Source organism: Pteropus medius, unplaced genomic scaffold (assembly GCF_902729225.1).
Source record: "Pteropus medius unplaced genomic scaffold, Ma_sr-lr_union100, whole genome shotgun sequence".
Taxonomy (NCBI): domain Eukaryota; kingdom Metazoa; phylum Chordata; class Mammalia; order Chiroptera; family Pteropodidae; genus Pteropus; species Pteropus medius.
The window spans coordinates 15,196,403-15,268,491 of NW_024354502.1; the positions used below are offsets into that span (position 1 = coordinate 15,196,403).

A 72,089-nucleotide genomic window follows, 5' to 3' on the forward strand; every position below is an offset into this window, starting at 1 on the left:
TAAGATTTAGCCCTGCTCATCTCTTCCCAACACTCTCACCCTCTGATCTCATCTAGTCCCACGGGTGTAAATTCCATTAATACACGGACAAGATCTAATTTTCTCTTTGTAGCTCTTACCCATCTCCTGAATTCCAGATTTATATGTACCACTGCCTAATCAATATTTCCACTTAGATGTCTAACAGGCATTCCAAATATAACATCCAGAACTAAACTTGATGTCTCGTCTCTCTAAAATATGCCTCTATCATACCCTTCCTCTTCTTAGCAAATGGTCTCTCTGTTCCTCTAGATCTCAGAATCATCTTTGACCTTTCTCTTCCTCATCTAAGCTATTAGCAAATTTTGCTAGCTCTGCATTCAAAATACATTTAGAATTTCACTACTGTCCACAAATCTTTTACTGCTACCTCTCTGGTCTAAGCCACCATCATCTCTTGCTTGAATTATTTTAGTAATTTATTAACTGGATTTTGTATATATTTGTTAATATGTTTTTTTATTTGTCTTCTTCCACTTGAATATAAGCTTCTTTAGAGAGGTGTTTTGTTTTCTTTACTACTGAATTCCCAGGACCTAGAACAGTGCCTGGAATGTTGTCAGTATTCAATTTACATTGAATAAGTGAATGAATAATTGTCACTTATTAGAAAGCTTCTGTGGCCAGTAACTAGCTCTGATTATATAGTACCATTAACACTTAGCTTAGTACTTTTCATATGCTAAAAATTTTAAATGTTTGTCAAATTAAATTGCATGTTATTTCTCTCTGCTTCTTAAAGATTCTCACTTCCTTTTCAGCGGAGGTCTCACTTTTGCTGTCGAAGTTCATTTTTGCTAGAAGCCTCAGTTCTTGCTATTTCTTTAACTTTCTCTTTTCCTATCTATATTCTATTTCAACTTTAGTTTCTGGGCTTCCAGGAAACTCAGATTATAACTCTCATTTCTCAGCTCTTAGTGGCTATCCCCCACAATTTAGCAGTCTATATTTTCTGCTTCATGGGAATTTTGACTTGCTTTCCCAAGAATACTGTAAATGGCATAGTGGCAGAGATCACGTCATACTCCCAAATCCTTGAAAATATATAGTACAAGGTTACATGCACGATAAGTGATTAACAACCATATCAACTGATTCAGAATAGTATTACCACTTGCATATTAGACATCATCACTTAGATATTTAACAGGGATCTTATTCTGCCTCAAATAGAATTTCTGATTTTAGCATCCATACAAATTACTTTGCCATTCTCCCCCATGTATTAGTCACTATAGGTATCCAGTTTCTTAAGTCCAAAGGAATCATTTTTTAAAAATTAAGCTTTTATTCTAAGATAGTAGATTCATATGCAAGTTGTAAGAAACAATAAAGGGAGACTCTGTGTACCCTTTACATAGTTTCATCCAGTGGGTAACATCTTGCAAAATTGTAGCACAGTCTGGCAGTTTCTTAAGCAATTAAACACAGAGTTACTATATAACCCAGCAATTCCATCTCTGGGTATAAACCCAAGATAACTGAAAACATATACCCACATACAAACATGTACACGAATGTTTATAGCAACATTATTTATATCAGCCAAAATGTAGAAAGAACTCAAATGTTCATGAGGATGAATGTGTAAATGATATGTGGTATATCCATAAAATGGAATACTATTTCGTCATAAAAATAAATTAAGTACTGATACATGCTACAACTTGGATGAAACTTGAAAATATTAAGTGAAAAAAATCAGACACAGAAGGCCACATATTATATGACTTCATTCACATGAGAGTCTTGAGTAGGGAAATCTACACAGAAGGAAGCAGATTAGTAGTCGCTTAGTGCTGGGAGGAGAGTGAGAAAGAAAAAGAGATGGAGAAGATGAAGTCAGAGAGATAATGGATCTAGAAGATCTAGGGCTTTTTATGCCATTATAAGACATAACTTTTACTCTGAGTGAGATAAGAAGGCCCGGAGGGTTTTGAGCATAATTTGACTTTTAAAAGTCACTCTGGCTGCTGAATATAGAATAGACCACACGGAGAGAAAGCAAGGTGATTAGTGAAGTGGCTATTCCAAAAATCAAAGCAAGAGATGAAGATGGTTTGGACTAGGGATTAACTTTGGAGATAGTTAGAACTGATTGGATCTGAATATGCTTTAAAGATTAAAACCAAAGGATTTGTTGTGGATTCAATGTAGAGTGTAAGAGAAAGAGAAAAGGCAAGCATGACTCCAAGGTTTGGGGTCTGAGCAAGTGGACAGATGAAGATGGTATTCACTGAGCTGAAGAAGAGTGCAAAAGGACAGGTTTTGACAAGTTACACGTGAGAGTCTGTTTTTGGACATGATAATGTTGAGATGTTGGGTAGGCAATTGGATATATTTGAATCTGCAGTTAACTGATAGTCTGTGTTGGGGCTATAATTTGGGAGCTGTCAACATGTAGAATCCATTTAAAGTCATTAAGTTGAACAATATCACTTAAGGCATTGGCCTGATAGAGAGGAGGTCCAAGACCTCAAGGCATTCCAAAATGAATAGTCCTGAAAGATGAGAAGGAACTAGCAAAGGAGATTTCAGGGCATTTATTATAAAATCCACATTACCTTAATCATTATAGGACCCTTCTCAAGTCTTTAACCTCACTTTCCAGTCACACAGAATATTGTTTTTTGAAATACACCAAGTCCTTTCCTGTTTCAGGGCCTTTGTTTTTGCTGTACCTTCCACCAGGCATGTTTTCACCTAGGCTCTAATTTTGGTCACCTTCTTCTCTTACTACAACTCTCAGCTAAATTGTTACCCATCTAATTCCCATCTAATTTTTCTCTAACTACCCTGCTTCAAAAGGCCCAACCCGACCACCCCAAACTAAGTTATGGCTCTTGCTATAATCTGAAATTATTTTACTTATTTACTGTCTAGAAACAATTTAACAAATATTTACAAAATTATTACTGAATGCCAAATGAAAGCGCTTATTTCTCCTTGCATGTAACTTCCCGGAGCGCACGGGCTTCATTATCCTGTCCTCTGCCGTATCCCAATGCAATCGACATTGCATCAGCAATCAATCTGAGTTTTCAATGTTTATTTACGGAACGGATCTCACGACACCGACAAACCTGCAAACAAGAAATGTGCCCACCACACGGCTCAGTTCCAGAGCAGTCCAGCGTCTGAGAGGTCCCGCGCGTGCGCCACTGTTGTCCGAGCACTACGGCCTGAACCCCGCCCCTTTCCTTGGACGAGTTCAACCACTGCGCATGCGCTACGGGGCCTGTCTGTCCCTTTGTCGGCGCTATCAATAAAGTTTTAGTGAGCAAAGACTCTCCTTTTCCTTGACAAGATGGCCGAGTACGACTTGACTACTCGCATCGCGCACTTTCTGGATCGGCATTTAGTCTTTCCGTTGCTTGAGTTTCTCTCCGTAAAGGAGGTGAGCGGGGCTTTGAACGCGAGGAAGTTGTGGGAGCGCGTGCGATGCGGGGCAAGGCCGAAAGGCCGTGGCGGTATCCCGCGGCCTGACACGTGTGAGCAGCCGCGAGTTTGGTCCTGGGTTGGACAGGAGGGACCTACTGGTAGCTTAGAGTCATAGGAGTCGGTTGGTACCGCGGAATTTGGCCCTGAGGAGGGGTGAGGTGACAGGTGAAACACGGGAGAATGCGGTCTAAGCTTCACTTTTGGAGGTGCCAGTGCCCAAGGGACTCCCGCGTCAGTTCCTTTAGGAAGTTGACTCCTCGCTGTTGGCTTCGCTGTGGTCATGCTTGAACCTTGCTTCAGGCCGGCTTCTAAAAGCAAATTGGGAGGTTTAGAGATTTTTATCGTTCTTTCTGAAACTGTGGGAAGGGTGTGCTTGGCCTGCCGGATGGTTTGGAATAATTTTCTTACACTTAATTGAAATATGTAGCACTTTTAATTTCCATAAAGTCGTGAGTTCTTTGCATTGTGTTTTCCTGGTCTTTCGATAAGTGGCCACTTCCTATAAGCGTAACATGTTTTGTCGGATGGTGACGGGGACTCCCATCCCTCCCGGAAAATAAAGCAAAACAACCCAACAAAATTTTAACCTAAAAGTTGTTTTCCAGTTGTATATATATATTGAATTGGTCGTTAAAGTTCATTTAGCTATTTGAGCTATCTTTAACAAGTACTATGTGGTTCTGGTACCTCGTTTTAAAAATGTCTCATCTCAGTCCTAAGAGTTTTGAAATATTGAGCTTAAGTTATACTTTGAGTTTATTGGGAAATTTGGTGCATTTTAATAATTATAATAAAGTACTATTACTGTAATGAAGAGAATAGAATATTGGTCAGGAATGATAAATGAATTCTATTCTGGAAGCAGATTACAACATAGGTCTACTTAGGATACCCAGTAGATTTGGAGAATAGATTTTATGTTCCCAACAGCTATAGAACAAAAAAGCCCTACAAATAAACATTAAGTTGTTCAGATAACTTTTCAAGTCTTCCTGGCGGTTACGGTTTATTAGATAAATTCATACATCCTTTTCTAAACGTATAGACAACTCAAGTCGTTGATGTTAGGGAACAGCAAAGGTCATTTTCAATAAATGTTCAAGGATGTCTTACCAATACAAAACTTTATTTTGAAAGGATATGTTGTTTTTGCCATGGTTTTTCTTTACATAAGATGTGCTTGCACCTATGTTTTAGAGCTTGAATATAATAGCCAGGTCGCCTTCTGTTTTCTTATCTGGATAAGGGTAATTCACCACAGATCAAGGAATAGAGAAATACAATATTATGAAATCCTTTACCAGCTATTGTAGAATGCTTCTAAACTAACCAAACTTCATATTTTTTGTAATGTGTTATTTACACTTTCGTTTTTCAAGACAGATACAAGGAGGAATATGTAAGTGTAAATTAGTGCTTCATAGGGCAAGACCAAAACTATGAATGACAGCTGAGAATCATAGGAGAATAACTGTACCCAAGACCTCCTTGGAAAGAATGGTGGTAAAATGGCCATAATACACCAAGGGGAAGGCAGACATGCTGGAATATTTACTTAACAATTACTAGGTATAGGGCTCCAATAGGCTTGTGATAAATCCATGATAAAACCCAGATATCTCACTCCTAAAAACTTATTCTTTAGAGAAGATACATGCCTACAATTATAAGGCAAAAATTAAGTCAGAGAAATACTGGCAGAGTGCTGTTAAAATTGAGGAGACTATTCAGTGAGCAAAAGGACTTTGAGGAAGAGAGGTTTTGAGTTTTGAAGGCTGCGTGGTTAGGAGAGTCAGTGATCATGATACATGAGGGCAACAATTAGATATATTTATACTTTATTGTAGAATATAAGCTCCATGAGAGCAGGAACTTTGTTTTGTTCTTTGCTGTGTTCTCAGCACATAAAATTTGCGTCTGGCATAAAGGCTTTTAAAGATTAATAAATGAGTAAATAAATACATATTCATGTGTCCTGTTCTTTATTCTCTTGTGATGTGGAAGGCAAGGTAGTGTTTAGGAACCTAGGCGCTGGATTCCTACTAGGATTAGGATCCTGGCTCTGTCATTTGATACCTCTGTGTACTTGAGGGCATTTTCTTTCTCATCTTCACTAGGCTTTTTCTCCTGCATAAAATGTTGGTACTGCCTCCAACCTCGTGGAGTTTACATGAGATGATGAATATAAAGCACTTAGCTTTCTGGGACAGAGTAAATACTCCCAAATATTTTCTACTAGGAGGCTAGGCCATTCTATATGAGAGGGAAGAGAGAGAACCAATAGCAGGTTTACAGGAGTGAGGTAAAGACTGGAAATGGTGACTTGAGGAAACCAACCAAAGACAAGTACAAGGATTGGTAAGTGTGGAGGGCTCAACTGAGATTGGAAATTATACATTTATAGTACTAATGACGGTCATTCTCAGAAAGAGGACAGTGGAAGGTTACTGGGGTGGGGTAGAAATGTTTGGAGGTAGGCTTGCAGATAAATACTTAAAGATTAATAAAAGATTGTCGATTAACAGAAAAACACAAATGGTGTTAACTATATCTTGCCTAGTTTTGAAACAGCCAAACATAAAAAAAAATAGGTGACTATTTTCCCAGAGCTAGAGATTGACATTGAATTGTATTAGAAGAAAATTAATGGAATCAGTGATTCTGCTAAAGAGAAAATCTTTGAAATAGCTAAAAACGATAGCCAAATTTATGTAGAAAGTTACAGCCAAAAAGGGTGATAAAAAAAATTGGAAAAGCAGAGGGTATGATGAGATGAAGCATTTTAATGATAATGGTGGAAGAGGGCATGAATTTAAGTTGGAAGTCTTAAGAGATGAGGTATTGGATGAAAGTTGTAATTTGCAGGATAAAGGAATTTTAAGGGTTGAATTTTTAGAGAATCACCAGTATGGGGTGTAGGATTTGTGGAGGGTCACAGGAAGAGATGCCAGAAGAAAATTTTTAATCTGTTAAAAAGTAGGCATTTTCAAGAGGTTAATAGACTAGAGGTTGGGAAACTATAGCCCCTGAACCAAATACAGCACTCTGTGCCTATTTTGTGTGGTCTGTAAGCTAAAAATAAATTTTAACAAACGAATGTTGGCAGACATTTTCAATTATAGAACACAAATTTTGTGCCCCAATGAAGTAAAATAATTCCTGCTCAAAAAGAATTTCATTGTTCTCATTAGTAGATCTATATTTCAAAAAGAAAAGTGTAGATATTTGTTTCTTATGGTACTTATGTATATACTATCCTTGATTTTTTGCTTCTTGGCTTACAAGGTCAAAAATATTTACTCTTTACCTCTTGGGTACCTAGCAGCAGAATTGCTGAATCAAAATATATGTTTAACTTTAGAAGATTAAAACAGCTTTCCAAAGTGGTTGTACTCCTTCCAGCAGAATGAATGTTCAGTTACTCTGTATCTATCTACACCAATAATGGAAATGTCAATAGTTTTTAGTTTTTAGTGTGATTTTAATTTGCATTTCCTTTATGATTAATGAGGTCTAGAACCTTTTCGGATATGTGTTGGCCATTTGGTTACACTCTTGTCACATGCCTATTAAAGTCTTTTAGCCGTTTTCATTTGGATTGTCTTAACTATTTTGTTGGAGTTCTTTATGTAGTTTAGAAGATTCGGTTTTGATTTCGTGGCCATACCATTTGACCACCTTTGTGTGTTCTTTTCACAAATGTGGAATCTTCCTGAATTTTTTTCGTTGGCAAACTTAAGTACAAAAACCTTTTCTTTTGTTGAAGGCTTATGTTGATGACCAGCTAATTAAAAATTTCCTTCCTTTCAGTTACTAGCTCCCTGAATACTGTTGTATAGAATTCTTAAATATTGCTCAATACACTTCATGTTTATGTGAGTTTGCTTATTTGTTCCCTGTACTATGGGTTAAATTATATTTCTTGAACTCTTTACAAAGCAAAAATCTGATATGACATGGTTGACTAAGAGAATGGGTTCTACTTATATTTTAGTCGTGTGGATGGGGAGGCATTGTAAAGAATTGTAACTGTTTAATGAGGAAATATGTGGGGGTAAAGGAGAGGCTAGGTAGGGGTCATGTGCATGTAGAGATACTAAAATGGTAAAAAAATTTATGAGTTGATTTCTAATTACCTGGATGTGGAGAGGAGACAACTATGTGTGTTTACCAGAGGAGTTGGTGTGGTTATTTATGCACAGTCTTGTTCTAGGAAGGATAAAAGGTGGATTGTAGGGTCACATTAAAGTAAGATAATAAATCAGAAGTAGGTGAGAATGGCATTGCAGTGTGTAGTCGCCTTCATATTAAAATTATTATGTAAACAAAATATTCTATGTCTCTGTAGGTTGACTGTTTGCCTTCTTACAAAAAGGTGAATTAATAGTATGAAGTATTTTATTTTAAAAAATAGTATTTCAGTTTGTTTTGGGGAACTTCAGTATATTTATTAGAAAATAATTTTCTCTTGCAGATATATAATGAAAAAGAATTATTACAAGGGAAATTGGATCTTCTTAGTGATACCAACATGGTAGACTTTGCTATGGATGTATACAAAAACCTTTATTCCGATGATATTCCTCATGGTAAGTTTTGTCATCAGAACTGAAGCTTGTTTTGTGAACTGAGGATGTGTGTATTAAAATGTTGTGATTGGTAGAAGAGCTTTAGCCAAAAGTCTTAATAATTATTTGAATGATTTAAAAGTTTTTTGGATGAAGATGATATTAAAGTTATAGGCTTTCTAAAGCATGTTATTGTTTCACTGTAAAAGGTGTGAAATTACTTTAAAACATGGTCTTCACATACCTTCAGTTTATAGTATATATCATCAAAGTTATGCTTATGAATCAGATTGTTACGTTAGAATTATCTGAGTATATGGCAGTTTTTTGGCTTGCTAACTTTTTCAGTTACCCTCTTGTGTGCTGTAGAGGTTTATTTTTCATTTTGAAGCACCTGGGTATACAGCCATGCTCTTCGAAAGTATGATCCTCAGTTCCAGCATCACCAGTTCACCTGGGAGAGCTTGTTAGAAATGCAAATTCTCAGGCTGTACCCCAGATCTTACTTAATCAGAAACTGTTGGCTGAGGCCCAACACTCAAATTGGAGAACAACTTTGGTGTGGTATAGTGTTTTCCAAATTCTTGTTTTCTGTGGTAATAGATGTTCCTTAAAAAAATAAAAGGTGGTCCTATAAGTTTGGAAAATACTATATCATTTCTTCTACGCACATAGTATTTTAAGAGATTCAAAGAACTCTTTCAGTAGGGAAATACAATTTACTTTGTTTAAATTGACATTTCTCAAAATTAAATCACAGTTCCCCTTCTGTGTTTGAGAAACACTGTTCTAGTGTATACTTTGTGATAAATAATGGAGAATTATTACATTAACCATAATCATCTTTTGACTTATATCACAGTTACCTGTAATAATATTAGCTTTTTAAATTTTAGTTCGTGATGATAAAGTAAACTATCTTATTGAAACTTTAAAACATGCAAGCAAGGTAGGTTATGTGTGAATATTCTCTGATTATGAGGCAGTAGAAAGAAACAACAGAATTGGGTTTGAGAACTTACAGAACTACATTATAGTGAAAAGAGATTATTGACTGGATTTAAATTCCATTTAACTTAGTTGAAAACCTGTAGTAAAAATGTGCAAACTCCTCTGAACCTCTGATCAGAAACTCTGGGATAGTACTCACCTAAGAGAATTCATTGAGAACAAATATAAAAACACTGGGAATGAAGTCTCTGAACTGTAGAATTAGATCATTGTTTCCTTAACAGGCCTCCCTCCTTTCCCTCTCTCCTTTACCCCAGACTGTATTTGTATATTCCCCAGTTTCTCTTAAAGAAGAGGATTCCCTCTTTCTTTACATGCCTTTGCAGTGCTAGAAAGAAGAAATATGACCTGGGGGAGTTACTGAGTTGATTTTTACTGGCATATGAATGTATTAGGGGTAAATACATATGTGCACAATTTAAATTAAATGAAAAATTTCCAGAGACATTTTCATGAGAAGCAGTATAGTTTAACATTGTAGTACTCCTTTGCATTTTTAATTAGCTTTGAGAGAAAAAAGAACCACAGTTGTCGCACAGCTGAAACAGCTTCAGGCTGAAACAGAACCAATTGTGAAGATGTTTGAGGATCCAGAAACTACAAGGCAAATGCAGTCAACCAGGTAAACTCTCCTTAATTTGAATTCTAAATATTCTCTTTTCTGGATTAATAAAAATGTTAATTAAAACTTTAAATGAGTCCTTTTTCTATTTGTTTATTTTCATTTATTCTTACTGTATCGGGGCCAGGAAGTCCTTAATAATAAATGTTAATACTAAATACTTTGTAGAACTTCTTTACCATTTACCCAAATCCAGTTCTGCTGCATCAGTTCTGCCTCCTTCTGACCTTGCCAGTGGACATTTGGCAGTCTCTAGAGCTATTTTTGGTTGTCACAACCTGAGGGGTGAGAGTGGCACCGAATAAGGAGAGGCCAGGGTTGCTGGTAAACATCCTACATACAGTACATCAGACAATACCCTAACCACCCCGTACCCCACCTCCCCCGCAAAATGATTCAACCCGAAATGATGGTGGTACTGAGGTTGAGAAATGACTGTGCCTGGGCAGTAACCTAGCGCGCATGGGTTGCTAGCTGTAAGGAAAACCTGAGCTTACTTTATCAGTTTGCTACATTCTCTCATATCCTTCCAGCCTTGATGCCCAGCCCAAGGAGAGTAGTGTAGAGCTGATAAGGTTATTTTATTCCTAACTTCCCCTTAGCTAGAAATAGACTTATTGTTTGGTTTCCAAAGAAACCGTGTTGTCTTACTCTGACTTAATATATATCACTAATTGAAGCTCTTGAGATTACTAGAAATGTTTAAAAATAAAATCTACTAAAATCGAATATTGCCATTGTGGTGAACTTAGCTACCAATGTGTTCACTTGAGGAATTGCTGACAATTTTGCCCTGTTGTATCTTATGATATATGATCAAGTCAGATTGTTAGAGAGATTGAGTCCGAGTTTTTGTTTGTGGTTTGGGAAAGTGTTACCAGATATTTTTTTAGAAAAGCAGCAAATACTACACTACTACTATATTATAACATATACTGTACTGTACTATATGATATTATATATATATACACACAGATATATACACATACACAGAAGAGATAGATATATTTTGTAAAGCTATCATATATAATATATATCTATATATATAACTATCTGTGAGTATATTATACAAAACTACTTGTATATACTTATAAGGAGTAATTATAGACTTTAAAGTCACATGTAAGTGTCCACAGAGGTATAGCTGAATAACCCAGAAGTTAGGGTACAACAGAAAATTTAGGATTTAAATTCTAAATTTAGACTAGTCGCTTAAACGCTGGGAGGTAATGGGATTAGGCTATGAATTATTATAAATTACTTATTTTCAAAGTAGTAACCTCTCCCCACTTTTAAATTTTATTGAACATACAGTGTTGTACTTCTCATCCTTTTCCAGAACTATCTCATCAGCCATATGCCTAAGGGGTGTGAGGAATGTAACACAAAGTTACTCACTATGCTCCACAGCAAGTGTTTAAGTTTTTTTGAAATCTTTTTATGTTAAAATTTCATGCACGTTTCATATTCAGTATTATACACATGTTAATTTTAGTGATATCTACTCAGTAAATCTTCAAGTAAAATTATGTTCCTGAAAGACATCTACAATATTCCTTCTCATGAGAAGCATCAGAAAATGTATGGACAATAATTATATAGGGCATATAGCATAGGTATCATGTAAGTTAGGCATGATTTATTGTTTTCGTTAATTTGCCAGACCTTTATTTTGTGAAAAAATTTGTGAAAAATATTAACAAATTTGTGAGGAGGACAAAATTTATATATAGCATTAATTCTAGTTTATACAGTACATTTATTCCAATCTATACTAAGAATATATTATTTATTGAAAATGTACCCTCAAGAGCACAAATACAGATACTCCTTGACTTATGATGGGATTATGTCCTCATAAATGCATTGTAAGTTGAAAATATAAGTCAAAATGCATGTAATAATACACCTAACTTTCCTGAACATTATAGTTTTGCCTAACATACCTTAATTGTGTTCAGGGTACTTGCATTAGCCTACAGTTGAGTGAAATCATCTAACACAATGGATACACTGTAGCATGTCAGTTGTTTACTCATGTGATCACATGGCTAACTGGGAGCTGTGGCTCTCTGCTGCTCCCCAGCATAATGAGACAGTATCACACCACATACTCTAGCCCAAGAATAGATCAAAATTCAAAGTGCATACCATTTTTGCACCACCGAAAGTCGAAAAGTCCTAAGTTAAACTATCTTAAGTCTGGGACCATCTGTACCATTCTTAGTAGGTTACCACCTACGTAGACTATTGACCTCACTGTAAAAAGTAATGTTTTAGTTTTATTTAAAAAACTTCAAAAACAAAACTTTTAAAGGCCTTACCTAAAATGATGTGATAAAACAGAACACATGATTTTCAGTTAGGATTAAAGAAACCTGAAAATGAATTTTAAAGTCTGCAATTCCTGAGTTCCTATTTGTTGTTCAAAACATGTAATGTCATTTATTTCATTATGGAGATCCTATATTCTAGTGTTTAGGTACAAAGATATTTAAAATGGCTTTACATGGTTAAGACGTTAGAAGTTGGATATGCTTATTTTGTCTGTTTTGGACATAAAGTGCAATAATTTTTGTATTTTTATTATTAAGGGATGGTCGGATGTTGTTTGACTACCTGGCGGACAAGCATGGTGTAAGTGATGTCTTTAAATTTTTTTTAGTTGTTTTAAAGATAATTAAAGAATAGTGCTGTATAGATAGGTTCCTGGCTTGACAAGAATATAATTTCTAAATTAATATATTAAATATAATAGCTAGTAAGTTTTGAAACTTTTGTTTTTAAAAATTCGTGCTGATAGGAAAATAATATACTTATCTTTAGATAACAGAAAGTCTCAAAACTTTTGATTTATTTTTTCCAGAATAATCAGATAGTCATTAGCATTTTATATTTGTGGTGGTTTAACAAGTAAGTAAAGACAACTTAATTTGAATTAGAAATGCCTTGAGCAATAGAATTAGTATTTTGGCTGCCTTGTGGAATACAGTAGCCCTTGATTTTATCAAGGCCTTCATAAATCCCCAAATTCACAAATAAAGGAATGTTATAGGCTTTTCTGACCATCTTCCAATTTCCTTTCTCTTATTTAAACTCAAAGTGTGAGGCTTTGCATGCAATTACTTTAACTTGCATTCAAGTTTTGTCTCATTTAACAATTACTGTAACAAGAAGCTTGCTGAGGACTGTGCACATTACTTTTTCTGCTTTTCATGCTTAGTGGATTTGTTAATGATCTGGTTGGGAGCCCTTCTCTTAGGTTTCTTCACTTTCACTTTGCTTGCATCAACTCTTAAGAGTTGGCATATTTTGGGACCAGTTTTCACAGAGGACAGTTTACAATGCATATTATTTGTACAAAATCACCAGACCTAACAGGGTGATCCATATAATCGGTAGTCATTGAAGATCAGTCACCAGCTAAAGGATTCACATCAAAACTTCAATAGCGATTCAGGTTTGTATTGTAACATAGTAGGTATCATTACAATTCATAACTCTTTGAGGCCATCACTGTGAATGTTAAATTCACCAATTCCTAATGAATGTTTCAAGGGTTATGTGGTTCTCCGAGATTGTGGTATTTACTATTGGTGGCAACTTTTGGGATACTTTGAAAGAATTGACTTCTGAGAGCATTTAAAGGGTAAATGGGTTGAATTTTAAAACTCAAAAGAACTTCAGCCTTCTCTCTTTATTTTAGTTTAGGCAAGAATATTTAGATACACTCTACAGGTATGCAAAATTCCAATACGAATGTGGAAATTACTCTGGAGCAGCAGAATATCTTTACTTCTTTAGAGTATTGGTAAGTAATTTTTTTCTTTGTCCTCCCTTGTAAGAGTCTTTTGGATCCTCAGAACATGTCTATAGATTCGAGCCTATTATTTTCAACAGCCATTGGTAAAAGGAGAAAAACTTTCTCCAACAAAAGCCAGGTTGATACAGGAAACCTTATATCGGAGCCTCAAAATTTGGAAGGAGATTGAACTTGTTATTGAAATTCCCTAAAGTGGAAACCACTAATTTGTTGTTTTATGTCTGATTGTATGATTTTAGCATTAGCACAATTACATCATGGAATGAATTTGTTGAAATACTACTGTACAGCATAGTGAGTGGTACATTGTGAGGAATTAATAAATATTTATTGAATAAATCTATTCCTGGATAATTTAATTTATTATTTATTATTCTAGATAATGAATTCAAAGTTCAATTTTTAATGCTATATGTATTCCCTCAACTTGTTATAAACAACTGTGGAAATGATATTTGAAAAGATTTTATGCCTTAATAGTAACTTTTCCATTTTTATGTCTTTAGCTGTTAGAATATAAAGCTTAATTAATGGCTTTTTATTATGTAGGGGGTAGATTGCTTTAAATGGTACTATTAGAGCAAATTCCTAATCATAACATGCCCTGTTATCTTCATTTGTCTATTTGACAAGTTTCTAGATTCAGTGCTTTTGTTAGAGAAAAAGAACTTGTGTGAAGCTAAAGAAAAAATTATGCCTTCAAATTGACAGATTTCTTTCTCCCTCTGCCTTCCGTTTATGTAATTGTATTAATAAATACCTTCTAGAGTTATCAAAATGCCCTGGTTTTAACTAACCATTCATTTGAGAAATTATAATTTGTTATGCACTTTGGGTTAGTAAACTAGTACCTAAGTCTCTCATTTCTCTAGTGAATCCTAGAAATTGGGAAATGACCTCTTAAGACAGGAACTTTATGTCTTCCGACCTTGGAAGAATTTATTTCTTTCATCTATTTTCCGGTGCCTTTTTTCTTTTAGCCCCACATGCCACAAAGAAAAGATTTACGTCTGCTATTTTGATAGTTTTCTTGGAAATTAAATTTTGGGTTTTTTGGTGGTGGTGGTTGTGGAATGAAACTGGTGTTATTAATTCTGGTAATTCGTAAACTTATAAAAAATACTTAGATAACTTCATTTTTTAAAACTACCATTCTTCAAAGAAATAAACATTTCCAGTTTATTTCTAAGAATGATTTGGGGGGAAAAATTTTTTCTTGCTCCTATTTGTAAGCAAATTCTTAATTTACAGATTAGCTGTGGTTAGCTTGCAAGTGCATTGAAGGTAATCATTGATGCTAAACTTGTAGTGACTTATCAGAAAATTCCATCAGTTTTACTTTGACTATTATGAAGGATTTAGGAGAGCAAAAGTTGATTACTTTGGAAATGTAAACAGCTTAAACCAGGATTGTAAAATCAGAAGCCTGATATGATTACAGGTACATGAAAAGAGCTGGTTATTCATATCATTTGTTAATGCTGGGAGTGAATTTTGAGAATGAAGATTTAGTGTCATGTTAGAGTTCTAGCACAGTAAATTTATTGTTGCTGGTCAGTGAGTGAATGTGCCATTTTGCTAAGACATGGAAACTTAAGGTAACTGCTGGAAATCCAGATATTGAAACTCTTCTAGCATATCCACCCTTGAAAGCAGGTTAGTATGAAGAGCCAACTGTAATGACATGGACTTGAGCCAGAGTAGTGCGCAAGAACCTTTAGGGGATTAAAAAATTTGCTGTGCTGCTACAAAAAGCTTTTATCCTAACACATAATGTATTCTAGTTTTAATAGTATTATGTTTTTATAGTATAATTTTATAATTAAGTGAAAATTTCTATAAGTGATAGGTATATATTTAAAAGTTTGGGAGTTTTTATGTTTACATTTTAAAATATGAAGATCTTGGGTTAGTTTTAAGCTGTTAACATTTTCTGAAAAATCTTGTGCTGGGACTGAAGTAGTATTTGATTAAGTGAATACCATGATATGAACACAAAATTAATATTTTACATTTAAAAGCAGTCAACATATAGTCATTGGATAGTGCTTAGAAATTGTGTGCTATTCATTTAAAAATTTTTGCCCTATCTTGTGCCACAAGACAGTTGAGTTAGGTGAGAGTTGGTTATTTCCTGTTAGTATATTGATAGAGGCTAACAAAGCTAAGTTTTAAAAAAAGTATAGATTACTTCTCTTTTTCTTTTGGTTGAGGATATGCAGTACTATAACATCTATATATTTGTTTCAGATTTTTTAATAGCAAAGATAAAAATTGTGTTTTGGATTTGGGATGAATACTGTCAAAGTTTTGCTTATTTTTTAATTTTACTTATTTTTTTGCAATAGCCTTTTTTTTCATTTCTAAATTCTTTTCTGGTGATTGGTTATTCTTTTAAATCTATGGTTAGGGAAACATAAGCTATGAAAGAACCATTGTAACTATGATCTGAGATTAGAATTTGACTCTCTGGGTGACTTATTATAGGTCAGTGTTGTATAAATTAAAGCTATGTAACCCTTGAATCTGCCTTTATTTTAAAAAGACTTGATGGCTTTTAGAATACATAAAGGACTGTTTAGATGCACCCTATTTGGATGTGAAACTTCTTTGATTTATGCTCTAAGAAACGCATTAACTTGAAATGACATGGTGAAGCAGACTTGGTAGGAATTTTAACTTTTTTAGAAAAGTTATTAACACTACATTTTAACTATTTTGTTAAAAATCTGCCGAAACTGTGGCCTTTGGTCTGGCTCCAAAATATAACCCCTCCCCTCATCCAATAGCTATTTGAAATAAAAGTGACTTTAAGGTCCTAGGACTATTGATCATCTTTTTTGTAGATTATTTTTCCACTCAGAATTTGAAGTTTATCTACTATTAAGTACATGCCATTTGATTTAAAGGTACTTTTCTTTGACTCAAGAAAGCTTGAGTAATGATGAATTTTGGAACCTATAAGATATTTACTGAAATTTTGGATCTGATTTACTCAGTTTGATAACGTCAGTATAAAAGATGTCAATTCATATTGATTCTCAGATTACCACATTTTAACATCTGAAATTGAGATGTCTTGAATTGATTGTGATTTTTGTTTTAGATAAAATGAGTGTATCTTAAAATTGGTGGCATCTCAGTTTCGATAAAATATTTTAATACTCAGATTCTTTTGTAAGGATCAAACATTTTATCCTTTATAATTTGAACAAAGATTTTATTGATTTTTATAAATCAATTTTTAATTTCAGTGAGTTTTGACAAATGCACACACCACCAAATCAAGATAAAGAACATTTCTGTTACCCCAGAGTGACCCCATGTGCCTGTTTGCAGTCATACCTTATCTTGATTTACCCATTGATCTGTTCTTCTATAAGAATATTTTACCTGTTCTAGAATTTCATTTAAGAATATGTAAGTTGTGCCTGGCTTATTTCGATGAGCACATTTTTGAGATTCATTCATGTTGTTATGTGTATCAGAAGTTTGATTCTTTTTATTGCTAAGTAGTATTCTATTCTATGAGTATATGAATATAATATACTTTGTTTATGGATTCAGGTGTTTTGAACATTTGGATTACTTTGTTTTTGTCTGTTACAAATAGAGTTGTCATGGATATTTGTATACAAGTTTTTTTGTGGACATACATTGTAATAATAATAACCATTGGTTTTATGGATATGTTTCAAAATTTAATTTACAAATTTAATCTCTGTTTTTCACATGTTCTTAGAATTTGCTAAATGTTATTCAGTGCATTTGAGTTAATTATTGCTATCAGACGAAAAATCTCAGTTGTAGGCAGGATCTGAATTAGATACTATTATGGTCTCTGTAGTGTAAACAACTTATAGTAGTCTGAAATCTTCTTTTCTTACAGAATATTTAGAATATAATTAATTATATCTTAAACAGGTTCCAGCAACAGATAGAAATGCTTTGAGTTCACTCTGGGGAAAACTGGCCTCTGAAATTTTAATGCAGAATTGGGATGCAGCCATGGAAGACCTTACGCGGTTAAAAGAGACCATAGATAATAATGTGAGTTAAACTTTTTTAGGGTGATTCTCTGAAATTTCTATGTGTTCTTCATACTTTCTAATAAGGAAAACACTGTGTACTTAAAAAAAAAAGAAGAAGAAGAAGAAGAAAAACTAAAATGTTCAGATAGCTTTTGTTGACCTGACATAAAAGTCATAGTGGGTTAATGGGTTGGCTAGTTTCACTGAATTTGCTTGAAGGAAGCTGTCAAACTTCTTTTGTCTCATAGAGAAAAGAACTCAAGTTTTTGTTTTTATTACAACTATTCTGCACTTTTTTATCAGTGAAAATGTCACAATACTGTCAGTGCCATCTATTATTGAAAGCCCTCTGTAGATGACAGTTTTCTTCTGCAATTAATGTCTGGTAAAACTACTACTTATGGAGTGTTTAGTTCATTTCTTGCTAAATGTTTTCTGAAATAAGTATAATTTAGTCTTTATAAAAATGGGCATTATTAAATCTCTCTCTTGAGAGCACAGAAATTTTGAATGTTGGGATTGTGCAGAGTAGATAAAGTCTAGGACATAGGGCTTTGATCATAATGACCCTAGTGCCTTAGAAGGTTCTCATTTTTAACTAAATTCTAAGGAAAGCAGTGTTTATTCCTATCCTCTTTCTCTTATATTAATATTTCCTATGTGTGCATTTTTTTAACCCTTTAGTCTGTCAGTTCTCCACTTCAGTCTCTTCAGCAACGAACATGGCTCATTCACTGGTCTCTCTTTGTTTTCTTCAACCACCCCAAAGGGCGTGATAACATTATCGATCTCTTCCTTTACCAGCCACAGTAAGTTATTTCACTATATAATTTTGGCTTTAATTATATGAAATTATATGGGTTTTTTAAAACTTAAAAATCTACTTCTCTCTAACATTTGAATTTGTTGTCATCCATTTTTTCCCTCTTCATGTGGTATATGTGCTTGTTAATTGAAAAAGCTTACATGTAACTCAAGTAAATTATTTGATAAAAGTGTACTCTAAGCCCTTTAAAGTGCTATTTAAGTGTGGTCCCTGGGCCAACAGCATAAGTATCATGAAGACTCTCAAGCCTTACCCTAGGGGACCTAAATCAGAATAGTCATTTTAACAAGATCCCAGGTAATGCACTATACATTAAAGCTTTAGAATTAAGGCATTAGGCCATGTTATTTGGAAGGATTATATACATCCCAGAAGAATCTCTTTTATACCATCTTTGCTTGATCATCCAGCTTTTGGTGATAAGAAATTGACTGCTTTATTAGTAGCTAGAAATCATTTTTAAAACCATTCTTTCAGTTGAGATCAGTGCCTCTGAATTATTCTTTCTGTTATTTCTTATTTGCTTGGAACAACAGAAAACAAGACTGCTTTATGATAACACTTTAGATATGAGGATAATATTTCCATATTCTCCTTTCAGGCTAAATATCTGGTTTTATCAAATAACCAGATCGTTTTTCAGATTCTTTAGTATTTTAGTGGTTCTCCTTAGATAAATGCTAGTTTATTCATAGCACTCTAAAAATCTGGATCTTTAAATTTGAAATTTTCTATTCTAGGATTCTTAGATCTAAGCTTTACGGAGTACAGCGGCAGTATTAGCTCTTATAACCGGTACATATGCTTAGATGATAGATGATATAGTACCTTTCTAATTTAAAATATCAATGAAGATTGAACAAATTGTTTTTATAACTTTAGAGTCTTGAAAATAAGGTAATACTCTCTGGTAATGTTTTTGCATAAGTTGATGAGGTATAATCTAAACTGAGTCGTGTTAATAAACTTGTTCTTTAAATGCTCATTTTAGTAAAATTTTTAGGACTCTAAAATATTTGTTCTGAAGAGTTGTTATCATAACCAACAGGACTTTGAATTTAAGAGAAATTAAGTTACTAGTAATAATACAGACAAAAATATTTATCCATCCAAGAAGTGCCAGTAAATTGTTTTGTGTAGAAATAGAGAGCCATTTTTTTTAAATGGTATATATTGTATTCTCTGCATTAAATGCTTAGTGTTCCTCTGAATCTAAATAAAAGCAAATAGAAAGTAAATAGAAGGACTTTTAACAGACATATGCCTGGCTTATTTTTCATGTTAACATTACAACTTAAATTCAGTATTAATGTATTGAGTCAGTATTTACATGACATTCTGGTCCAGTATATTAAAACTGAACATGGGCAGAGGAGTTTTTGTAACATAAAATTATTTTTTTCTCCTTGACAAAAGAAAAAAAAACTACATGGTATTAAATGAGTTAGAGGACAATGTGTGGTCTTTACCTGGGTCCCAGCATTAAATTTTAAATGTAAACTACAAGAAAAAATTTTAAATTTGCACAGCATTATATTTATTTCTTTTTTATTAGTGTTACTTTATAGCATTTAAGTACACCTTTTAGATTCACTAATGTGTATGTAACAGTCTTGTATTGTCTGAGCTGTTCTTAAATCTTTGTGGGAAACTCAAAATTGTATAGATATAATTTTAAAATTATATATATATTGCTTGCTCTGGATTATATGATAGGTTGTTTTAATCTGGAATGATATATAAGTCATAGTCCATATGCCAAATTAAGTAAAAAGCTAGTGAAAAGGTTTTAGAAAAGCCAATGTCTGTCAAAATAAGATTCTATTAGAGTGGTGTTAACTTTGCTCTGTCCTTCTGCATTGTGAACTTTCAGCTTTATTTGGCAGTATCCTAGGGGTGGATTTATGAAGTGCAAAGCTGAACCAGCCTTAAAAAGATTAATGTGTAAAACCAGAAGGCCATCAATAATTTATGAGAAGTATAAGTGCTAAGAAGACTAAGTACATGAAACATTTAGCTGGATATTTCTGACCCTGTAGATTTAGTACATAGGAAGCCATATAATAAACATATGGTTTCTTCATGAGTACTTGGAATCAGGATAGAAAATTTATATAGCTGGAATGTTTAATGGCACCCTCAGGTTAAGCTGTCCTAATATGTTGTTGCAATAGAGATATTCTTGCTACTAGGACCAGATTATGAACATTTATAGCATGTATGTCACCCTAAACATTTGAGTGACATTTCCAAGATTCGCTTTTTACTTTTCATGGTTTCATTTCAGATCAGTATCTCTCTCTCTCGTCCTGTCTTGCTCCACCCTCAACTATCCCATATTGACATAACTGTTTATAGCTATTATCAAATTCTTCTAAAGTTTTCCTAATCTGGTAGCTTTCTCTTACTAATCTCTCTCTGCTGTGGGGCATTGTGTATTTAATCCTCTGAAGGCAGTCTAATTCTCCTTATACCTTGATTCTTGAGAAGTACCTTTTTCCTGTACCCTTTGTGCAAATATTATGTTTTAGAAGAGGCTTTTTTTGTGTGTTTGATACTGACAATTACAATTGCATGTAGTTGTTGAGACTTAACCACTACTGGATGAATCTAGAGTATCCAGAGAAATAATTGGTAAATCATTGCAAGAAATTTGAGAATGCTGGTGAGTGAATGAAATAGCTATCTACCTATCTATTTAACATGTCTTTCATGTTAAATATCTATCTATCTATTTAACATGTCTTTCATGTTAAACTATCTATGCATCTTATAAAAAAAAAAGTTTTGTGAGAATTTCAAACTCAAGAATTAAAGATATATTTCTCAGTATTTATAGAGATTAGTCAAACATATATTCAAATGAGAAGAGATTAAAAATAACACATGTAGTTACCTCCCTCTTGAATAATAAAACCTGTAAGATTAAGGATTGATTGATATCTCCAAAATTAAGGATAGGAAAATGAGCCTACCCTTGAATGAGGAGATTTGACTATGACTATTGGAGCCTGTAACAGTTGGCTCTTTTTGACACTTAGTGGATGAGTTAAGGGTAAGACAGCTATTCCTGAACTAGGAATCACTAAGAATTAGCTTTCCATACTGCTACTTATTAATGGAACTAATCTGTGTTTTTTGCAGTTATGTATGTATCCAGAAAGGAACATTATTAAATGCAAGTGGCTTTATGAATATTTTCAAGTAATGAAATGAAGCATGCAAATAAGAATAAAAATATTCAAACCCATTATGAAAATTCTATAATACAAGTAAGGGAGAAACATTATAAGTTAATTCCTGACAACCTTATGGCTTACGTGAGATTACAACAGTATATTTAATTATTAAAACCATTTGTAAAAGATATTAGAAATAGAAAGCTAGTTCATTGAGATTAAAGAAAGTTTTAAGATAAACTTTTACAAAGGAAAACAATGCAAAAAAGATTTTTTTTTTTAAAGTGAGATAAAGGTTCATGGTCATATAATTAAAATAATTTAGAATTAAAATTAAGACTTGGTAAATTATCAAGCTATATTTTACTAATGTGTTTAATGCTTTTTTTGTATTTCCATGGTTCATACACAAAAAAGACAATACCTTATGTCATTTAAAATCTCCCAATATGTTTTTAAAAATAGAAATTTCTTAGTTTTTGGAAAGAATGAAGTAAAACTAAAACGTCATATAAATAACTGAATCAAAGAAGAGATTAAATGTTAATTATGAAATATCTGCAAAAGCAACACCCAGAAATTAATTCACAGCTTGAATACTTTAGCTTTTAAAAAACCTTGATTAAAAGTGAAGAAAAACACAGGAGTAATGAAATTAGCAATATATTAGAAAATGTTGAAAATACTCTTAAAACTAATTTCATTTCAAAAATGGAAAAGATAGAAATGAAAATGGCTCTATATGACAAGTGATAGAAGAAAAATTAAAAATCATAAGTGAATACTATGTATACTTGCATGATATTTTTCAAAACCTGAAATGCCCTAGGCGACACAAGTGTAACCTTACCAGATCAGTTAACTGAGGAAAGGAATGTTGAGATGTTTTGTTTAGTTTTCTTATGATTCCACTAAAAGGTCTCTGGGTCATGATGGATTTATCAGTTATTTTGGAGCCAAAAAACAAAAAGTATGTGTATATGGGGAGATAGTTCTCCATCTAACTTTGTAAGGCAAATAGGACCCTATTGGAAAATCCAATGACAGCCTCTTACCCCGCTTAAGACTCAGATTAGATATTCACACTGAGGAGCCATTGGATGTTTAGAAGAAGAAAAAATTGACCTCATAATTGTCTTTGGGAATATTATTGTTAGAAGTAAATAGCTCTTAAACTTTTTGGTCTTGGAGAACCCTTTTACAGTTTTAAGAATAGCTGAGTGCAGTTTTATTATTGGCTAAATCTATTGATAGATGCTATATTAGAAATTAAAACTAAGAAATTAAAAGTATATTTATTAAATGACAAATAGTAAATTGATGATAGTTGATATTTTTATGAAAATAACTTTAAAAAAAAATTTAGTGAGAAGTGTGAGATCATTTTACATTTTTTCAGACACTTCAATTTCTGGCTTAATTGACAGCTAGATTTTTATACCTTCTTTCATACCTGGTTTTTATTCAGTGTGTTTTGAAGGATATGAAGAAAACCTAGCCTCACACATACATGTAGTTGTGAAAGAGAGTTGTTATTTTAATAACCTTTTCAGATAATTGTGAATATTGTTTTTGATAATACACCATGACTATACAAGTAGTAGTTTTTTAAAGGTTATTCTAATGTGGAATCTGAAAGCATGATTCATAGCATCATGCAATTGGTTGCTGGGGAAGTACTGGTTCAGTGAGTTAAACAGGTATTCCAAATATGTTGATATCACACAACACCAAAAAATCATATGCATTATCACTACTAACTCCTTTAGAAAGGGCTTGGAAAGTAGTCAAGCTCTCGATATACAAATTTTCCAAAATGCTGTGTTTTGAAAGCTCTAATTTTATTTATTTTTCTTGAAGGATAAGCTCACTTCATTTTCTAGAAAATATTTCCCAAATAGCTGTCCAAATAGCTTTCGTTTGTCATTCTTTCAAGGAAAAATAGTATTCTATGAGAAAAGCAACTAGTTCAGTTTACAACTTAGTCATACAGTGCTTTAAGACAACCATGACACTAAAGTATACAGAAGAGTTTTATGCACATTTCCCATTTAGTCATATAGAATATTTAAAAGATAAGTATGCAAGGGCTGAAATTTTTAAAAATTAAGAATTTCTACTGCCTAATCAAGGACATAGTTGAAACTGGCATATTTTTTTTTTTAACTGCAAAAACATAGTGGTACAAAATAACAGCCACTACTAGTGTAACCTTAGCACTACTTTGATTTGTGCTAAGGTTACCAGAAGACTCTGTTTACAATTCAGTGATTTTTAGTAACTTTACCAAGTGGTACAGCAATCACCATAAATCAGGTTTTTAACATTTTCATCCACCCAGTAAGAACCCTTGTGCCTATAGTACTATTTTTTTTAAATAACAGAAATAGCCTGTTAACAAAATGTGGAAAAGAAAACTACTTGGTAGTATTACAACTTTCAATTTCCGCCCAAATACTGTGCTTACTGTTTTCACTTGCCATAGGGTCAGGTTGCCATCATAGTTTCTTCCTCATTAGTAATGTCTTCATGGCTCATTTTGATTTTTTTCTTGATTCTTTATTCATATGAGAGAGCACCCAGTTGGCTTAACAGATCATTGTTTCATTCATTTACCTGGATTGCATATCCTTTAAGTAGAATAGCCATATGGTATATTATTTGCATTGATATGTCTACAATCAGTATGTTTTTCAGTGGTCTCTGACAGTAGTAGAAATTAATGGAGAAAGATATTCTTCCTGTTTTTAATTTCTAATAGCACAGTAATACAATTTAATGTGATTCATAGACTGTATTGATAGTTTATATAGATTGCGATATCAGGGTTTTTAAAATATAAAAGTACTTTGGAGATAATTTATATAGCTGTCCTCGAAGTGAAAGTTTAGATGCAACTGCAGGTGATAGTCTCTTACATCATATATATTACTATTTCTGCTGTAATTTATTCTGAATCTAAAATGGAGATGATTTACACATTTGAAAAATGTTGAACTTTTAAATGTAACATAATATATAAGATACAGTATCATGTATAAGTGTTCGTAGGCTATTAGGGATGAGGTTTTGCCACCAAATGTAGATGTTATTAGGGACAAGAATGCATTCGTAATACAATACTCTAGTTATTTCTCCAGTTTAAAAAAAAAAAATTCAAAAGTTCGGTTAGCACGGAGCGTTTGTTTTCTAAATAAAAATAACATAAATTTCCTAAGAAATTTCAAGTTTTACTATTAAGAGTCAACTAGATAGTGTTCAGAATTTATCCTGGTTGACCTTTTTGCATTTGTTTTTCCTGTATTTTCTAATTGTTCCTGATCTTTTTCATGCATTTATTTTACCTGCTCTAGCTTAGGATGACCTATAAGGTCCCCACCTAAAAATCCATCCTCTGAAGTTCTACTAAGTGTTCTCCATTTTTTGTTCTTTTAGCTTGCATTTCTAGAAGTGCCATTGTCTTCTTTTTTTTTGTACTTATTCAAAATCTTCCTGGTTTTCAAGGTCCAGCCCAGGTTTACTTTCTTCATGAAGTCCTGTATATTGTGTCTACCATATATTTGGTATTTTATTGTGTAAAGCCTTTAAAATAAACAAAAAACTTAGAATTGCCTTATCTTTCCAACTAGATTATAAGTGTATTTGAGGGCAGGATTTTTATTCTTTATATTCTTGTAATAGCCTGCACATAATAGATACTTAAACATTTTATATTTTGGGGCATATTTTGTCTTATTCTTTGGTTACTAAATGTTCTAACTTGGAATTAGAAAACTTGGTAGAAAAACTTTATAAAATTGCACATTTGGAGCAGGATTATGCTAGAGCAAAAATAAACTAAAACATTTTTACTGACCTATTATGAAATTATACTTTAGAATACTATAAATACTGAGGCTCTTATTTAAAGGAGAAAAATAATAAAGGTAGATTTCAAAAATAGGGGTGGTATTTCCTCTGTTCTTACATAGTTTATAACCCAAACAAATAACAGGAGGTAGTATGAGAACATATTTAGCTAAGTACAGATGTATTGTACACACTGGTTGTAACAGCTGTCAGTGATACCTGGAGAAGTTAGAAGAGTCCAGGGAGGATGAAAAGTAATCTGCCCTTGAATTTCAATTGACAGAGAAGAAAGGAAATGATAAAGAGAAGTAGAACAAAAGTGCACAATGGTCATATGTAGGCTGTAAACCACATCTGTGGTTTTGCTTGTATTTGAACTAAATATGTAATTACTGTTCCCTACAGGAATGTGAACTAAGATAATTTCACAGGAATCACCTATGAGCCCCACTTCCCTCCTCTATGTATCGATCTATATAAAACATACATACATACATACATGCATGCATGCATATATATATACACACATACATACATAGGAAGGATCGCTTTTACCCTAGAAGGTCGAGAGTTTCTGTTATGTTTGGAAGTCAGGAGCCATGGTAATGCTGTAACACAGGCGTCTGCAGTCTGTGGACCGTGAGCTAATCAGTGTGCCCTACTGCCTTTTTTCTTATGGCCTAAGATGTAAGAATGGCTTTTACATTTGAAATGGTTGGAAAAATGAAAATAATGCTTTGTGACTTGTGGAAATTAAGTGAAATTAAAGTTTTAATGTCCATAAATTTTTATTGGAACACAGCTATGCTCATTGTTCTACATACAGTAGTCCCCCCTTTCCCATGGGGGATATATTTAAAGACCCCCCAGTGAATACCTGAAACCATGGATAGTATTGAACCCTATATATACTGTGTTTTTTTCTTATGTATACACTGATGATGAAGTTTAATTTATAAATTAGGTACAGTAAGAGATTAATAAAATAATTATAACAATATATATAATGTACGTGAATGGCTTTGAGACCATTTTTAACCCCAAATAAAGGTTACTTTTTACACAAGCCCTGCAGTACCACAACAATGGAGATCTGATCACTGAGATGGCTACTAAGTGACTAATGGGTACATAGAGAATGCAGTGCGTATATGCTGGAGGAAGGGATGATTCGTTTCCCAGGTGAGATGGCACAGGACAGCTTGAAATTTCATCACTACTTAGAACAGCATACAATTTAAAACTTATGAATTGATTATTTCTGGAATTTTCATTTAATATTTTCGGACTGTGGTTTACTACTGTGCAAACCGAAATCACGGATAAGGGGGGAACTACTGTATGTTCTTTGGCTACTTTTGAACTGTATGGCAGAGTTGAGTTGTTGTGAGAGATCATACATTGTTGCACCCTCCTTGCCTCACACTGTGTACTCTATGCACTATGAATCCCAGTGATGCTACAGTTAAACCTGGAGGGGTGTTCAAGGGCTGTGTATCAACATACTGCAACATTTTACCTCTTTTATTACCAGTGCATATTCATCATGTCAAATCAAGAAAAGTGGACTTCAAATTTACTTTTAAGGCACTGCGGAGTGGGGTTTATTTTGTATCAAATTGGAAAGCAAAGCGTTGAATTTACACTATAGATGCTAGGGCAAGGGTCCCCACCCTCCGTACTAGTACAGGTCTGTGGCCTTTTAGGAACCAGGACACACAGCAGTAAGTCAGTGGCAGGCAAGCCAGCAAAGCTTCATCTGTATTTGCAGCCTCTCCCCAGCGCTAGCATCACCTCTTCAGCTCTACTTCAGATCAGTAGGCCAGTAGATTCTCATAGAGCACCAGTTCCTGGTGCCATAAAGGTTGGGGACCACTGTGTTAGGGTAACCACATTACCAAACTGTAAGTACTCATTACAGTATTCCCACTGACAGCAAAGCAACTGTCAGAAAAATTAGGACATTTAAAACAATATCTCATCATAACAGAGTTTCCTCAGAAATTAACAAAAATGAGGTTTCAACCAAAGTTGAGTATCTGAGCAGCTCTTGTTAGCCAAGTAAGGAAAGCCATTTACCATTGATGATTCTATTAAATCGTGTTTGTTTGACGTAGCCAAAGAAATATGTCTAAGAAAAATAAACTTGTTTAAAACTATTAGCCTTTCACTGGGAACAGTTACTCAGGTTTAACGATATTGGGGGCAACATCAGTAGTGAATTTAAAAAGAACACATGATTTTTAGTGGTTTTCCTTGGCTCTTAATGAGTCCGACAGATGTTATCAGTGTGGCTTAGTTGTTGATTTGAGGAATCAGTACTGGATTTGAAGTGACTGAAGAATATGCCTCTATGAATAGTCTGTGTGGAACAGCTATAGGTGAAAATATTTTCAGAGTTGAAAAAACACTAATTTAGTACAGTCTGAAGTGGAATCTGCTAAGACGTGCTAAAACTTTTAGTGGTAAATATGTTGGGGAGAAAAGTCTCAGTTGACAAATTTACAAAGCTCTTAAAAATGTGAGGTCGTCAAAGTTTATGGTTACTGATTGCATTATTCATCACCAGGTACTTTGTGTAAAGTTTTTGAATCTGTGGTGTATTAATTAACAATTAGTGTCAACAGTGAATTTATTTGCTCTTGTGGACTTATCAGTCCATGAATTTTTGTCAGAAATAGAAATAGAATATCTTGACTTTCCCTACTCCACAGCAGTTGGATGGCTTAGCAGTGACAAAATTTTGTTATGACTTTTTTGAGCTTGAGGTGAGAATATAATTTTTCCGAACAAGAAAAATCCCTCAACCACTATTATTGGGCCCTGAATGGCTCTGGAAATTAACTTTTGCTATAGACTAGATAATGTTTCTTTATCAATTCAGCCTAAAATTACAAAGTGAAACAGTACTTACATGCAAAACTTACACTGCAGTAGTCATTTTGATGACGACTAACATAGTGTGAATCACAAGTAATGTCCAGAGAGAATGAGACCATCATTCCCATCCAAGTTTGCAGCATATATGTTTTTGAGCTCAGATTACAGTTCCAGAAAGTTTGAGACCTCATTGTAATTACAACAGAAATTTCCATATTTCAAAATTCATTTAACTGTGCAGTTGAATTGGAAGTGATTCATCTGCAATGTAATAATATGCTAAAAGGCAATATCAAAAGAGGAATTTAACAGGATTATATAAATGCTTTCCCAGTGACAAATACGCTAAATTAAAATCATATGCTTGTCAATCGATATCGGTATTTGGTGGTACCAATCAATGTGTACGAAAAACGTTTTTAAAGATTAAGTATGTAAAATCTCATTACATATCATCATTAATAGGTAAACATTTGCCATAAATTTTAATGATAGAGGTCTCTAACTTTTGAACCCAGTTATCTCCAATAAGGAAAATAAGGACTACAGCCATGCCACCCTGAACAAGCCCTATCCCGTCTGATCTCGGAAGCTACGCAGTGTTGGACCTGGTTAGTACTTGGGTGGGAGACCACCTAGGAAGACCAGGTGCTGTAGGCATTTAAAAAAATAAATAATAAGGAAATTTTATTTTCTCATTAGTGGACACGTATAACAAATTTTTATACTCAGCTATTATAATTTTGAGTTTGTCAATAAAATATTTTGGAAATTTGTTTCCTTTTTATAAAAGTGCATAATATTCTCTTGGCCTGCAAACCCTAGAATGTTCATTATCAGGCTCTTTACATAAATTTTGCCAACCCCTGCCATATACTCACAGAAAGGGAGAGGTGGTTTCCCAAAGAAATCATTCTCCAGAGAAATAGTGAAGATACACGTGGTTCAATGATATAAAGTGAAGATAAGTAAACAAATGTTTAACATTATATACAATAAATTAAATTTTTAGCTTATATGGATAAATTTATAAATGAGTTCCATAAATGCCTGCTAAAATTACCTACATCAAAACGGATATTAGGAAAAAGTCATGCTTTCTTGACATTGTACATGAGATCTGTGGCAAGAGGGTATAGAAACAAATAATGGGTCTGAACAAATATTACAGTTTAAAAGTTTCTGCCTAAATTTCAGGCTTAATTTTTTAGGTAATGAAAATTTTAGCTGATTTATTTAATCTATTCCTAGAAATTGTTTTATTCTTGAGTGACTTTGATTCTTTTTATACCTTGCCTTGTTTAAAGGGGATTTCAGTGGGACTAGGTATTAAGTTATTGTCAGAGTCTAGGGTTCTCTAAAGAATTCAAACAATTTATCGGGAACCTACAATATAATAAAATACAAAGATGCGTTAATATAGTCTGGGACCACTTGGAAGATAAGGTATCTGAGCTGGACCTTGGAAGATGACTAGAACTTAGGCTTCAGAGGTTTGTGTTTAGGAGAGCAATCCATGTGGAGTGAGCTGTGAAGAAAGCAGGAAGCAGTGTGGTGGGAGATGGAGCCGGATGGGTACTTTGCAGCTTGAATATTTAGCTAAGAGAAATGGACTTTATTGACAAATATTGCCAAGCTCGGCATAGATTCTGGCACTCTGAGGTACTTATTGGATAAAAATTGGAGACTTATTTAAGGGAACTTGAGCAGGAGAAATATAAGATAAATACCAAGTGATAGGGTGGCCAGCTGCAGATCATCAGAATAGCAAGATTTGCTGAATATTAGCCAAGGCCCAGTTGATGTTTGTCTGACATCTAGTCCTTCCTTTCTCAGCACTACCAATTTAACCAAAACTCTGTAATACTTTAATAGTTTCTTTCTCTCTATAGTTTCCAATCTTTCACTTCCTGAATTCTTTAATTTGTGTAAGTGCCTGGTTTTCTAAGTGATTTGCACATAGGTTTTCACACATTTGTTCTCATAGTGAACGACTGAAAGTCGTACATAGTTTAGCAGTCTTTTGGAACAGACCGATAGTGTGTATAAGGGTCTTTCAAAATCCTATTACTAAACAATGATGATAGGAATTATTTACCTCTTTAGTGAACTTCAAGTTGGGGAATACCAGCTGGCGTACTTCTGTTTCTTTGTTTCCTTGGAGTAGATGGCCCTTAGAATATTCATTCTTGAGTATTTGCAAAATCTTAGGTTACTGAAACAGTGCAATCTAATGGGTTCTTCAAGTGTTTTCTTTAAATCACATGTGATTGTAGGTCTAGAAAAACTGGGCAAGTTATTAATATTAAATAGCCTTTATATTTTTACCTTAGGTATCTTAATGCAATTCAGACAATGTGTCCACATATCCTTCGCTATTTGACTACAGCAGTCATAACAAACAAAGATGTTCGAAAACGCCGACAGGTGCTAAAAGATCTGGTCAAAGTCATTCAACAGGTAAAAACTAAAATCTGTACTGATTTTTAAAACATGCCTGAACTTTAGGTTTAACCACTTTTTCTTTAAAATGTTTACATATAGAAGGAAAGTGTACATGAAGAGAGAAGAGACCAAATGCCCCAAATGAGCATTTACTGTCTTTATAGATATGTTAGAGATGAAGTACGAATGAGTTATAGATATGTTAGAGATGAGGTATGATGAGTACTGCTCTCTGCTAGGTGGATCCCTAATATACATTGTATATTAGTGTCTCTTATTGCAAAGAGTGAAGGAGATCTGAAGCTTACAATTGTTTGTTGGGAGGTCACTACCTACATAATTCTAGAATAGTGACTTTTAAATAGAATACAATAGTTGTGCAAAAGCTGCAGCCCTACATATAGTGAGTTTTTCAGCAATAACTAAGGATTAGAAAAAGAACCTAAATATTTATTCGATGTAAGAATAAATGAAATTCAAAAAGACAATTTTATTCAATAGGGTATGAATACCCTTCTACTTGGGGAAGTTCATCACTATTTATTAACTAAGGGATACTTTTATCAATAGAGGAATCTGAAAGCTTTTGTAATGGTTTTAGGATGAATATTTAGAGAACTAGGTCTGGAAGGCATTAAAAGCTTAAGGTGTGGCCTGGAATCAGGATACAAGCAATTGCTTTGAGAAGATAATACTAGGTAATTTGCTAGAAATTAATGGTAAGGGAAGATAAAATAGGAAGATTGGGATATTCTAGGGGCAGTCTATTAAACAATGTTGAATTAGATCCAATTTGACCTTTGACTTAATTTTACAGGAGTCTTACACATATAAAGACCCAATTACAGAGTTTGTTGAATGTTTATATGTCAACTTTGACTTTGATGGGGCTCAGAAGAAGCTGAGGGAATGCGAATCTGTGAGTATGAATATTTACCTATAAATTAATATTTTTAAATTTTTGTATATTGTAAGACTTAATCCTGTAATCTTTTTTATTAATTACATCAAATATATGATAATAGTAAAGTGACATAATGTTTAGAAATGTGTAGAAGTGAAGACATTTTTAATGTTGCCATGTATATCCCTTTTGTTAGGACAGTTTGTTAAACCTTTGGAAGTATTATAAATTCATACATACACTCATAATTCTGTATCTTATCTTGAATGAGTAGATATGTGAACTATTTCATATGTATGGGCAAGGTTGTTTAGAACTGCATATCACAACTGTGATTCTCAATTTGTTTTAAGTGGGCCTATTTTTTAGAATTTTTCACATGATTATATTTAACGTTTGCTATAAACCAGTCAAGCTAAAAGTGTGATTTTTATAACTATAATGTTTTCTGTTGGTTGGTAGAAACTAAAGTACCTTCAGAGCAACTGAAAGAGATTTATGTGGTTTTTTAATAAGTTAGTATGTAATTTTTCAGAAATTAAATAAGAATTTACCTGTTAAGTGCATTACCAAATCTACAAGTTACTAATTGCCAATTTCATTTTTGGACCCAAATGTTAGCACAAAAATAGGCCAAGTTTGTTGAAAGACCAAGATCTTATTTCTCTAAGAAAAAGCAAGTTTTATAAACATACCCTCAGAGGTGATTTTTAAACATTGGACAAAGTCTAAAGTTAGAACCTAGTGTGATAATATGTATTCATGTAGTCATTATCAGTATTATTAAATGTCATATGGCATTATTAAATATTGGTGTACATTTTTTATGCTAAGTATGTAGGCCCTAGTAAAGCAGAGGGGCACTTGGTTGCTATTCTCAAAGTTAAAATATCCTGTCTTAATTATGATATTGTCTGTGGAGTAGGAGCTACCCTTTGAATTTTTATCTTTTGTAGATTTTCAAGCCTACTTACAATCACGGAACTATACATCTCGTTAATCCATTCATAACTATTCTTAAATAGCTGGAAAAGATATGCTATCTACAGAGCATTTCTTTAGGATAATGGACCTGATAGAGAGCTCTGTTGTCCCAAGGTTGCTCACTTCATAAGTGGATCAAGGAAGCATTGTGGTTCTTTAGGTCTTTTCTTGTAGTATTCGTTTACTTATTTAATTTATTAGAGGCTCAAACATAGTGTTCTATAAAGTGCTTTGGTATATAGTGTGATATTAGATGAGAAAATTCTAGTGAATGGAACAGTGAGTAAGACATACAGAAAGTTTTTGAGTCAGATTTTTTAAAATTGCTTGTCAGTGCCATTAATTTTTTCTTTTATATTTTACGCACATAGGTGCTTGTGAATGACTTCTTCTTGGTGGCTTGTCTTGAGGATTTCATTGAAAATGCTCGTCTCTTCATATTTGAGACTTTTTGTCGCATCCACCAGTGTATCAGCATTAAGTAAGAACATCCTGATTTGACTTATATTTTCTACTTTTATATTCTTGAAGATTTCCACTTATTGTAACATTACATTTAATAAGATTCCAGTTCATTGGATTTTATTTCACTTTGCTTTAGAAGAAAAGGAAACAATCTAATAGAGATTTATTTAAAATTCTGACATGTTTGAATTCTGGGATACTGCAGAATCAAAAGTATCTTCTTTAGTTTCTGTGAATGGCACAGCATGATTTTTGAAAATGATAACTTCAAGGCAATATTATGATTGTCAATTACTTTTTTAAACAATACTATTATACCATTAGGTAGGAAGAAAAGAGAAGTATCCAGTTTTAGAATCGTTTTCAACAGGAGTTCAAATAAGGATTTAGCCCTTAGTAAATCGGAAAACGCTGTTGAAAGACCACATTTGGTAATCATTTCAGTAAATTGAGTTTGTTTTATTTGATTATATATTTGAATTCTCATATAGTAAACTCCTATGACATCCTAAAATGTTGAAACGTGGAAAAATTATGGTGAATTTTAGTTGAAATTTTCTCTGTTGTGTGAGAAAAGTATTGGGGAAAAAATGTGAAACTTACATAACCTATTAGAAACTAGTTTTATGTATTAGAATTTGAAAAATAGCCAGTGCCGTTTGACCATAGATGAAGTCAAACAGTAAATGCTCCATAAATACTTGAAAACTTACCACTTTAATGTTTGCCTCTTAGGAATTGTGTGTAGACCAAAGTTTTTCTTTTGTGCCATTTGTTTTTGTTAAGGCATCCATACTTGCTTGCCTAATTTTAGTGGGTTGTCATTGAAGTGGTTATTCAGAGCTAGAAGTATAGTATGATCTTGGGGCTTTTCCTATGGGATTTGAAGCCTTGACTTCAGTTTTATTAGTACTTTACTATAACTAGTGGACTTATAATTTAAAAAGTCTGATTCTCTTAAAGAATACTTGAAAATTACTAACATGTTGTTGATTGTGAAATAAAGATACAGGTGTAGCATATGTGGGACTCTGGTGGACAATAAATAGATAACTGAATTCTAGCTTTTTTTTTTTTAAGACTTATAAATTGGGCTTGTGAAAGAGGGATGCTAATATTTGGTTTCTCTTGTGGAATTTTCCTCATTTCTAATTAGAATCTGCTGTTTGTGATTTTTTTTTTTTTGAAAGCCGACTCTCCTTTTTATATCTTTAGCACCTAGTATACTAACTTCGTACAGTTTAGATGCTCAATAAATACTTGTTGAATGAATGAATTTCTTTCCTTTGTATTAGTGATCTTATATTTTTGTCCATGATAATGTTTTGTCACTTTGGTGTTTGTTTCTGAGGTACCATGAGTAAGAAGGTTTGTTCCAGTTCTAGCTTTTTACTAACTCTGGCACCGTGTATTTATTATTTTCCTTCTTGGGATTCATTTTACTATCCTTACCAGTAAAATAGATTGAGTATTTGTCCTGTCTACTCAAGAGAGATGTGCTGTTCAAATAAGGTAATATAGTGGGACTGCTTCTATAAACTTTTGTATGATATCATTACCTAAGAAGTTTTGAACTTACGTCAGTGTAGTTTTTTATTTTTTTCTTTTTACTTTCTTCTTAAATTTATTTTTAATTACAGTTGACACACTATATTATATTAGTTTCAGGGGTACAACATAGTGATTAGGTATTTGTATACCTTATGAAGTGATTACCACAATAAGTCTGGTACCCATCTGGCATCATACATAGTTATTACAATATTATTGACTATATTCCCTATGCTGTACTTTACATCCCTGTGACTATTTTATAACTGCCAACTTGTATTTCTTAATCCCTTCACCTTTTTCACCCATCCCATCCTCCTGACCACCAATTTGTTTTTTGTATCTATGAGTCTATTTTATTTGTTCATTTATTTTGTTCTTTAGATTCCACATATAAGTGAGATCATACGATATTTCTCTGTCTGACTTATTTCTCTTAGCGTAATACCCTCTACAGTCATCCATGTGGTTACAGATAGTAAGATTTTCTTTTTTTATGGCTGAGTAATATTTCAGTGTGTATATGTACCACACCTTCTCTATCCATTCATCTGTCAGTGGACATTTAGATTGCTTCCATATCTTAGCTATTGTAAATAATGCTTCAATGAACAAAGGGGAGCATATGTCTTTTTGAATTAGTGTTTTGGATTTTTTTCCGGATAAATACCCAGAAATGGAATTGCTGGATCATACGGTAGTTCTAATTTTAATTTTTTGAGGACCCTCCATCTCCAAAATGTTTTCCATAGTGGCTGTACCAGTTTGCAGTCCTACCAAGAGTACACTAGTGTTTCCTTTTCTCCAACCTCCTCTCCAGCATTTGTTTGTTGACTTATTGATGATAGCTTTTGACAGGTGCCAAGTGATATCTCATTGTGGTTTTAATTTGCATTTCTCTATGATTAGTGATATTGAGAGCATCTTTTCAAATGTCTCTTGGCCATCTATATGTCTTCTTTGAACAGAAATATCTATTCAGGTCCTCTGCCTATTTTTTAATTGGATTGTTTGGAGTTCTTTTGGTCTTAAGTTGTATGAATTCGTTATATATTTTGGATATTAACCCCTTATCCAAGGTAACATTGGCAATAATCTCCCATTCAGTAGGTTGTCTTTTCTAAAGTCCAGAAATCTTTTCTCTCTTCCAGGGATAGTATTTCCTTTTTATTTAGGTTATTTAAACATTTTTGGATATCTATGGAATGTTTTATTAAAAGGATTTTCTTCAAATATTAGAGAAGAATTTTAGAGCTGGAAGAAATCATAGGGAACTTCTAATCTGACAACACACAGTTATTGAATCATTGACAATAGGACTTTTCAGTAGAATGTTCTGTGGTGATAGAAATGTGAATAACCAGGGTATAGTAGGTAATAGCCATATGTGGCTTTTTGAACCCTTTAAATATGGCTTAGGTTTTAAGTTATAGAACCACGTTTTTTAACTCGTGTGTGTGTGTGTGTGTTGTATGTGTGTAAGAATTATTTTCATTTGCAATATTTTATAAAACATTTTCTCTAGTTTACTTTAAGAATACATTACATAATACATATAGCAAATATGTGTTGATCAACTATGTTATTGGTAAGGCTGTGATCAACAGTATGCTATTAGTAGTTTAGTTTTGGGGGAGTCAAAAGTTATATGCAGATTTTGGACGGTGGGTGGTTGGCACAGCTAACACCCCACATTGTTTAAGGATCAACTGTATATGTGTAAGCAGATCAAATCAGGGCCACTTCACTCTGTTTAGCTTCCCTCCCGGCTGCTAAGGTACCTCTATGGAACCCTAAGACTTCTGGAAACACAGTTTTACAAAACACTGATTCAGTACAATCCTTTTGTTTTCTAGCTTCTCGTTTGTACCTGGGAAATTTAAGGCTCAGACATTAAGCTGGTTAAGTCTTGTTTAATGCTGGAGCCTAGGCTGATAGTTCTCTGACATTCATTGTATTGTACCTCACTGTAAGTGCTTTATTTTTCATTGTGACAGTAGATATTTTTAGAAATAACATATGTAAACAAATTTTTCATTAGTGTGTCACTTGAGCCAGAGGATAAAAGTAGAAACCATAAGTCAATGTTTTAACTCTGTGTCTCAGAATTTCTATAGAGTTCTGTTTTATAAATAGAGTCCCTGAAGCCACTCCAAGCTTTCTGGATCAGGTTTTCTGAGTATGCTATATGCCGTGATGTGTAATAGGGCTACTGTGCTATTTGTTAAAGATGGTTATTCCAAAGTACATGCGGGATTGAGAACCACTGCATCAGTTTTTTATGCACATAATTAAAGCTTGCTGGAGTAATGGAGTGAACAGTGATTTGGTATATTATGAATTAAGAATATAGGGGTGAGCAGAAAGTGTAGCTTCATATGAAAAAAGAAATATTCTTCTTAGAGCAGCAATGAAATCTTAGGTTGTAAGTTTAAAGAAGGGAAACATTCTTGAGGGGAGCATTCAGTGAGACTCAGTTCAGGGAGTAAGCTTCTAAATGTTTTTAAAAGGTTAGGAATATGACTGAAAATATTAAGCATATAAGTTGGGCTTTTATAAATACAGTTAAACATCTTAATTCAGACTCTAAGATAATGATCAATAGAGCTAATGTTTACCTTTAAACAATATGTAGAAAAACTGTTGTTCTCTAATTCAGAGGTTTTTAAACCTAGCTCTACAGAAAAATCATCTGAAAAACTTAAAAACAACAACTTAAACAAAATGAATAGATTTTCTGGCATCACCCATACCTTCTGAATCAGAATCTCTGGTATCAAGGCTTGAGAATCTGCGTTTAAACCTTCCTAGGTGATTCTTTTGCAATCAGCCTTGGGGAATCATTGCTCTAAATTAGTGACGTGTAGGCCTAACTGCATATTAGAATCAAGGGGGAAGCTTTAAAAAGAAATAAGGAAAATTAATGTTGACTGAGCCCAGCCCCTAAAAACTAAAACGTTCTCTGGCAGGAAAATCTTGGCATCTGTATTTTTTAAAGCTCCTATAAGTAATTCTGATGCAAATCTTTTTTTTTTTTCTTTTTTCTCTTTTTTGCTTTTTATTTCGAGATGATTAGATTCACAAGCAGTTGTAAGAAATAATAAAGAGATACCCTTTATGCAGTCTCCCCCAATGGTAGCATCTTGCAAAACAATATCACAACTAGGATATTGACATTGATACATTACTGTCAATCTCAAGGATCCCTTGAGTTGCTCTTTTATACCCACTGCCCCTCCCCCACCTCTCCTTAACACCTGGCAACCACTCATCTATTCTCCATTTCTATAATTTTGTCATTTCAAGAATGTGCAAAACCTTTTTAAAATGTAGTGTTCAACTCTCTGAAGAGGATAAATACAATACGTGTTATGATTATGATATCATTAGTTAATAGCAGTGTAACTAGTATAGTTGTTCAAAAAAGAAAATATTACAGATGTGAATGAACAACTCTTCTGGCCAGACACTGGGTAGAAAGGAAGGAGCACACCCTAGAAGCTTAAAAGATAGAAGAAACAGATATTAAAGATAGTTACAAATTATGGTGGATGTTTTGAGAAAAATACAGAGTAATTAGAATAACATGGACATAATTTGTATATTGGAGAACCAGAGAAGTAATCTGGATTGAAGGTTCAGTGAACCCTGATAACTCTCTAAATGGACTTTCTTTAAGCTCCAAACAGACTCATTTCCACTGTTTACTAATTATGACAAATTACTCCATTCACTAGTTTATGCTGGCCTATCTCTGCCTCTAATTAAAGTTATTTGATATTCGATCAGCCTTTGCAGAGGGAAGGGGAAGGATTTGTCTCTGGCCTCCTTTCTTTCCCCCAGTGGACATATTTCAAATGCTGAGTAGAATAGTATTATAAAATCCAAGATTGTTTATTAAACAACTCTTTTCATTTGTTATTTGGAACATTCTCTGTTGATAGGTTTCTTGACTAAATGGCTGTAAGCACATGTGATAGTCATATCTTCATAAAAATGCATATTAAGAATGTTTTTATCAGTGTATATACAACCCTATAGATTTGTAGGATAAGTTACGAATCTGTTTACCATAAAATATGCAACACATGTCAAAAAAGATTACTGTGGTGGGATTTAATTTAGTATAGCTGAATAGTTTATCAGATATGGTGTGTGTCTGAAATTTAAAAGCTGTTCTAGAATAATTCTTGGACCAGTTTTCAATTGTAGATAAAAACAAAGTATGGAAGTAATATTTTGAATATGTATGATAAACATGTTGGAGCATACATTAATATAATTCCTCTATAGGGGGTTAGTTTTGGCTTTTCACAAAAGAAGGGATTTGCCAACTGCTCTTGCATTTAAGTTATAAAATGAAGACATTTTTATTCTACTTTGCTTATTTTATTAACATTTAGACCTTAGTATTTTTCTTGAAATACTTATTACCACATAATTTATATTCATAATTATACTTCCTGATATTAGAGAGATAGAAAAGTGCATTTCCAGATGGAGATAAAGTAGTTTCAAAAGCCATTGTTAACTTTGTTAACTATAAAGTAATTTACTTTCTTTTGACTAATGAGATATTAGAAAATTCAATGAGAATTTTAAGTTTTCACACATAGCAGTTTTCATTTCTCAATTTTCTCTTTTTTTCTCCTAATCTTACAGTTAAACACAGTTTACACTTAGCACTTATTCTTAATTAGTTGCCATAGCATATCCTTATAAAAGACTGAAGCACTTTGGATATGCTAAATAGTTGGCCACAGTATTCCGTGAAAAGCAGGCCAGAAGTTCCCAGAGCTTTATGCTGTCAATAGTATTTGAAGTACATCGTGTTTATCAAGTAAAATTTGAAAAGCCAGGTTATTTAAAGATGTAATTAATAAGCATGTGAAATGCTAGACCCCAGATATGTTAGGGCTGGGGCTGGGGCTGGGGCTGGGGCTGTGGGAGAGAGACTATTTAAAAGATGAGTCTTTGAAACTCGAATAGAAAATCAACCTAGAATTGGTAAAAAGGTAAAACCCTGTTTCTCTAGATTTAGATTTATATGTCTTATGTTCTTAAGTGGAACCACTGGTCTTAATTACTGCCCAGAAACAAGTAACTTGTGTGCTATTGGTATGAACATGCTTAATGAAATTGTACTGAGGGTGTAATAATTACTTTTACTATGTCTTTTGAAATAATACTTAGGATTCTATGTATTTTTTCCCCTGGAGGGAATGATTTACATAATTATGTAGTCAAAGTTATTCATCTTTTCCTTTATGGTACTGAATTGTTGTATTTCAAAGTTTTTTCTCACAGTAGGTTTATATATTTTTTTACCTGTGTTTTCTTCTAAGACTTTTATAGCTTTATTTCTTCTCTGGAAATCCATCTAGGTTTTATTTTGGGAATAGAGAGTAAGGAAGACATCTACTTTTCCCCCCCTAAATAGCTAGGCAACATGATATATTGAAAAACTCTTTTCTCCCACTGTTTTGAAATGCCACCAATATCACATTATGAATTCTCATTTGTATATGGGACTTTTCTGCACTCTTTAATCTATTATAATTGTCTTTTGATTTTTGAGTCAGCACTAGATTGTTTGAAATAAGGTAGATTTGTAGAGTGTTTTAGTATTCAGTGTTTATTTGTCCTGGAATTGATAATCACCACTTTTGTCCTCATTTTTTTCTTAATATTTTTATCATTAATTCCACTTCAAACTCTGCCAGTTTATAAATTTCTTCTCAAGATTGTTTTATCAGTTTTATCTTCCTGGAAAAAAATCTAGACTCGTTGATCTCTCTGTCTGATTCGTATTTGTCTCCCTCTGTCATTTATTTGTCCTGGGGAGTCCCCTTACCTTAGCTCGTGTCCTGCTATAGAGCTCCAGTTTCCTGGACAATATACCTTTTTTTTTCTTGGTTTACTATCATATTTTGGCAAAGCATATCCTTCAGTAACTTTATAGGGAACGGTGCTTTGGAGGTAAATTTTTTTCACATCTAAAATTGTCTTATTTTACTCTAATACTTCAATAATGTATTGCAAAGCGTGGTACTCTGGTTTGAAAACTATTCCAGAATTTTGAAGATATTGTTCTATTGCTTTCTTGCTTCCTGTTAGAGAAGTCAGAAGCCATTTTTATCTCTGATCCTTTATATGGGTCCTCTCTAGAAATGTGGAGGAATTTTTTTTTTTTTTTTTTAGTTTGTCCCATTGCTCTGAAATTTTACAGTGATATGCTGTAGTATAGCTCTATTTTAATTTTTCGTACTGGACTCTTTTAGTTTGGAAACGCATGCTCTCAGTTCTGGGAAGTTTTCTTGAATTAGTTCTGTAATGATTTCTTCTCTTTTACGTTCACTGTTTGTTCTTTCTAGAATTCCTGTTTGAATATTGGACCTCCTGGACCAGGCTTCTAATATTTTTTTCTCCTATTTTTCATCTTTTTGTTTTTTTGCTCTACATTCTGAGATTTTCTCAGCATCTTTTTTCCAACTTTTTATTTTATGTATGCAATATTGCAATAGTTTTTAATTTTTAAAGGATTTTAAGGATAATTTTTATTTTAGTTTTTTTATTGAGATAATTGACATACAACATTGTATTAGCTGCATGTGTACATGATTCAATATTTGTACATATAATAAGTAGTTAACATCCATCACCACACAGTTAACAATTTTTTTTCCTTCTAATGAGAACTTTTAAGATATACTCTCTTGGCAACTTTAAAATATACAGTACAATATTATTTACTATAGTCATCATGTTGTACATTATATTCCAAGGCTTGTTTATTTTATAACTGAAAGCTTGTACCTTTTGACTCCTTTCTCCCATTTCCTCTAGTCCTCAAACATTGCCTATGGCAACCACCATCCATTCTGTGTATCTTTGAGCTTGGTTTTGATTGTTTGTTTGTTTGTTTGTTTTAGATTACACATATAAGTATGATCATACAGTAATTTTTTTCCCTATCTGACTTATTTCACATAACATAATGCCCTCAAGATCTGTCCATGTTGTCCCAAATGGAAAGATTTCATTCTTTTTTGTGGCTGAATGATATTCATGTGTGCGTTTGTGTCTCATTTTCTTTATCTATTCATCCACCTATGGGTATTTAGGTTGCTTCCATGTTTTGGCTATAATTGTAAATAATACTGCAGCAAACATAGTTGTGCATATATCTTTTTGAGTTAGTGATTTCGTTTCCTTTGGATAAATGTCCAGAACAGAATTGCTGGATCATATGGTAGTTCAATTTTTAATTGTTTGAGGAGCCTCCATGCTGTTTTCCATACTAGTTGCACAATTTATATTGCCACCAACCATATACAAGCGTTCTCTTTTGTCCACTTTCTTGCACACTCTTGTTATTTCTTGACTTTTTGATAATGGCCATTCTAACAGGTATAAGGTGATATCTTATTGTAGTTTTGATTTGCATTTCTTTGATGATTAATGATATTGAGCACCTTTTCATGTACCTGTTGGCCAGTCTCTTATATCTTTGGAAAAATACTGTTGAGTTATATGAGTTCCTTATATATTTCGGATATATTATATATCTGAATATATTTTGGATAGTTATATGGTTTACAATATTTTCTCCCATTTGGTAGGTTGCCTTTTCATTTTGCAGATAGTTTCCTTTACTTTGCAGAAGCTCTGTATTCTGTTCCATTGTGTCTGTTTTTAATGCCAAAAGTAGTTTGATTACTATAGCTTTTAATGTAGTTTGAAATCACAAAGCCTGATGCCTCCAGGTTTGTTCGTCTTTCTCAAGATTGCTTTGGTTTTTCGGGGTCTTTTGTGGTTCAATATGTATTTCTTATTTAACATATATTCACTATAATGTGTCATTTGAGCAGGAGAGCTAGTCAACTAAAAGATGTGTATAAGGGATTACAAAAATATTTCAATATATACTTTATACTGCCTGCAGACAAGGTTGATATTTTTAGTGTAATCTGAATAATCTGGAAATTATTTTTGTGTTTAAAATCTAGATTGAATCAGATATTTTTTCAGAAATTCTGCATTTTGATACATTTTATATTTTAGCTTATTAATAAACAATTATTTTAAATAACGCAAGGTAAGCATGGTGTAGAATAGCTTATGGCAACTTCATTTTTTCAGTTTTAATAAGATATTACATTTTTATTTTCTAATCTTTACTATTTTTGCATAAAATCATTAGAATGGAAGAACAGTTGAGGATTTTTTTTTTATTAATTTCTTTTACTGTGTATATTTTTCTGTTACTTTTTTTTTTATTAATTTCTTTTACTGTGTATATTTTTTTTTTTTTTTTTTTTTTTTATTAATTTCTTTTACTGTGTATATTTTTCTGTTAAAAGAAACTGCACTATTGTCATGTTTCTTTAATTCAGTGAGCCCAAACCTTTTTGGCACCAGAGACCAGTGCTCCTATGAGAATCTAATGCCTGATGATCTGAGGTGGAGCTGAGGCGATGATCCTAGCAGCTGCAAATAGAGATGAAGCTTGGTTCACTAACCTTCTCTTGTGTGGCCCAGTTCCTAACAGGCCACGGCCAGAGAACTGGGAACCCCTGCTTTAATTCATTCTCAGAGTGATTGATAGCCTAGATAACCTGAGATGCCATCAATAATTTATTCATACTTATTGGACCTTATTTCAAGTTTTTTTCTGACTTGATTTAATAAGTAAAGGATCAACAAGCACAATGCAAACCACTGAATTCCCAAAGCGGGATTCTGGGTCAGAGCATGCAGACGTTTATGGGCCTTGATACATGTTGACAAATTGCCCCCGCCACATTGGAATATGAAATTTAGACTATGAGTGTAAAGAAAGGGTAGAGATGAAGAATTCTAGGTGGAGTTAAAATAGAATTTTCTTTCTTTTATCTTAAAAGCTGACCATAAATATTTTCTTAGATAAGTTGTCCCTAAACCTCCAGGCTAGAACCGGTAAACCCTCTGCATCTCCCATAACTTCTTCCACTTTTTTATCATTACACTTAAAATAGTTTATATGTATTTTGGGGATTAGATGATTGTCTTCTACTCTGACCCTCTGCTTAAACTTTATAAAGGCGGAGAACAGACTATTTTGTCACCAGCGTAGCATCTAACACAGTTGATATTTTGTTGAATGAATGACAGGGAAGGAAGAGAAATGATTTGGATTGGCTGGCATCTAGTATTCATGAGAGAGAATAATAAGAGGTTGGAAAGTTAGATTGTAGCTAGATTGTAGAAAAACATGAATGAGAAACATAAAATTTAGAATTTTATTGTTTTGGTAGAAGTTTTAAATCCAGTCAAAGTTTCGAAAGGAACATAGGAATAAACTGATTAGTTGGGTTTTAGGACTAACCTTTCAACTATGTAAAATAGATTAAGGAGATACTCAAGAGGTAGATTACTTGGAAAACTAGTAAATAGTAATGGAGTCTGAACTAGGGTAGCGATTAGGGTAGGAACCTAGGAGTAAATTTAATTGCCTTCTGTGTACTGGGCATTGTCCTAATTGTGGGATATATTGCAGTGGACGAGGAAGCTATGGTGCATGCTCTTGGGTTACATATGCAGTCTATCATGAAAGCAGATATTCAACAAAAACAACAACAGCTGTTACGAATGCTATTAAAAAAAAAAAGTAAGGGGCCATGAAAGCATCAGACAGATCTGTCACAGTTGAGAGAGGTCTTATAAGGCTTAAGGGATGGTGTTTTAGCCGAAACCCATGTAACAAAGCTAAATGAAGAAAGGTGGATGAAGGCAGAAGACACAATGTGTGCAAAGGCCCTGAAATAGTTAAAAAACAAGACATGTTTAACTGATGAACCTAGAGGTATAGTATGGCTGGTGGAGAGGAGAGTTTGAAATGAGAGTACATTGGTAAGGACCTTAGGTAAGACATAATGGTTAAAGAGATAATTGATAAGACTTCTCAGTTGGATATAGATAGCAAGAAGAGGAATCCAGTAATCTAAGCTTCAAGACTGAATATTTCATTATAATATTAGTTACTGAATATTTCATTATAATATTAGTTATAAACAGCCTTCGTAATCAGGTTTTATATTATAATTTTTAAAAAATCTTCATGATGCTTACTACACATAATTAGTGACTTACTGGGAATAATGTTTCTGCTTTTTAAAAGCAGACTGTAGAGATTTTGGAGATTGGAGTTTTAATATATTTAGTGTAAATTGTTTCATTTGTGCTTTTCAGAGTAAAATGGCCTTGGCCTTACTTTAAAGAGTTGTATTTTGGAGGATGCGGGAGGCATACAAAAGATAAATTACTATAGGAGGTGATAAAATAATAAGTATGTTTTAGAAAATCTGTTCTTTTAGAGTAGCAGCTTCAGGTAAAAGTATCAGATATTGGTTTACCTGAGCAGTACAAAAGAATGGAATCCACACCTCTAAAGTCAAACACCAGTAGGAAACACAAGGAGTTTATTGGGAAGCCACAGGAAACAATAGGGTTAGGAATTTTTCCTGGTCTAAAAAAACCGCCTGCTTATTTGAGTAAAATGATGCACTTTGCTGTCTTTAGTAGCTTAAATAAAATAAGGTTGAGTTAGAAAACAGCAGTAAAGAGAATAAAATGAAATCGAAGTAATAGTCATGGATTAATTATTCTTTATGTTTACTGAGAATGTGCAGTTGCAGCAAAATTGGTCATAAAAACAGAAAACAAAATTTTGATGCCTAAATCCAGGGAATTTTATAGTTGAGTTGGCTCGTACTTACCATGATGTTTTTAACTCCAAGCATATTCTAAGGACAGATTTTAAATGAGTATGTCTTTATAAATTTAGTTTGTAATATTTTATTAATAGCCTAACTTAATTTTGACATTTTGAATGAAATTTTATTAGCTCTTTTTCAAAATTTATAGGGATAGCACAGATAGTATTAGTCCCATAAGATATTTTTATTAAATAGGTTGGTTACATTTGGATTGAGAACTCTGGAATCACATAATTACATAAGTATCAATGTCGTGAATATTTATATTTTAAAATTGGGAATGCTATCAGATTGGAAATTTTAGTTTATAATATTCTAAGGAATGATTTTGTTTTTGATATTCTAGTTCTTTTCATCAAACCAGTGATAATAATATTAGAAGGCCTGGCAAGTGTACAATATCTTCAGTGAAGACAGGTGAAAAGATGTTTGTAAACACCCATATATGTATATATATGTATACTATATACTGTTAAATACTATCTATGCAAACATAGATACTTTTTCATCAGCTGACTGACTGACTTACCTATTAAAAGGGCTGGGGCTTGCCTTTAGACTTATTAAATTAAGCCCTTCAATGGCCTCTGTTTCAACTTGATCATAATTTGATTGATATCAGAGATTGTAGATCAGGGTCTTGGTGTCTGTCACCTCCTTCCCTCCCTTCATCCTTCCTTCCCTCCCATGGTGCATGTGTGTGTGCACGCATGTACATGCCTGTTGTCTCTTAAATGTAGTGACCTTTTAGGTTATATAATGTACAATTCCAGGGAGTGCTCTCAGAGTTTACAACATAAACATGCACAGCAGCCCTGAGTTTTAGTTATGTTTTTCATTATAATTATCGCTGATGCTCCTTGTATATTTTTAATTTGAATAATCATTACACATTATAAAACACTTTGTCTCTTAGATCATTACTAGTTGAGTCACCTGTTAAGTGTAAGATACTTTTCTAGAAGCTAGAAGGATTTCTCTAAATGCAGAATATAGTGCCTTGCTCTCAAGGATCTTACAGTCTGTTTGGTGAAATGGGATAGTCATGTACATGGATAATAGCACAAACATAAAAAAGCATCTGTTAAGACTCATAGTACTTAAGAGAAGGTGACCCATAAATACCTAAAAGTCTCTATGTGGAGTGTAGGTCAAAGACTATCTACTTAAAACTTAAAACTAAGTTTTTAGACTTGGTTAATGTCATTTTTATTTTTTTCATTAGCATGTTAGCAGATAAACTGAACATGACTCCAGAAGAAGCTGAAAGGTGGATTGTAAATTTGATTAGAAATGCACGACTGGATGCCAAGATTGATTCTAAATTAGTGAGTATTCTGTTAGCTATCCCACATGCTAGACATAAGTTGCTGATTATTTTATGCTTTGGGGGAGAATTTTTATTAGGGTATTTTATTCTATTAAGAATTTGTTTTAATGTAGTAGCTCTTTGAAGGCAATAGCATCCTCCTATTTTTTGCTGGATGAATGTTATCTCTTTGGAGTGCATAAAAATATGTGATTGCAGCAGTTATGTGGTGGTGTGATGTCCTGCTTGTGACTTACCTGGGAAACTTAGTCATTAACAGTACAAGATCAGTTCCCCTCTCTCTCATTTCAGGGTCATGTGGTTATGGGTAACAATGCAGTCTCACCCTACCAGCAAGTGATAGAAAAGACCAAAAGCCTTTCATTTAGAAGCCAGATGTTGGCCATGAATATTGAGAAGAAACTTAATCAGAATAGTAGGTCAGAGGTAAGAATCACACATTTTCTATTCTGTATGGGATTTAGTGATAAAGTAACATAACTGTTATATTGACTTAATTTGAGAACATAATATCAGTTTCTTATTTTGTATTTCTGTTTGTCAAGGGTAGAAACATTTGTTTAAGAAATTACTAAACTACAAGAATTTTTCTTAGATGTATTATATGTATTAAGGAAACTGAAAAAAATTAAGTGTTCCTAGTTAATTATAACTATTTTTCTTTTCCTCTTATTCTTCCTATGGATTTCAGTAACTTAAATCCTCAGGGTTTTCAACACATCATTTTGCTATTGCTGCTAACTTACATTTGTAGACCTCTATCAAGTGCTTGAAATTTGTATTCTGATATTCATATTTAACTATGTCAAAAAATATATTCCCTTTTTTAATAGAGATCCTACATATTTAATATTAAAAGAACTTGAATGGCTTTGTATTTTAGAATCCCAAACCACCTTAAATGCCTTTTAGCCATTATGTTTATGTGTAACTAGAGGATAGGAAGTTTTTAAGAAGCAGTTGTGGAATATTGTGGAATATTCAAGAACCCTGTTTGATTTGAAGTTTTAGCAACAGGTTTGTAGCCTTAGAATAGTCTTTCAGTTTTAAAAGAGAAGAAGGAATTAGGAAATTATTGTCAATGCCTATTTGAACCAACTCTAGAATAACTGGGCCTAAAAAATAACTTCTACATAATGAGGTTTTTTTGTATGCTTTAAGATCAATTTGCATTGATTTTTGTTACAGTATTGGTGATATTGTCATTGTTATACTTTATAATTGGTCAAAAACTGTATCAGATAGTATTTTAATGTATTTTGTTCTAGGTGAGACACCTGACATTTAGTAATTATAGAAACTGTTAAAATCTTAGAAAATGATTTGACAGGAGTAGTGCTGAAAGGAAACGCTAGTATTAGTTTGTTCTAAGGTTTTTCAGAAGATACTTTCTTTTCACCCTGTCTCTCTGTGTATTTTAGGCTCCTAACTGGGCAACTCAGGACTCTGGCTTCTACTGAAGAACTATAAAGAAAAGATGAAAAAACTATAAAAGAAAATGAAATAATAAAACCATTATATAAAGGGTGACATACATTTTAGAAACAATTAACATATTGAGTAAATTTTGGAGAATTTGAATAAAATTGGCTGTGTTTCATTATTTTGTGAACTTCCTTGTGTATACAAATGTGTGGGTTCCCCCCCCCCACTTTTTATTTTGGAATAATTATAAATTCATAGGAAGTTGCAAAAAGAGTATATAGAGAAGTCCCATGTAACCTAAACGTAGTTTCTCTTAATTTTTTCATCTTATGTTACTATAGTGCAATATCAAAACCAGGATATTGTCACTGATACAACATGTATGAACAGCTTTATGCCATTTTATCACATGTGTAGGGTTGTGTAACCACTGCAATCAAGATACAGAACTATCATCATCACAGATATTTTCCTCATGCTACCCTTTTGTAGTCACACCTACCCCCCACCACCCCCACCAGCTCTAACCCCTGGCAACCACTAAACTATTCTCCATCTCTATAATTTTGTCATTATGAGAATGTTATAGGAATTATATAATATGTGGCCTTTTAAGATTAGCTTTTTTTTACTCACCATAATGCCCTTAAGATCTAAGTTGTAAGAAAAATATCAGTAATTTGTTCCTTTTTGTTGCTAAGTTGTATTCGATGGTATTGATGTACCACCTTGTTTAACCTTGTACCTATTGAATGGTATTTTGGTTGTGCCCAGTTTGGGGCTATTACAAAGAAAGATGCTGTTTCTTAATTTCTTAAAGTAAATCCTTAGTCACTCACTAGTCAGCTACAGAGACTATTAAATAGGAATAAGTTGAATTTTATAAATGCCTCCTTGAATATTTAAATATACTCCCAACACACACAAACACGCTTTACTGGATACCCAAGACATTTAAGAATGTAAAGCCCTGATTGAGTTTCTTTTACAAGGAAGTGGTTTGATTTTTTTTCTTTGCCTGTTGAACTAAAACCCAGTCCAATAGTAGAAATTTCTGTTTCTGCTTCTAAGGCATGGTACAGACATAACAGATATATTCATATTTTTCTTTTATTTGCTGTCTGATCAGGCTACCCTTTACATTTAGTTAAGTTTAGAAAATACGGGCCAGATTTGGCCCATGGGCTGTGGTTTCAGACCCCTCATTTGCAGTATTATTAGTTCTAAACTAGTTGTAGCCCAAAGGTGCTGAAGTTAGGAGGAACGTTAGTGGTCAGGGTAAGCCAACTGCTAATTTTTTATTCATTAATAACCAATATGAAAATGCCACGTTTTAAGGATCATTCGTAGTACAAAATGGTTGAGGTTCATAAAGTACCAAAAATTGACATCAGTACATAGAAATAGACCTTCCTCAATTCATTTGTAGGAGCTAATTCCATAAATCGCAAATATAGACCTATGAGAAATAGAGCTATAGTTACATAAAACTATATAAAATTGCATGCATTACTCAAGCTATGTAGAAATGGGATGGATGTTAAAATGCCTGTTTCTCTCTTCGCCAGTGACCTAAGGGCAAAATATTCTTAGAGGCGTCATTAATCTTCAATTTTTATCTTAAGACTGTAGCTCAGCCAAGCCACATTAGTAGCAAAGATTTCTAGGTGATTACATAGCCATCAGTTAAAAGCAAGTCTAACAGTTATTTAATGTGCCTTAGTGGCCTAATACAAACCACAGGGAAGAAAAAGAAAAAGCTAATGTTGAACATTTACTCTGTGTTAGGCATTTTCACATCTGTATCTCCAAACAACCCTAAGGAGAAGGAAAGGAATTAAACATTTGAGTACCTCACTTATGCCTAGAAACACTGAAATTTTGGTTCTAACATTTGTATATTAATGATGAGGAAATGTAGATGATTACTCAAGGTCATATCTATCTAGTAAGTGTTAAAGCAAGGCATTGGAAACAGGCTTTTTATATCACACTGCCCCTCCTTACATCATTATTGCCTTATGAATCCTTCCAGTCTAAATTTACAAATTTAGGGTTAAGGGATATATGTTTAGTAAGTTGTAAATGAGGATCGTGAGCCACAAAATTATTCCAGTCTCTTGGCACCATTATCTTCAAATGAGAGCAAAGAGTATTATATTTTTTTCTACCAGTATAATCACTATAGTGGCCCTACAATAAAACCTATTGTAACAGAAAACTTTGATGAAAACCTCCTGATTTTTTTTTATTTATGCTCTTTATCTATTATATGCATAATTATTCACTTTTTTTTTAAACACTTTTTGCTTTTCAAATATTGTTACCCTTTAAACTTGAGGGAGAATGCCACTATGGACTACTAATATCAGGAAAAAAATACAACTGACTATTTTTATACATTGCCAAACATTTGTTCAACACTAAGATGCATTTGAAATTTGCATAAAAACAAATTACTTGGTTCTGGATTTAACCTTAAGATTTGATAACAGGTAAACTGTCCCAGTAAGATGTTGAGCACAAACTGTGTACTGGTTAAATATCTTTCTTTGCGCTCTTTGTGTCCATTTAATAGATAGTGAGACCCTCCTATATGTCAGCAGCTTTTACAGGCACTGGGACTATATCGAAGAACAAGAGTTTATGAAAACGGTGAAGAGGTGTCCTTTTTTAAGTTTCCCTGCATTCATAAGCATTTGCGTTTATGCTTTTTAAAATATGAGATATACAAGATTATATGCCTCCTATCTACCATATATCTATATACATACAAATATATACGTACATATATATACACATATATATATATATACACATACACACGTTAAATATATTTTGACGTGTTTAGATGAAATCATACTTGATATTCTGTGGCTTGCTTTTCTCAACACAGATATCCATGTTGATTTATTCATGCTAATATGTTCAGCTGTAGTTCTTTTTCACTGCTTTGTAGTACTACATTGTCTGAATATACCATATTAATTCACTGAAGTGTTGAACACTGGATATTTCCAGTTTGCTTATCTGGAGTTTTTGGAATCAGCCTGATATGTGTATGTTAACTGGAGAGTTAAATCCTTTTCCTTTTATTAAGATTACTAACATATGGGCTTGTTTCTACCATTTTATGAGCTTTCTGTTTGTTTCAATTTGGCTTTCCCCTGACCCCTGCATTTCTTCATAAGGTTTCATTTTCCTCTCCTACTAGTTGGACAACTAAACATTCTATTTTTATAGGGGTCACGCTAGAAATTGTAACATAATTTTTAATTTGAAGTCTTAAAATTAATATCTCTGTTTCTCCAACAATATGAGGAAGGCTTTTACTGAAGCCATCTTCCTCCCATATTGTTATTTTTGTCCATATGCTATCTTTTTTATTGTAACCTCAAAAATTAGACATTTTGCACAATACCATTTTTCTTGTTTATTCCTCTTGTAATTAGACTTTTTTCTCAGATTGCTTTTAGGATCTCCCTTTTATCGATGTTCTGCATTGGTTGGGAGTTAATCTTGATTCTAAAAGTGGCTTTTGTCTTGCATCAATTCTAGAAAATTCTCTATAGATATTTCTCTTCCTAGTTCCTCAGGTGTTTGAGTTACCCGTCCAAAAAAACCTCCCTACCATATTTTTGTATCTTTGTCATCTGTGCTGCATTGCATTTGGGGTAATTTCTTCAGATCGGTCTTCCAGTTCATTAATGATCTTTTTAACTGTGTTTAATTTGCTGTTAAACATCTATTTAATTTCTTATTTCAATGATTTTTATCTCGTAGTCATTCTTTTATTATATTTCAGTACCTACTGTATTTTTTAAACATTTTATATTTTGCGTTTTGAATCTACTCTGCCAGCATTGTTGGCCAAGTTATCATCCCTCACTTAATGTGTAGAATAGCTTCTGAATTATTCTCTTTTTAACTACTTGACACCTTATTCTCGCCTGTTTTTTTATATTATAGAGCTAGAGTAATCTTTTTAAATTTAAGTCTGATCAGTTTATTTTTCTCCCCCGATTAAAATCCTTCAATGGCTCTTCATTGTTGTTAGCCTCAAGACTAAATCTTTAACATGGCTTTCATTATCTGTTATCTGCTTGCTGCATCAGCCTCATTTTATGCCAGGCTCAAGACCTACTGGTCTTCTCAGCCCTTTAAACAGTAGCCTCAAGCTATTTTAACTGTCACAGAGTTAGAAAAATGTTTTACATCGTGACCCGATACTATAAATATACTTAGCTAGCATAAAAGTTTGTTACATGTTAATATCCACACTATATGTGATGATTTCTATTTTTTATTCTATTCTGTGTGATGGGCCTATATTATACCCCACTAGCCGGTATCGATCCACATTTGAAAAGTACTACTATAAAGACCAACAATCCTTCCTGTACTTTGATATTTGCAATGCTATTACTATCTGGGAATTAATTTTCTCTCCTTTCAATCCTCACTTCCTTGCACACATGTACTTCTAGTTTGTATTTTACTTGTCCTCCAGAACTCAACTTGGATATCTAGGAAAACTTGCATTTCTTTCCTCAAGGAAAAGTTTCCCTTGCCCCCAGACTAGGCTAGATTCCTCTGTCACAGTCAGTCTCATTTGTATTATTTACCCCACTTATAATTACATTATTAATTTTATAATTAATATCCTAGACTATCATTTTCATTTGTTTATGAATGATTCCTGTCTTGTTCATCACTGATTTCCTAAAGCCTAATATTGGGCCCATGATAAACTATTGAATGAGTGAAATAATGAATCTTGTTCAAAATGAGATAATGGAAAAATATGTGGACTTAAGGTGAAAAGACTGATAAATGTACCTGTCCAAAAAGCTTAATTTTCTTTCTGTTATTATTAGGTGATCTTGAACAAAACATGTCTTTCTTATTATCTGATTTTCTAATCTGTCTACTGGTAACATTAACTGTTTCGTGTGCCTGGCTAGTTGAGATTAGACACAAAATAAGGGTCAACAGCCTTTCTTTCCATGAGTTCACAACTGATGTCTAACACTCACTCACACAAACATACACTATGGTAAGTATTATTGTATGTGAAAACACTTAGACTTATGAAGTGTTATAATTTTTTTTTATGGTAAATGGTTGAAGATTTGTTAAAATCATGTTACTGCAATTTATGAAAAATTTCAAAACTTTTTCTCTTGGTCTTGGTTCTTTCTTGGTACTGGTGGAAGTAAAAATAGAGACAGATATGCTAATGATTTCTGATGTTTTCTTTCCTCTTTACTTCCCAGCGGTCAGGAAAACAGCTGGACAGCATACAAAACCATTGACTTCCAAATTCACAATATTCTGAACTCATGTTGTTTGCCAGCTTGCTGTTGATCCCCACATATGACCACCGTTTTTTTGTTTGTTTGTTTGTTTGTTTTTTAATTCCTAGCTGCTGGATATGTAGACAAAGGAAAGGTTACAGGTATTCTCAAATACCCTCAAGCATCTTGAAGAGGTCAATTGGGAAGTAAACCCTTTTGGCTAGTGCCACTGCTAACACAGGAGCAATTGAAATCTTAAATCAGATTCGCCTCAGCAGTAAAGGTCAGTAGTAAAATATAGAGCAATAAAGACCATCAGTAAGAAAAGTAGTCAAGGTCAGGGCCAAAGTATGTGCTAGAGTGAAATGTTTAAAATTTCCAATGAGTCTTTAATTAGGCTTTTATAAAATAGCCTGCTGTTAAACTGTTTTGTGTGTTTTCCATGCATAATTTACTCCCATGCATTTTTAATTCTCTCAGAGATCAAGCTATTCTCTGGAAAAGTGTTAACTTCCTGGAGAGGTAGCACAAACATTGTTATGTTTTGTTAATTTTTCATCTCATGTATTTAATAAACTGTTTGACGGTTAGAATCTGCAAGAAAGGCCATCTCCTATTTTGGTTCTAAAACTGACTCTTGTGCTGACTTCCATTTAGTCTGATGAAATTGAGAGAACAATGCCAGACTGATTAATTTTGTTTTTAAGTGTTGTGAGGACAATTGAGCTGTGAGTAGTTGACATTTTGAACTGGCAAACAGCTTGAGTACTTAAGCACAATTCCAGGTAAATAAACTATATATACTTACATGTGTATATGTAAGTCTGATTGCTTAAAGGTATACATTTAGGATTCCACGTGATCAATACTAGGCAGAAGCTGTTTGAGGACCAGAGGCAAGACTTATGTGCTGAATGAGTTGGGGAAAAAAATTGGATCAAAGAAAGACACTCATATTTAATCAAGACTTGAAATCTGGCAACACTCCTAGGAGAATAAAATACTATTGGATTGCACTTATTTGTGGACATTTTTTTCTTGCCTTCTACATTGCCCTTTAAGCATAGTAATCATGATTTGTTCATCTTTGTACTCCCCAAACAGTAGGCATAATAGTAGATACTCAGTAGATAATTTACTCCTTCCTTACCCATTTGTTCATTCACGAACGCAGATGATGCTTGGGAAATATTAAAGCAGCAATCTAGCAGAGGGCATCGCTGTGATTCCCTCTGGTTTCTTCTACTAGGGAGTATGCAGCTTTTCACCACATTTCAAAGACAAGTGGTCTGCATAGAGAGGAAGCACGTGATTAGCTGTGTCTTTGTTCAGTTGGCTAATCAGGTCAGAGCTGTTGGTCCATCTGTGAATAAGCCAGTTAGTGTTTCTCCACTCCTAGCCACAGATTTGCACCTTGAACCTTTGCCAGCTGTTTCCTAAGTGCATGCCATTGGATGTGAGGGAGGCCAGAAAAGAGTGCACATGGATCAGCTTAAAATCATCACAACTTTTAAAAACAAAACAAAGCTTAAAGTATGAATCCCGTAATGGCAGATCAGAAGCTTTATCCCTGTATATTCAAAGGTCAGTATATTGGTGCCACATGTTCTGGTGTCAATGTAAACACTACATGGATAGGGACAAAACTTTTGGAGCTGTGACAAATGAGTATTGGCACTTTTGTTATCATTTTTACTTAAAACATTAAATTTCTTCTGGTAAGTTAGTATAACCCTTCCTAGAAAATACTGGGCAGGATGTGGATGGTCTCATTGATTCAGAAAAGAGTTCTATATGATCAATATGCCTCATGTTTTAATAGATGACATAATTTAAGAACATTCTTGGTTGTCTAGCTACAACTCCCTTGCCTTGGGACTTGGGTCCTTGTTCTTTGAAGACTTATAGGACTCAAATGAGGTTTCACTAACAAACCAGTAATAATACCTCTTATTTGCTTTATATTTTTACTTTTACTTAACATTCACCTGTAATTATTTGCATTATTTCAAATGAGTATCAAAATAACCTTATAATGTAAGTTGTACATTATTCTTCAGGTTTACTATTTGATTGTCTGACAACCTTTTCTTATCTGACCATTAGTGACTTCAGGAACTCTGGGAAGAATAGTTGACTATAAAGTAAAAAAAAAAAAAAGTATAGTCCTATACTGACAAAATTATTTCTTTTGTAAGATGCTACATTCTCCTATCAGAATACAGAATGAACATTTAGGTGAAACTTCATTCTTCAAGTTAAAAAAAAATATTACTGAAACAGATTGCTCCCTTCTAGAGGATCTAAGGAAAAAAAGTAGAAAAACTCCCTTCAACCAACATCTCTGGATATTTGAATAGACAAGGAAGAACTGTAGCTTTTTTTTTTTTTCAGCTAAATTTTCCTAAGAACACTCTGCTCCAACATAAGAATGCCAGTGGAATAGGAGATGGTAACACAAGATGCACCAGGAGACTCGAGGTTTTGTGTGTTTGAAACTTATATTCTACTATAATGACTAAATTGTAGAGAAGCAAAACTAATGTGTGTGTGTTGTTTTAAGTTTGCTCAATGTTTTTTTGGTTCTGTCTTCTAGGAGCACGCAAAATTCTTTTGTTTTTTGTTTGTTTGCTTGTTTGTTTTTAAAAGTTCACTCTTAAATTTTATAAAACAATATAAGGCAAGGAAAATTAAAGTTATACTACATCAAAACAATATATTTGCTCAACATAGTAATACTAAAGGCATATAAAGGTATAAAGTGGTATACAGTGTTTTTTCACATAATTTATTTAAATTGGTAAGACTTGTCTTTCAATTTTTAATTTCACTATAAACAAAAGTGAGGTAAATACAATGATTGTTATCAACTGAATACTAGATGAGGTCTCAATATTTAAAAAAAAACATAGATCTCTTCTTATAAACTTGCGTTTGATTTTAATTCAAGAATAATTATGCTGGGTTCTTATGTATGACTGGACAAAAAAACATGTGGTTGTGTGTTTTGGCATGTGTTCTTCCAGATTTTTCAGTGATAGTCATGATAACCAACAAAGGAAAGTTAGACTGGAAAGCCTTTTTCTGTAGGAGATTCTAGTCATCACCCTAAGAATAATTCCAACACCTAGTGGTTACTTTTACTTGAAGACTTTATGTATATATACATGTCAATGACTTTAAGTGATGGAGAATAGGGACGTGGAATTCTGAAGAATAAACTTTTGGAACAGATACCTGCACAATATCATACTTCTTTTTAGCTCCACTACTGTTACCAGAAAAACATTTGGGTAAGTAAAAATGAAATTAGCAAAAACATAATATTTTTATAACAGGCAGTTTTTTTCTATGTTCATGTTTATAACTTTCCTTGAGAGCAGAATTAAAATTGTAAACCATAGCTTTAATGTATATTATGAACATAAAGGAAAAGAATGTGTTCATGCACGCGCACGCACACGCACACTTGTAGGAAAGACTAGATTTTAGTATCAAACAGAGATGTGGGTGTTGTGCAATCAACAAAACACTGTTGTGCAATAATTAAAGAATTTTTAAACTGAAGATTAAATTGGAATGTTGTTATAAACATAAGGAAAATGGCCAACATTTTTCTTTGTATCAAAAGAAAACTCATTTCTAAAAATAAGCACCCTCTTTGTGATGACCCTTTAAAATAGTTTTAAGTGATTCCATTCATAGATGGGCGTTTAGGTCTGTAGCACTTTGCTATAAGTGGCTTGCTCTTTGATCTTGTAGCCTTTAATCAGGTGTGTATCCAGACGAGGCGAGCATTGGCATGGCTGTTCACCAGCCAGACTCCGCACCTCTGGAAGCAAACGTGGTGGGACTAAAACATGCTGCTGGGGGCTGAGAGCTTTCCTTTAGTGTATGAATTTAAGGAAATTTTGGTTAAAGCTATTTCTCATTGCTAAACTTCATTTTATCAAATCAAGGTCAACATGGACCTTTATAAAGTTACCAAATTAAAAAAAGACCTTAATAAAATTTTTTTTAAACAAAAAAAGTGTTTTTATTATCTTCCATGTTCATATTACTTTCCCCAAAATGAGAATGGAGTAAAAAGGAAGAATCGAGAATGCTACCTTTTCTTTTAAGTGTTATTGACCTTCAGCAGTCAATTACTTTGAAATGTAAAATTGATTTAGTATAATCTTAATGTCCCAAGTTTTTAAAGAGTGTCTTGGATAGCGCCTTTAGAAATGGAAAAACCCAAGAATTATTCTACTCTATTCTACCTCCCACTCCCAGTCGCATCCACATTTCTTAATATTACTAATTCTCTCGTTTAGACAGCAGACCCTTCATCTTTTTCTTCCCTGTCCTTTTGCTCCCACTGTCTAAACATTATCTTCCCCTAACAATAACTTAGTGCTTAAGAACTAGGTTTGAATTCTTTGCCAGTTATAAATTTTGTGGCATTGGTCAAGTCACTTAACCTCTATAAAGACTGTTTTCAATACTGATTTTGTAGGTTAATAGGGCTAAATGAAACAATTCAGGCCTGCGCTCAGTACCACTCTTCCCCCTTCCCCTCCTTGCCTTCCGCTCCCTACCTTCCCCTGGACTCCTCTCTCCACCTTCCTTTTTCTTCCTCCCCATCCCCCACCCTTCTTCCTTTTCCTCTTCTTTGAGTAAGTTCTTGGCACAGGGTGAGACTCTGTAAATGCTCGTTTTCATTGTTATAAAACGGCCTCCTCCTCTCCATGAATCAAGCCCTGGAATCATTTCTCCCTTGGAATACTAAATTTATTTAATGGGTCTGCCATACCCTGTTTAGCTCTGTCCTTCACATTAAAGCTCTGTACCCACTGACTTATTTTGTAAAGTATAGTTTTTAAATCAAATCATGCATTTGGGATTGGGAAATGAAGTATTGTAAAAACCACTGTTAATAGCTATTATGCTTTTGCTGTCTAATCATATCCTGCCTTCATGTAGATGCTTCATATAGTTGGTGTCTTCAGTAGACTTATTTTGAAGATTTTTAAATGACTTTGGGAACATATACAAACTGTTTATCTTAAATAGACTACTGTGTGCCAGGTGCTGTGACTTAAATGCTCTTTATGAACATTATCCTATTTAATTCACAGTAACCTCTGAGATATCTCCTATTATTACCACCCATTTTACAGAGAGGGAAACAGATTTATGCGCAAGGTCAGATAGCTATAAATAGGAGAGAAGGATTTGAACTCAGATGGTCTGATTCCAGAGCCTATGCTTCTAAACACTAGTCTATACTGCCCCCCTGCTTCCAGAAATAATTAAATAATTTAGTAAAGTGCATCTTTAACCTAGAATTCTCTTACTAATTAAGTTAAAATGAAGAATAATTCCTGGAAATACAACTTTGAAAAGGAAAAATAAATTCCATTCTAATAAATAGTAATGGAAAATAAATCCTACCATTGACTTTTCATCTTTTTTCATGGCTAGTCAATAAGATTTTCTCATTCATCAATTATGTAAAAAACGGAAACGTATCTGAAGGATGGCATCTGAATTGAGACAGAATTATGACTTATGAGAAATAGTTGAAGAATTTGGAGAAACTTAGCCTTGAGAAATCTGGGAGAAATTAAAACTTTCCAAATATTTGAATAGCTTGCATGTAAAGGAGGGATTAAATATACTCTGTGTGGCCCAAGAGGATAGAATTAGGACCATTTGTTGGAAGCAATTAGATGAGAGCTTTCTAACAATTAGAACTGGAAACACTTTTACTAATCACAGTTTAACTATTTCTACTCATCTTGCGCAGAGATCTCACACTTTTAGAGAAAAGAAAGGTTGCTCAGTTTGGGGGATAACATCAGAGACCTTCAAGTGTGCCTCTGAGATAGGCTATAATATGAAAAAGATGATTTTTTAAAAAGTCAGATTATAAATTCAATACATAAAAAATTAGGATTCCATAAAACTAGAAACCTGCCCTTTAATCCCACCATCCAGGGACAGTAATTTGTTATATTAATAATATCTGTCTTTTATGATTACAAAAATAATATAGAAAATTTAAATGCAGAAAAGCATAAAAAAATAAGAAAAGTTAAAGACGGTAAAAAATCTATAATTCTATTTACATTTTGATGTATTTTTTCTAGTCCTTTATATTTTTATATTTAATTTTATTTATATTTTTAATGAAACTTACAATTTACAAAGTTTTGTAGGCCATTCTTTTCATATAACATTATATTATAAACATTACCTTATTATTTTTTAGATATTTCAAGTATGTAATGTTTAATAGAGACTTATGGCTCCATTTTAGGAATGTTCCATGATATAGTTAACCAATTTCCTATTTACAAATAATTACATATGCAGTGGTTTCTTATTATAGGTAACACTGCAATGAATATCTTTATATATTAGATATCCAAATGCTAATTGTGTTGTTAGATTTCTAGAAGTGGAATTAATGTTCTCAAAGTTCCTGCTATGTGTAGCCAAACTGACCTCTGAAAACCATGTACCAACTTACTTTCTCACTATCAATAAATGAGATTGGTTTTTAACAATTTAGTAAATTATAGTTGGTAGGCAATTTTTATTTTAATTTGTATTTCTTTAAATAAAATTGATATTCTATATTGATTCATATGTCTAATGGCTAATTACAATTTTTTGACGTACATATTCATTTCTTCCTCCATAAATTTTGAGAATTTATTTATACAAACGCTTTATGTATTAAAAACATTAAACCGTTATCATGTTTTTTTGAATGCCATTAAGTATATTTATATACACTTAATTTCTTCCATTGCTATTATTCTTTTAAAAAAATCCTTTACATATTTTCAGTTAGACACTTTATATCAGTCACAGTTCAATCAAGCCAGAACCACTAGGAGATACACACACACACACACACACACACACACACACACAGATTTGGTCTTATACAATTGTAGATTAAGCACTGTCTGCAAGGCTGCATTCTTTTAGTCTAATGCTGTAGCTTGAAGTCCAGAGGGCAAGCAATTGGGAAGGAAAGATAGAGGAGAAGTGGAAAAAGTAAGGACAAGACGGAACTACAAGCTCTCTAGGTCCCACAGGGATGGAGTGAAACGAGTCCCTGTTCTTGTTGCCTCTGCCCTTGGTGGGTGTCTGCCTTTGATCATAGGGTCAAATACACACCTGGCTCGAGAGTCAGAGAAGCTGAAGGAAGATTCAGGGGAAAGCAGAGCATTGCTGGCCTGGACACTACATCACACCAAGAGATGAAGCTCCAGATCAGTGACCATGTGTACAAGCTACAGAATGGCTGCTGCTTCACTGTCAATCCTCAAATCACCCATAAGAATCTCTCTTGTCCACTCTTATGAGAAATAGAAAGGAAAGTTGACAGATTACAAAGCCACCTACATCTAGTTTAGGAAGAAATGGTATGTTGGCAAAATTTGGCTGTTCATTCAGGACCATGGCACATTTCTACATTTAAATCTGATTTTATATAAAGAAAGAGCTATAATTTTGTCAAATGAGTCCTTCACAATTTCTATTAGAATTATTTTATATTTCTTGTTTTTAGAGCAAATGGAATCATTCTTCCCAATTACTTTTTTAGCTGATAGGAAAAAATCTATTTTAGATTATTTATCTTCTACTTTGCCAAAAGCCTATTAATTTTAGAACTTTGTAAAGTTGATTTTCACTAGTTTTCTAACCATATAATTGTATTATCTGCACCCAATAGCATTTAATCCTTCTTTCTAACTCTATTTCCATTTCATCTCATTGTTTTGGAATTTTTTTCTTTTTCTTTTTTTTTAAAATTTTATTTATTTCTTTATTTGTGGTGACATTGGTTAACGAAATCCAATAAGTTTCATCTGTATACTTTAACAGTAAGGCATATATATATTTACATTGTGTGTTCATGGAATTTCTGATTGCTACAATGTTAACCAATAGTGATGATAATTGGCATCCTTTCAGTTTACGATATGTATTTTTAATCTTGAACAGCTACTTTCATTTTTGCTTGTCTGTTCATTTCTAAAATCAGTAGTATGCATGAAATGTCATTTGACATCTACTGATGTGTGGTAGAATACATTAATAAAATTTTCAAAATTGAACTATCTGTATTTTTAGAATAAATCCTGCATTGTCCTGGTGAAAGATTAATTTTTAATGTACTTTTAAAGTGTGTTGCCAATAACTTATTGTTTTAAAAATATTTCTAAGTGAAAGTGGTTCAATTCTTTGTCTGGTCATGCTCGGTTTCATAGTTATGTTAATTTCATGAAAATTAATTTAATAGCTTTATTTACAAACTCTATGGTAGTTTGTGTAGCCTGAGAGATATCTAGTGTTTGAAAATACAAAAGACTTTGCCAGCAAAACTGGTACCAAGCATTCTTGTGGTAGTTTTTAAATATTAACTTTTTACTTGAGATAAAACACATATGGTAAAGTGCACCAACCTAAAATGTATAGCTCAATGAAATTTTAGACATATACAGGCACACACACTCATATCTTCATAACCACTACTCAAATCAAGATAGAAATCATTTCCAACACCCCAGTCAAAATCCCACAAAACTAATTACTAACCTGACTAGAAAATAATTTTATTCCCATTTTTTTTCTCTTGTGAGTAGTTTCAGTGAATACTTGTCCTTTTTGGCTACTGTATTAGTTTGCTAAGTCTGCCATAACAAAATAGCACAGACTGGGTGGCTTAAGAAATTTTTTTCTCACTATTCTGGAATCTAAGATCAAGATATCAGCAGATTTGGTTTCTTCTGAGGCTTCTCTCCTTGACTTGCAGAAGGCCACCTTCTTCTGTCTTCACCCGCTCTTTCCTCCATGGGTGTACATCCCCTGTGTCTCTGTGTGTTCAAATTTTCTCCTCTTAAAAGGACACAAATCAGATTAGATTAATGCCCACCCCAAGGGCCTTATTTTAACATAACTGTGTGTGCAGGTTGCCATATCTAACACATGACTGTGGAAGTAGCAGTTCCACGGGGACCATCTAGCAGAGAAACTTGGGTATCATTTCTGTCTGCATACTCTCCAAGCTGCGATAGCTGGTCCTAATAGAAATTCAGTGACTATATAATAAACATTACAAAATTCATTTTTTTTGCTTGAGCTCTTAAGAGTGGATTCTTTTGCCTGCAGCCAAGAACCCTCTGGACACATTAATTTATTCAGGGTTTTTTCTTCTTAAAAAGAAAAACAACAAAAAAGGATTTCTCGATGTCTGTTGGTGAAATATAGCACATATCCAAATAAGAAAAAGGATATGGAAGTACATATGTGTAATTTTAAAACAATAATAAAACAGATTTCTATGTACTTATCACCCAGGCTCAGAAAGAGACCAGCGTCTTAGCCCAGATGCTTTCCATGTTCCCGCCATTTGTGTCTCCCCTCTTTCTGACATTTGCAATAACCATCTCCTTGCTTTTCTTTGAAGTTTTTACCACCAACACTTACACCACTAAGAATACATTGTTAGGAGACCATGTCTATTTGCGACATTAATATGAACGAATCATACTGTTTTTCTATGACTGGTTTCCTTTGCTAGGCACTGTATTTTTGAGATTTGTCCACACAGATGCACGTAGCAGTAGTTTACTCATTATACTGTTCATAATCCCTGTGTAAATATCCCCCAATTTATTTATCCATTTCACCAATGACAGATATTTAAATTATTTTCAGATTTTTATTATTGTACAATGCCACTATAAATATTTTTATACGTCTTCTGGCACAAGAGATACCCATGTGCAAGAGATACCCATAGTGTAGACCTCGTAGGGCATCTGGTGGCTTATTGTCTTTGTGTATGTTAACGTTGACTAGGTAATACCAAATTTTCCTTAAGTGACTAAATCAATTTTTAATTCTAACAGCAGTGGATGAAAGTTCCTTTTCTGCATTCTCATTAGTGCTTGGTATTGTCAAACATTCAAATTTGTACCAATCTAGTGGATATAAATATTATCTCACTGTGATTTTAATTTGCATTTTCCCTGATTTATCAATTAGATTGAACATCTTTTGTTGTATGTGTGTTTATGTTTCCGTTCCTGTGAAATTTATTTTTTTCTCCATTTTCCTATTGGGTTATCTTTTTTTTCAATTATAGTTGACATTCAATATGATTTAATATTAATTTCAAGTATATAACATAGTGGGTAGACAATTATATAACTTATGAAATGACCACACCAATAAGTCAAGTACCCACCTGGCACTATATATAACAATTACAATATTACTGACTATACTCCCTATGCTGTACTTCACATCACTGTGACTATTTTTACCAATTTTCACCGCTTAATCCCTTCACCTTTTTCATCTAGTCCCCAAAACCCCTTTCCATCTTGTAACCGTCAGTTTGTTCTCTGCATCTATGAGTCTGTTTCTGTTTTGTGTTTTTGTTTATGTTATTCTTTATATTCCACATATAAGTGAGATCATATGATATTTGTTTCTCTCTGTCTAACTTATTTCATGCAGCATAATACCCTCTAGGTCCATCCATGTTGTTGCAAATGATAATATTTCATTTTCTTATGGCTGAGTAATATTCCACTGTATATATGTACCACTTCTTTATCAAATCATCTGTGGATGGACACTTCAGTTGCTTCTATATCTTGGCTATTGTAAATAGTGCTGCGGTCAACATAGGGGTGCATATATCTTTTCAAATTAGTGTTCTAGATTTCTTTGGATAAATACCCAGAAGTGGAATTGCTGGGTCATAAGGTAGTTCTATTTTATATTAGTATCAGGTATATAACATAGTGGTTAGACAATTATATAACTGTTTTCCATATAGCTGCACCAGTTTGCAATCGCACCAACATGCATGAGGGTTCCCTTTTCTCCACCTCCTCACCAATAGTTGTTTGTTGATTTATTGACGATAGCAATTCTGGCAGTTATGAAACGATATCTCATTGTGGTTTTAATTTGCATTTCTCTGATGATTCATGACATTGAGCATCTTTTCAAATATCTATTGGCCATCTGTATGTCCTCTTTGCTGAAATGTCTATTTAGGTCCTCTGCTCATTTTTTAATTGGATTGTTTGCATTCTTTTGGTGTTGAGTTATATGAGTTCTTTATAAATTTGGGGTATTAACTCCTTATCAGATGTATCATTGGCAAATATGATAGGACGTCTTTTTGTTTTGTTGATGATTTCCTTTGCTGTGCAAAAACTTTTTAGTTTGTCATAGTCCCATTTGTTTATTTTTTCTTTTGTTTCCCTTGCCCGAAGATATTTATATATCAGAACAAATTGCCAGAGACTTTACTGCCTATGTTTTATGGCTTTGGGTCTTACTAAATCTGCCAATTCCCGAGAGAGTTGTGTTAAAATCTTCTTTATTATGGCAAATTTGCCTTTCTCTTCCTGAAGGCTGTTAATTGTTGCTTTGAAATATGTTTTGAGGACATATTAGGAGTATACAAGTCTAGAAGTGTTAAGTTCCTGTTTATCAATATGTAGTGAAACTTCATTAAGTTTAATAATGCTTTTTTGTCACAAAATCTATTTTGTCTGATATTAATATAGTGATCCCAATTTTCTTTTGGTTAGTATTTCGTGCTATTTTTTTCCCAATGTTTTTCTTTTAAAGTTTAGATGTGGATTTCTTTTTTCTTATATCTATTTTGATGGTCTTTGCTATTTAACAGACTCATTTAATTCATTAAAATTTATTTTAATTACTAAATGTAGATATAATTACATATATAACCATAATATATAAACATGTTTTAATATATAAATGTCTGTTTATATAAATATGTACATCTTTAATTACTATACACACATATTTGGATTTTTTTTCTAATTATTTGTGCTTGCTTTTTGTTCCATTCTGTTTTTTCTTGTATTCTTTTTACAAGTGTTATTTTTCTCTACTGTTTTGGATCAATCTTATTAATAATTGCCATATCTGTCAAATAATAAAAGAGGCATTATTCCAAGGATTTTCCTAGAAATGTTAACTTGCATATTACATTATCAAGATTAGATTTAATAAAAAGTTTTATTATCCTCCGAACAATACACAAACGTTAGCACAGTTGATTCCAGTCATCTGCTCCTCATTTACATCCTATTGTTGTCTGTGTTTTAATTCTAACTTATTCTTGTTTTTATTTCAATCCAGAAAGACACTAGTATTGTTGTTTTGTACCATTAATATTTGATTGAATTTATCCATATAACCCTTTCTTTTTTGAACTTCAAACTTTATATCACAGATCCCATTCCATATGTGTAAAGTACATATTTTGAAATTTTATTTAGTACTATATTATTGGTAGCAAACTTACTGTTTTTTTTCTTCTCTAAAGACGTTTTTATTTCACCTTTATTTTTAATGACTTTTTGGTTATATTCTTTCTGAGGTAGCATTCTAATAGTTCCTTTCTCTTAGCAAAATAGAATGAACACATCATTTCATAAACTTATGGGTTTTATTGCTGCTATTGAAAAGTCTACTGTCAGTCTATTTTTTGGTTTTTCGAAGCTCACTTATCTTTTTCTCTTTGGCTTCTCCAAATATCTTATCTTTGATGTTCTATGGTTTCATTATGGTGTCTAGGTGTGATTTTGTTTCTTTTAATCTTACTTAGAATTTATTGAACTACTTGAGTCAATAGTAGATGATAAATGACTTTCATCAGTTCTGAAAAAATTCTCAACCAGTATTTCTGTTTTTCTCTGTACCTAATGTGGTTTTTCCCCCTAAATGTTCCTATATCTCTGTTACATACCTGTCAAAATAATTATAATTCATTTAGTAACCTAATGCAGCATAATCAGTCAGCCTAAAACTTTGTGGCTTAAGACAAAAATAATCGTTTATTATCTCTTAGTATCTGTTAGTCTCATTCAGGATAAGCTCAGTTAGTTAGTTGTTATTTGGGGTCATTCATGAAATTACAGTTCTATGTTGTCTGGAGCTGCAGTTATCTGAAGGCTTGAGGGGTGATGGAAGATCTATTACCAAGGTGGCAAATTACTGCTGCCTGTAGGCTGGGTTCCTTAGTTCTGCACATGGATTACTCCACGGGGCTGCTTGAGTGTCCTCACGGCATGACAGTTACGATTGTTTAGCTTTTTTCTCATTATGAAGGTAGGGTAGATGACTGCCAAGCTCTTTTCATGTCAGAGTCGAAACTGAAAGTGCTGACTTTGTCTTTTGAACGTTTATTTGTAATTTTTATTCTATTCTGTTTTGGATTTTAAGATCATCTTTATTTTTCTTTACCATATTTAGTATAATACTACAGTGTTTCATAATTGTAGTATCTTTCTTATCTTTTGATTTTTCATCTGAGAAAGTTGTTTATAAGTTTTTTTTTTTCTTTTTAAACTTTTCTTCTGTTCCTTGTCTCTCTTTTTAAGGGATGATTTCTACTTTTTAAAAATTTTATTTCGTTTGCCATATAAGTGACAAATTAAACTGTGAGAATGGTTGAAATTGCCTCAGCATAAAGAGAAGACAGTCTAGCCCTAAGAAACTCCAACATTTAGTAGGTAAAGTAGGAAACGTATTGTTTTTATAAATGTTATAAATTTTTCCCTTTGGTCAACTTTGGCTATATTTCATAAAGTGTGATTTAGGAGGAGTAACATTTCTAATTTTGAAACAGTTTAAGTTTTTTGGTTTAAATTTCCATTATTAATTTATAAATTTATTGCTTTTTAATTAAAATTAGCCTCTTATAATTTATTTTCTTCAGAACTTATTTATATTTTCTTTTTGGCCTAGTGGAAGTCAGTATGTTAATTTTACATAGATGCTTTTAAAATTATGTGAAATGTTTGCTGAATAAATCAACTTAATTGTTAATTAATTCTTCAAATCTCTATGTTCTTATTTGTTTTCGTTATCTGATATGACAGAATTTATAGTGGCATGTTGAAATTTTCTATCTAAAGTGTATTTCTAAATATTTCACATACATTTTAATGATTCTTTTTACATTTTAGTGCTGTGTAATTTTATACAGTTGTTATTGGTTTTTATAATATATTATTATTATATACACGTGTATATCTTTTTTCCCCACTTAAAATTTTCTTCCTTGAATTCTCCTTTTTATGAGATTAATGTTTTGATACCTGTTTGTGTTTACTTAATACATTTTAAGGTATCTGTTAATTTTCAACTAGTCTGTCATTTTTAAGTTCTTCCTGTCTGAAAATTTTGCCTTTTACTTTTACCTAATCTAATAGTCTTTTTCTTTAAATTAGGACCGTTTCAGTCCTGGTTCTATATATATTTTTACTTGGTTGACTCCATACTGCATACATTAATTTTATTATATGCTTCTGATTTTGCATTGTGACAAAACAGTTTTCCTTGTCAAAAATCTTTTCATAATTATAGTGAATGATGTTGGTGTACTATAATTTTACCATAATTTTTCTATTGTTGGATAGTAAGTCATTCCTTTTATTGTAATTGTTTTAAGTAATATTTCAATGAACTTCTCTGAATTTTGATTTAGTGTAGATCTTCAGAAGTGAACTTAATGAGTCAAAGTACACAAACATTTATAATAAAGCTTTTGATATATAATTTCACTTTTTATGAAATTTATTCTTCTCCCTTCAGTGACTGAGATTGAGTTTAAATAAATATCCTAAAGCTTATATATCCCAAATTATCATCATCCTTAAAGTAGACATTCTGCACAGATAAGTGCCTGATGTAACAGGCTACAAATACAGAAACTCCTCTTTATGAATTGCCTTCGAAGCCTAAAGCACAACGTTTTAGCAATTTTCATGTGGTAATCTTAATTCTTGAAAACAGATTTGATTTTTAGAAATGGAAGTCTTTTGAATTCATGTCTTATTAGTTAGAAAGAAGAATAAACTGGATAATATTGCCTTTAATGAAAGTCTTAGTATATATCCAACTGGATAAGGCAGGATTTTGATCCACATGTCTCTGACTTCCAAGCCCATGTACTTAACTTCGTTTACGGTCAGCGGACAAATATTTATCGAGTACCTATTTTATTCTAGGTACTGTGCTGGGTGCCAAGAATACAGGAGGGACCATAATAGACATGGTTTTGGTTCTTATGCTCCTAAGAGTCTAGCTTACGCTCAATAACTTTCTTCCTTCAGTTATACTCTTTTAAGCCTATAAGTAATGGTACTTTTAGATGCTCCATCTTGTTACTTGATAGTGCTTATATACACTGCCTTATGATAGTATCATTTCTTTAAAAGCAGAAGGCATTGATTGTTTTTATCTCTTAGCTACTCTGCATTTAGTGTTTGTCAGTTAGTACTTGCTCTAATGAATGTTTGATTTTATATTGATAGCTTTGTCTCAAACTCGGGTATGGTGATATTATAATAGATCATCTAAGCTGGAATATATAATTGCCTTAACTTTAGGTATTATTTTAGAGAAAGAATTTTTCAGGGCAGCATGTAGATACTTTGGGGATATTAAAATGTGATAAGAGAGTAGGAAAATGAATCTAGTTTTTAAAGAACTTCAAGGTAAGTTTCAATTTGTGAAATATATATTTAGATAAAAAGTGGAAATTCAATAAAAATATCTTAGAACCTCTTTTATTTTACTATCTTTATTTTTATTAAGTCATATTTTTATAATTATAGCTATAACATAAATTATAAATTAATCCTTTTGAATCCAGTACAGTGGCATAATTTCTTTAAATATTATGGAAATATCAGCAATTGGTCCTAGATTTACAGAAATAACTTAGTCATAAACTTTGAAAGAAGATGGGCATTGGGCATTTTCCAACTCATGTCTCTTGGCATTTAGCATACTGGGGTCAAAAAGCATCTGAATTTTAATAGCTTAGAGTCTTGAGTCATTTCTTGAGTCCCATTTTATTTTTCTCAAGTCATCATGAATATGTGAATCAATCATCAATTTTAGAGGACATCTGGAAAATATTTGATATCATCTCCTGAAATTCCCATAATTTTATTTGAAATTCAGGATCGCATAAACCATAGTAACTTCTTTTGACTAAGAAAATTAATAATTAAGATATTTAATATATTAACCTGAAAAAGTCAACCATTTGAAATGTAAACAGATTTAGAAAAGTATATTTGGAGATGATGAAAACCCACCATTTACACATTTGAAATGGTTATTGAGTTTCCTAGATTAAGTTCTGATGATTAAGTGACTTTTAAGTTAACATAGTAAAATGATGCCATAGGTGATGAGGCAGGTTAGAGTTAGGCAAATCATCAGAGCGCTATTTAAACATAAATCTATTTTGGATTTGTTGCTCTTACTGATAGTAAGTACCTTCTATGGCATAGATCACGGTTTCTTCAAGACTCATCTACAACCATTAGTATCAGAATATTTGGGGATTACTGTTTAAAATGCATTCAGATTGAAAACATCATTCTAATTGACCAATCTTTATCAAGACTGATAAAAAGAGAGAAAACTCAATTTTTACCAATGTTGGGAATAAAAGAGGGGTATCTCTATAGACCCCAAGGAATTTAAGAGGATTGAATATACTATGGACATCTCTATGCTTATAAATTCTACAATAGATTAAGTTGACAAATTCCTTGAAAAACACAAATAATCAAAACTCACTCAAATAGATAACTTGAATTGTCCTATATCTATTATAGAAATTTAATTTATATGTTAAATGCCTTCCAACAAAGAAAACTGGTTCCGCTAGCAAATTATACAAAACATTTAAGAAAGAAGTAATATGAATTCCACACAAACTGTTTCAGAACATACGAGAAGAAAAAGACACTTCCTAACTCTTTTTATGACGTCCACATTATTCTGATACCAAAAGTAGACGAAGAGATTATAAGAAAACACAACAGGCCAATATACCTCATGAACAAAATCCTCATGTTGACAAAAATCCTCAACAGTACATTATCAAATGCAGCGACATATAAAAGAATAATATATCATGATCAAGGAATATCTTATCCCAGAAATGTAAGGCCAGTTTGACATGCAATAATCAATCAATATAATCCACAATATTGACAGATTAAAAAAGAAAAAAAAACATGATCTTCTAAGCAGATGCAAAAAAAAAAAAAGGACTTGAAAAAATTCAACAACTATTTATGACAAAAGTTCACGACAAACTAGGAATGGAAAGAAACTTTCTTAATTTGACAAAGGGCATATTTTAAAAAATACAGCTAACATCATAATGCCAAAAGATTGAAAGCTTTTCCTCAAAAATTAGCAACAAGTAAGGATGTCTGCTGTCATCAATCCTATTTAACATTGTTCTGGAGTTTTTGCCAGTGCAATAAAATAAGAAAAAGAAATAAAATGCATGCAGATTGGAAAGAAGAAACAAAACTATCTTTATTTAAATGAAGTTACAGGACGCAATGTCAATAAACAGAAATCAATTTTCTAGTTACTAGCAATGAACAATTGGAAATGAAAATATTCAAAAACTACTATTTACAACACTAAAAACAAATATTTAGATGTAAATATAGCAAAATATATACAGTATCTGTATGCTGAAAACTATAAATTATTGGTGAAAACAAGTCAAAGAAGACCTAAATAAATGAAGATGTATACTGTTTATGGACTGGAAAATTCAATGTTAGTAAGACATTAATTCTTCCCAAATTGATTTATAGATTCAATGAATTTTTAATCCAAATCCTAATAGGACATTTTATAGATATTGGCAAGCCGATTCTAAAAAAAAAATAAAATAAAAATGGAAAGGCAAAGGAGCTAGGGTAATCAAACATTTTTTTAAAAAAGGACAAAGTTGAAAGATTAACACTACCTGATTTCAAAGCTTATTTTAAAGGTACAGTAATCAAGATAGTGTGGTATTCATGAAAGGACAGGTACATAGATCAATGGAACAGAAGAGAGTCCAGAAATAGACTCATATAAATATGGTAAATTGATTTTCCTAAGTTGTAAAGGCAATTCAAGGGAGAAAGTATAGTCTTTTCAACAAATCTTGCTATAACAATTCAACATCTATACTCCGTACCTTATGCCAAGTTTACCTTAACATGTATTATAGGCAAAATGTAAATTGTAAAACTATAAAAATTTCGGAAGAAAACATAAGAGAAAATCTTTGTTACCTTAAATTAGGGCAAGAATTCTTAGATACGACATCAAAATCACAATTTATAAAATAAAAATATTGACAAATTGGACTTCATAAAAACATTTTTACTTTGCAAATGACAGCATTAAGAAAATGAAAACATAAGCCATAGATTTGGAGAAAATATTTGAAAATCCTGTATCTGAAAAAGACCTTGAATCCTGATATATAAAGAAAACTCAAAAATAAGTAACCGATATAATTTAAAAATGGGCAAAAGATTTGAACAGACACCAGAGTTCACCAAAGAGAGTATACACATGGTGAATATGCACATGAAAATATACTCAACATCATTAGTCATTAGGAATATGCAAATTAAAACCACTGTGATAACACTATTCATAGATTATAATGGCTAAAATCAAACACTGACCATTTCACATGTGCAGGAAGGTGAGGAGCAACTGAAATTCTTCTGCTGGTGAAAATGCAAACTGGTACTATAGAAAACAGTTTT

At 32.9% G+C, this 72,089-nt stretch overlaps 1 protein-coding gene and 1 pseudogene across 1 annotated transcript; both read left to right on the forward strand.

The window, feature by feature from the left end:
- The first annotated feature begins 3,255 nt into the window (after nucleotides 1–3,255).
- Nucleotides 3,256–48,294, forward strand: EIF3E (eukaryotic translation initiation factor 3 subunit E). The gene is made up of 13 exons (XM_039853921.1): nucleotides 3,256–3,439; nucleotides 7,958–8,072; nucleotides 9,567–9,684; nucleotides 12,279–12,321; nucleotides 13,391–13,495; nucleotides 17,432–17,557; nucleotides 18,223–18,347; nucleotides 30,606–30,732; nucleotides 31,535–31,636; nucleotides 32,977–33,086; nucleotides 46,604–46,706; nucleotides 47,000–47,134; nucleotides 48,130–48,294. Exons 1-13 carry the CDS (start codon nucleotides 3,350–3,352, stop codon nucleotides 48,166–48,168), a joined length of 1,338 nt encoding a protein of 445 aa, XP_039709855.1. The 5' UTR covers nucleotides 3,256–3,349; the 3' UTR covers nucleotides 48,169–48,294.
- Nucleotides 28,814–28,932, forward strand: LOC120595758 (uncharacterized; annotated as a pseudogene).
- Nucleotides 48,295–72,089: the final 23,795 nt, after the last annotated feature.

What these genes read in the sequence shown, in the direction of transcription:
- EIF3E (XM_039853921.1), top strand. Translation starts at nt 3,350, where the DNA reads ATGGCCGAGTACGACTTGACTACTCGCATCGCGCACTTTCTGGATCGG. An exon ending in CTCTTCCTTTACCAGCCACA is followed by an intron (nt 18,348 to 30,605) that starts GTAAGTTATTTC and finishes TTTTTACCTTAG; the next exon opens with GTATCTTAATGCAATTCAGA. An exon ending in ATCAGAATAGTAGGTCAGAG is followed by an intron (nt 47,135 to 48,129) that starts GTAAGAATCACA and finishes TGTGTATTTTAG; the next exon opens with GCTCCTAACTGGGCAACTCA.